Source organism: Physcomitrium patens, chromosome 17 (assembly GCF_059467195.1).
Source record: "Physcomitrium patens ecotype Gransden chromosome 17, ASM5946719v1, whole genome shotgun sequence".
Classification (NCBI taxonomy): domain Eukaryota; kingdom Viridiplantae; phylum Streptophyta; class Bryopsida; order Funariales; family Funariaceae; genus Physcomitrium; species Physcomitrium patens.
The window spans coordinates 14,298,738-14,367,670 of record NC_143426.1 but is presented as its reverse complement, the minus strand read 5'-3'; the positions used below and the strand labels follow the sequence as shown (position 1 = coordinate 14,367,670).

General features: G+C 39.0%; 9 protein-coding genes across 24 annotated transcripts; 5 read left to right on the top strand and 4 right to left on the bottom strand.

The window, feature by feature from the left end:
* Positions 1 to 1,718: 1,718 nt before the first annotated feature.
* On the bottom strand, positions 1,719 to 2,971 carry LOC112294645 (putative germin-like protein 2-3). Its single transcript, XM_024545336.3, has one exon. It carries the CDS (start codon positions 2,786 to 2,788, stop codon positions 2,117 to 2,119), a length of 672 nt encoding a protein of 223 aa, XP_024401104.2. The 5' UTR covers positions 2,789 to 2,971; the 3' UTR covers positions 1,719 to 2,116.
* Positions 2,972 to 19,129: 16,158 nt separating this feature from the next.
* On the top strand, positions 19,130 to 20,861 carry LOC112294726 (putative germin-like protein 2-1). Its single transcript, XM_024545493.3, has one exon. It carries the CDS (start codon positions 19,585 to 19,587, stop codon positions 20,461 to 20,463), a length of 879 nt encoding a protein of 292 aa, XP_024401261.1. The 5' UTR covers positions 19,130 to 19,584; the 3' UTR covers positions 20,464 to 20,861.
* Positions 20,862 to 23,675: 2,814 nt separating this feature from the next.
* On the top strand, positions 23,676 to 25,499 carry LOC112294727 (putative germin-like protein 2-1). Its single transcript, XM_024545494.3, has one exon. It carries the CDS (start codon positions 24,223 to 24,225, stop codon positions 25,099 to 25,101), a length of 879 nt encoding a protein of 292 aa, XP_024401262.1. The 5' UTR covers positions 23,676 to 24,222; the 3' UTR covers positions 25,102 to 25,499.
* Positions 25,500 to 26,719: 1,220 nt separating this feature from the next.
* LOC112294725 (protein EXECUTER 2, chloroplastic) lies at positions 26,720 to 33,036 on the bottom strand. 5 transcript variants are annotated; one of them, XM_024545489.3, is made up of 14 exons: positions 31,958 to 32,948; positions 31,146 to 31,184; positions 30,963 to 31,049; positions 30,720 to 30,836; positions 30,484 to 30,549; positions 30,116 to 30,222; positions 29,891 to 29,972; positions 29,310 to 29,570; positions 28,629 to 29,117; positions 28,299 to 28,425; positions 27,938 to 28,107; positions 27,644 to 27,718; positions 27,311 to 27,403; positions 26,720 to 27,168 (listed from the first exon to the last, which is right to left on the bottom strand). In XM_024545489.3, exons 1-14 carry the CDS (start codon positions 32,315 to 32,317, stop codon positions 27,067 to 27,069), a joined length of 2,175 nt encoding a protein of 724 aa, XP_024401257.1. In that variant the 5' UTR covers positions 32,318 to 32,948; the 3' UTR covers positions 26,720 to 27,066. The 5 variants fall into 5 exon arrangements, 4 of the variants coding, with proteins under 4 accessions (XP_024401257.1, XP_024401260.1, XP_024401254.1 ...); XM_024545492.3 differs by having other exon boundaries at positions 31,146 to 31,200; positions 31,958 to 32,937; XM_024545486.3 differs by having other exon boundaries at positions 30,963 to 31,184; positions 31,958 to 33,036.
* A 3,297-nt stretch (positions 33,037 to 36,333) lies between these two features.
* LOC112294580 (protein ACTIVITY OF BC1 COMPLEX KINASE 3, chloroplastic) lies at positions 36,334 to 41,552 on the bottom strand. Its single transcript, XM_024545200.3, has 8 exons — positions 41,146 to 41,552; positions 39,483 to 40,046; positions 39,046 to 39,273; positions 38,489 to 38,824; positions 37,795 to 38,350; positions 37,449 to 37,635; positions 36,905 to 37,253; positions 36,334 to 36,694 (listed from the first exon to the last, which is right to left on the bottom strand). Exons 2-8 carry the CDS (start codon positions 40,032 to 40,034, stop codon positions 36,560 to 36,562), a joined length of 2,343 nt encoding a protein of 780 aa, XP_024400968.1. The 5' UTR covers positions 40,035 to 40,046; positions 41,146 to 41,552; the 3' UTR covers positions 36,334 to 36,559.
* Positions 41,553 to 41,800: 248 nt separating this feature from the next.
* Positions 41,801 to 43,957, top strand: LOC112294581 (short-chain dehydrogenase/reductase 2). Its single transcript, XM_024545201.3, has 5 exons — positions 41,801 to 41,912; positions 42,087 to 42,364; positions 42,792 to 42,855; positions 43,078 to 43,254; positions 43,417 to 43,957. Exons 2-5 carry the CDS (start codon positions 42,345 to 42,347, stop codon positions 43,819 to 43,821), a joined length of 666 nt encoding a protein of 221 aa, XP_024400969.1. The 5' UTR covers positions 41,801 to 41,912; positions 42,087 to 42,344; the 3' UTR covers positions 43,822 to 43,957.
* A 2,084-nt stretch (positions 43,958 to 46,041) lies between these two features.
* Positions 46,042 to 53,373, top strand: LOC112294610 (peroxisomal ATPase PEX6). Of its 4 annotated transcripts, none has more exons than XM_090243868.1 (17): positions 46,042 to 46,857; positions 47,145 to 47,840; positions 48,138 to 48,411; positions 48,898 to 49,039; positions 49,166 to 49,418; positions 49,682 to 49,906; positions 50,104 to 50,278; positions 50,557 to 50,684; positions 50,907 to 50,978; positions 51,145 to 51,231; positions 51,385 to 51,507; positions 51,787 to 51,897; positions 51,998 to 52,036; positions 52,186 to 52,307; positions 52,429 to 52,573; positions 52,831 to 52,917; positions 53,043 to 53,373. In XM_090243868.1, exons 1-17 carry the CDS (start codon positions 46,552 to 46,554, stop codon positions 53,136 to 53,138), a joined length of 3,081 nt encoding a protein of 1,026 aa, XP_090099994.1. In that variant the 5' UTR covers positions 46,042 to 46,551; the 3' UTR covers positions 53,139 to 53,373. The 4 variants fall into 4 exon arrangements, 3 of the variants coding, with proteins under 3 accessions (XP_090099994.1, XP_024401035.1, XP_090099995.1); XR_016498011.1 differs by having other exon boundaries at positions 46,116 to 46,857; positions 52,815 to 52,917; XM_024545267.3 differs by having other exon boundaries at positions 46,152 to 46,857; positions 50,104 to 50,323.
* Positions 53,337 to 57,058, bottom strand: LOC112294611 (protein MOTHER of FT and TFL1). Of its 2 annotated transcripts, none has more exons than XM_024545270.3 (6): positions 56,734 to 57,058; positions 55,517 to 55,750; positions 55,049 to 55,144; positions 54,490 to 54,551; positions 54,028 to 54,077; positions 53,337 to 53,850 (listed from the first exon to the last, which is right to left on the bottom strand). In XM_024545270.3, exons 2-6 carry the CDS (start codon positions 55,619 to 55,621, stop codon positions 53,585 to 53,587), a joined length of 579 nt encoding a protein of 192 aa, XP_024401038.1. In that variant the 5' UTR covers positions 55,622 to 55,750; positions 56,734 to 57,058; the 3' UTR covers positions 53,337 to 53,584. The 2 variants fall into 2 exon arrangements, with proteins under 2 accessions (XP_024401038.1, XP_073396196.1); XM_073540095.2 differs by lacking the exon at positions 56,734 to 57,058 and adding an exon at positions 55,302 to 55,370 and having other exon boundaries at positions 55,517 to 55,587.
* A 2,340-nt stretch (positions 57,059 to 59,398) lies between these two features.
* LOC112294018 (uncharacterized) lies at positions 59,399 to 63,587 on the top strand. 8 transcript variants are annotated; one of them, XM_090243872.1, is made up of 7 exons: positions 59,467 to 59,883; positions 60,304 to 60,409; positions 60,971 to 61,170; positions 61,256 to 61,465; positions 61,939 to 62,111; positions 62,229 to 62,609; positions 62,761 to 63,490. In XM_090243872.1, the coding sequence occupies exons 1-7, from the start codon at positions 59,698 to 59,700 to the stop codon at positions 62,825 to 62,827; spliced, it is 1,323 nt and encodes a 440-aa protein (XP_090099998.1). In that variant the 5' UTR covers positions 59,467 to 59,697; the 3' UTR covers positions 62,828 to 63,490. The 8 variants fall into 8 exon arrangements, with proteins under 8 accessions (XP_073396192.1, XP_090099998.1, XP_024399867.1 ...); XM_024544099.3 differs by having other exon boundaries at positions 59,558 to 59,883; positions 62,226 to 62,609; XM_073540091.2 differs by having other exon boundaries at positions 59,399 to 59,883; positions 62,229 to 63,587.
* Positions 63,588 to 68,933: the final 5,346 nt, after the last annotated feature.

The window sequence follows — 68,933 nt, the reverse complement described above, 5'->3', positions numbered from 1 at the left end:
GTAATCAACAAAATATGTTACAATGTCAATTTTTATACCATCAATCTTCATGCATGCCATTTCAATTCAATCCAAAAATAAACAATGCTTTGATTGAGCTTTGTATTGTGATTCAAAGTCATTTTGTATTGCCACAAAGAACTTATGCTCATGATGTTTTTTTTGGCTAAATTTGTTAAAAAAATTCTTGAATACATGCCACAAGCTTGGACACAATGCAATTACTCAAAGTTATGTAATCCAATCTACAAACTAAACTCAATCAAAAAAATTTAAGACTTAGAGTACATATCAACCATTTATATTCTTTATTGTACCAAAGAAGTAAAACAGTTCCTTGAAGAACCTATTGAGTTAGACTTTGCCAAATATTTGACTTTAAAAGCTTACAATGGTATTTGTACTTGTACTTTGAAGAAAGATGATGGTCTAAGATTCTTGGTTGCTCTATTTACATGTAGAGAGGTAGAGACTCTTGCCAACCAATATAATGGAAGAATTGATAGGATTGGAGATTACAAAAATAAAATTGCAACAAGTTGAATTGGAAATAAACATCAACAATAATATTAGTAAACAAAGTGGTTGGATTAGAATTCTTGACTTGATTGAAAATGGCCCTTACAACTTGTATTGCACATTCTATTACTCTAACCTAATTGATCTTTTATACCTATCATATTGTTTTGGTTTCTATTTTTGCGGATATGTGTGTATATGAGTGTAAGTGCATGATTGTATTTATGGAAAATGCCAATATGTTTTTATAATGCATTGAACAAATACAAAAGTATAGAAGAAGTTAAATTTTCTACTTTTTCTTTTATTGCTTTGAAAACAAGTTGACAAAAAAGTTTAAAAATAAAACTAATAAAAAATAAAAAAAAAATAAAACATTTACAAATACATGCATTCATACACATACACATATAAATTCAAACACAAGCCTTCAATACCAAAATCCCTTCTTTACTCCTTTTTGCAAACCATTTTGAACCTACCCCAAAACCACAAATGCCTTTGTGTGTGATGTGATGATTAAATGATGATGTATGTACACCAAGAAGTGAGAATATGTAGACATCCATGGATACACATACACATATCTAGAAGATACCCACAAAAGTAAAATAGCCCACAAAGATAACATGAATACTAAAAACACATAAAGTAAATAAATAAAACAAAAAGACAAAGCAGCTATTCATTCCGTTTCCATGGTTCTTTAACAACCCCTGTAAGTTTCAACATCCATACACCTAATCATAGACGCTACATGTCTCATCTGTGTGTATGTGCGTATGTACACACATACACAACCTGATTGGAAGGTCGTTCTGGCTAGATTAAATGAAAATCGAAGCACACAAACTGTGGGTGATACCAGCATGTGTCGCACTCGTATGCGTACACCGACATGGCTTCTACGGATCTAAACCATCCCAAAAACCCATGATTCAGTCGTTGCCTCCGACATTCTTGTCCGCCTCCAGATTGTGCCACATGGAGGAGCAGCATCGTTTCTCCCCAGACACTTCTGTCGTTCCCCTGTGACCGGCTTTGTCAATTCCCTGGACCCGGATCGCTTGATTCACGAAATCCGAAGCACTACTCCAATCCCAAGCGTTGCACCCACCACAAGCGTACCGATCATATGCATCACACTTGACTAGTCTTCTTGTCCACTCCCACAATCATGCACAAAACAACAGCTCAAGGAAGGCCGGAATGGGATCCCAGGTGTGATGCCAGCACTTGGTTGAATAGAATCTTGGCTGATGGAGGGCGTGAAAGCGAGACACAACGTCGCCCCACGATGAATGCACACTACACTAGGCTAGGCTATAGAACAACGCCGACAGCTCAGTTCGCAGCGACGGCCGTCGACTCTGGCGCAAACCTAGCCTACTTCTCCACTCACTACAGCCTCAACTACAACTAACAGGGCGTACATATGCTTCGTGCTGTTGTGGTGCTCAGACGCGCGGCCTCCATGCCATGCCAGCTGCGCGTGCAGTCGGTTTGGGACGAATCCGAGGCGTTGCAATGCGCTACCTCCTGGATGCGCGTGCGCTCAAAGGTACGAGAGCAATTGGACGGCGCTGTGTGGTGACGCTCAAGCCTTGACGAAGCTGGCCTTGATGTGCTGGACTTGGTTCTGGTTCAGGTGGAACGCCTTCTCCAGCACCTCGTCGTTGATGGGAGGGTTGGCTGCGAACAGCGCCGGCGCCACTTGCTGCACTCCCGGGTTCTGGCTGCTGAGCGCCGCGATGGCCACCGCCGCGCCCTTGCCCACATTGAGCTGGAAGTGGACCAGCCCTCTGGGGAACACGAACACGTCGCCCGCGTACAGCGTGGTGGCGAACAGCGTGTTGTTGGTGGTGCTGACGAACCCGACGTACAGCTCCCCCTGCAGCAGCGCCAGGACCTCGGTGGCGCGAGGGTGGATGTGGGGTACGTTGATGCCGCCCTTGGCGAAGTCCAGGCGAGCCAGGGAGATGCCCAGAGTGTTCAGGCCGGGGAGCTGAGCGGCGGCCACGGGCGTGACGGCGTTGGCAGTGGGGCCGCCGGTGTTGCCGGGCTTGTCGAGGCCCCTGAACAGGAAGTCGTTCACCTTCACGTCGGCCGCGGGCTTGCACACCAGACCGTTGATGGTGAGCGTGCTGGAGGCGTCTGCGACGCAGAAGTCCTGGATGGGATCGGCGTCAGCCGCCATGGAGAGCATCGGTAGCAGAGCGGCCTGGACGAGGAGCGCCACGAACACGACGCGCTTGGCAAGCGTCTCCATTGTGCGCCCACTGCGTGACAACGATCGTTCACCGCTGGGGTTGGTTGGGAATCCCGTCCCCTCTCGGGTGTTGCTCGCTGGGTTGTCTTGTCGTGTCCTGAGCTGTCTTGTCCTGTCCTGGGGAATTTGAGCAACAAGAAGAGTCGTGGCCGCACTGATGTGTAGGGGCTTGGAGAGTGCTTGGTGAATGGAGCGATGGGAAGCCATGGGCTGCACAGCTCTTTTATACGCCGGAAGGATTCAAGGCCGTGCGCCAGGCAGCAGGTCTCGCTGCACGCGGTGCTGTAATGTCGAAAGGCGGCGCACAGCACAACGACGTCGCTGAACGTGAGGGGGCTTCACTTCGTCGTTGCAGGTCTCGACCCGCTGTGCTTTTCTCCGATATCTGGTCAATCGAGCGTTTCGCTGGATCCCGCGTGTTTTTTATACCTGAGAAAGCACCTCCGACCCAACTTGCCGGGACAAGCCCCGAAGCTGCGGAGGCTGTTGCGCTTTCGCATGGTATTAGATTGGTGTATGTATTTAACATGATTTTATTAAATCTATGGAATGGGAACAGTTTTGTAGTTTATGTTAAATGAACTATTTGATTTAGCCTTATGTGTAATTGGTACATCAACCTATACATAATATGAGCGTAAGAAATTGATTGATAGTTGTTTTACTAATTACTCTTATGATTTTTATTATCTTTTTTTGTTATTAATTTTTTTAATTCTTTAAGCTTAGAGATATTTGTTTAGGAATTAAAGCTTATTCCTACTTACATACCCTAGTGAAAATATGGCAAGGCTTTGGTCATCAAAAATAAAAATAAGAACAAAAAAATAGTTGCAATCAATCAAATTAATGAAATCTTTTTAATTCTTGCCCTAATATATGTGAAGGCACAAATTTATGTTGCTTATTTTTTAGACATAAATATCTTAAAAATTAAAATCTTGGATAAAGGAAAAAACCTCAAATTTGATAAGAGATAGTACACAACCTTTATTTTTATGTTAGTTCAATTTTAGAAGGCTCCTCTTTATTGCATACAAACTACATAGCAACAAGATTTATTGTTTTAGAAAGATAATAAAATCTAGTTTTTTAAAAGCTAAGACTTGACTACATTGAAACTAATATTTAGTAGGATTGTTGCTTCCAAATTCAAATGGCCGAAAGAAGGTACAACTTGAGAGGATAAGATTAAGATAATTGAGTCAATTTTGGTGGTGTTCAAAGTCATGATTCTTATGAGCTTAAGTTTACAAAAGGACAATCAAGAATTAAGATGTCAAACTCAATTTTGTAGAAAGAGATTTTCTACCTTGCCATATTAGAGCATCAACTTTGAGAGGTGATATTAGGGGCAAACAACTAAACTTGAAGGTGAAATTTGGAGAATAGATAAATCTTCATGTCTTCTTTCTGACAAAACTAGTTGAAATTAATTTAGAGGTTGAAATTAGATGCGGTACATTAATTTGTGAAGGTGGATGCCAAAACCCTTCCATTATAACTTAAATAATGTTAATCCATTAGTCAATTATTATGAATGAATCTAAGATGGAAGCTTAAGAAGGGCATACAGATTAATTTAGATAAATAATTATATCAATAGATAAATTTTAATTGGATGTAGTACTTTAATAAAGTTATCAATTTGGATGTGATGTGTTTTTTGGATGAAAAATTGAAATAATATCCATTGCATAGATTGCATAAATTATTGGATGGATGTATGAACTTTAATCTATCAATAGATTAAAAACCTAAATCCAACTTTAACACAAAGTGATTAATTTAGACTAATAAATTAATAATAAGTTGTATATGAGAATTTTAAGACATCCAATAAAGAACACTTAATTATTTTCATACATAGTATTAACTATTGAAATAAAACATAAACTAAACAAATTAAGTGCTTCATTATAGATTCTTCTAATAATTGTAATTTAAAAAGTAAGTATAATATATATATATATATATATATATATATATATCAAGTTATCTTATTAAAAATAATAAAATAAAAAATATAACACCATCAAGCTAAAATTGAATATGTTTCTTTCATTATTGATTTTTATAAGAATGTTTGATTTCTATACATATCTATATTTTTGTGTAAACAACTCTTATTATGAAATTTTAAATTTATCTAATTTTTATGATCTTTTAGCTTAATTTCAATACATAAAAAAAATTTAAAAATCTTATTAAATTATTTTAGTAATTAAAAATAATGTAATATACTAAATTATTTGTATTTATTATTTGTATTTTTTTTTGCTATGTCTTCAATCTTAGATTAAAAAAAATAATAAGTTCTTACATATGTATCTAAATTTGTACCTAGTATAAAATGTATTCTTATAATAATAGACAAACCAAATCAATTTGTGATATAATATTTAATGCAATAAACAAGTATTTTTGTCTAAATTAAATTCTCATTTACAACAACATGATACTTAAAATGGAATTCCATAAGTAAACCAAACAAGTCAAAACATGTCCACAAGTTTAAAATAAAGAATCATCCTTGAATTTATTATTAAACACATATAATAAATAAATAAATTAACTTCACTTTAATGTAGTCTTGACCAAATTATCAGCCAACTTCATACATATTATTGCTTATACATATTTGCAAAAATGTGTTTTCAAAAGTTAATACATATATAATACCTATTTGTTGATTTTCTTCATTATAAGCTAAACAATCAAAATAACCAAAAGAAGGAAATCAAGAAATTCTAACAAACTATGTCAAATCATATCAAGGATTTGTAATGCTACATGACATGTCAAACTCAAAATGTGCACATAAAAAGCATGTGCTCCAATACATTATAATACATATTAAGACAAGAATCTATTCATGTTTGTATAATTTAAATCAACACATCATGTACACCAGAGAATACAAAATCAACAACAATTACAAAAAACATACTACAGTTCGTTCTAAAATCAACATATAATTCATATAAACTAGTTGTTAAACCACAAGCTTCAATATAGTATAAATCTACAATGCCATTGTCATCGTGTATTCAATTTAGAAATCGCACTACATTCAACTGTTAAAAAAAAAAGTCATCCGCCATATTAAAAAAAGTAACAATAATAAACCATCCAGTTCTACGATTGCACAAAGATATATAACAGAAAAAAATAGAAAAACATATATATATATATATATATATATATATACACATGTAAAGAGAGGAACAGCAACTCAAACTCAAAACTAAATTTCTAAAACCGCAAACATTAAATTTCCTCCATCCCTGTCTCCCTCCATGAAATCCTGCGTGCAAAAGTGCAGAAGTTTCCAAAACAAAACTAAACCCATCCGTTTCGCAAAGCATACGGAGCTTTAAGCACAAACTACGAAATTAACGCTCTAAACACACGAGACATCCAACGTCGCTCATGCCAACGTCGCCAACAGTGGGTTTCTCCGGACCATCGGTCCCAAACGCGTGAGAGAGAGCCAGCGAAACTCGATGTCATCGCGTGCCCGTCCACCAAGCGAAAGCGCAACAGCCTCCGCAGCTTCGGGGCTTGTCCCGGTAAGTTGAGTCGGAGGTGCTTTCTCAGGTATAAAAAACACGCGGGATCCAGCGAAACGCTTGATTGACCAGATGTCGGAGAAAAGCACAGCGGGTCGAGATCTGCAAGGACGAGAATCAGTCGTATTGTCTTAATTTTTACCACCGGGGAGATCGTCTCGTGGTAGTCCAACCGGGAATTTGTTATTACCCCGGGCTACGGGAGGGGCTTTTTTGCGGTCAATTTGTCCGTGGCTGTTTTATTTGTGCTTGAAAATCCACTTACATTTGATGGGTTTTGGATGTGCAGGGAGTGTCCAAAATATCCACGTGTCGTTTAGCCCTTGGGAGTTTAGTTCTTGAGCTATGGCAGATTTCCAATGGTGACCTTGGGAAGACGTCATGGCTTGCGTCTTGGTCGTTGGCTCCATGAATATCGCGGCAAGGGTTATAAGAGCGTGCTTCGGTCTGGAGGGTCGCGATGGAGTATTCCGCGTCCGAAGGGAACTTGGATCATAATTTTCGGATGGGTCTCGCGGTGGGGGTACGCCTTTGTTGGTGCGAGAAGACTTGCGAACGGGTACAGGAGAGGTTCCATGCTGGGGCTCAACGGGAGAGTCAGCAACATGGTCCGGCCTGGGAGCTTGTTTGTGGTGGCCTAAATGATGCATGAGGGCCAAGCTGGTGAGAGATCGGACGTCATGCCGCGGGGACGGTCTAGCCGGGAGGAGTGGTGGTACCTCGGGTAAGGATGATTGTTTAAGTCGGGACTGAGCACGGGCGGAATCTGGAGCCGGGGGAAGCAAAATATGAAAATTTCTCAACCCCGGGCTGGGGCCATCAGTAGCATCTGGTTCCGGAGCAGCAGACGAGAGGTGATCATCAAGAGGATTCGTGACAGGTAGTGAAGGAGGACGTTGATGCTGGTCCGACGGCACCTGCGGAGCATCAGAAAGAGGGTGTTGGGGCTCACGCGTGGATACACGCGCAGGTGGAGTGGCAGGGAGCTGCGACCCGCTGGGAAGAAAGAAATGTGGGTCTTCCTGGAGTCTGGCATCGGGTGAGCGGCTGGCCTGAACAGGTTGGCTGGGAGCAGCAGGCTCCTTCCGAAAGATGACGTCCCTGGAGACGACGGTGGCGCCGATGCGGAGGAGTTGAACCTTGTATCCCTTGCTGACCGGGCTATAGCCAAGGAATATGCAAGCCTCCGTTTTTCCATCAAGCTTGACACGGAGCGGGTCAGGGATTTTTGCATAACATCGACTTCCAAATACACGAATGTGAGTGAGATCGGGCTTCTTATTGTGCCACATCTCGAATGGAGTGGTGTGAGAAGGAATAGCCTTAGTGGGAAGTCGATTTTGGATATACGTAGTACAGGTGAATGCTTCTCCCCAATACGATTTAGAGAGTTGAGCTTCATGAAGCATGCACCTTGTGGTGTCAAAGAGAGTTCGATTCTTGCGTTCAACCACATCATTTTGGTCTGGTGTATACATTGTGGTGAGTTGACGTTGAATGCCATGTGCTTCCAAGTATTGAGTGAATTCTAAAGATAAGTATTCTCCTCCTTGATCGGAGATGAGAGTTCTGATTTTATAGCCGGTTTGATTTTCAGCCCACGTGTGAATTTTTTTGAATTCATGTAGACATTTGTTCTTTTTTAGTAATAGTCTTAGTACAGTATATCTCGAAAAGTCGTCCATGAATGTAACATAGTATTCATAGCTAGAGATTGATGGAGTAGTGATGGGGCCACTTAAATAAGAGTGGATCAATTCGAGAGATTGAGTGGCTCTTGTAGTCGTTTGTTTTGGAAATTTCTTGGCCGTATGTTTGCCATGGAGGCATATTGGGCACACTTGGTTAGAGATCGTTTTGAGGTGGATTCTTGTGATAGCTGAGTTGGTGATTAATTGCTTGAGGCGGTCACTACTCGGATGATCAAGCCTTTGATGCCACAAGAACTGTTGCGAGCTTGGAACTGAGGCGATGGCTTGAGTGGCTTTTGGTAACGGGGTTGTAGTAGGTAGTAGTGTAGTAATATGAGCGAAAAAGACAGCAGCTATAAGAGGTGGCCAATTTGGCCATGGAGGGATCTCCAAGAGGCCATGGTGTCCTTGCAAGTTTGATATGCCGAGGTGGAGAGGAATCTGTTGTGCTCCGTGGTAACGAGTAGGACTCCGAGGCTCTAGTAGTGGCAATTGAGAGGCATAGGAGTTGAAGGCGGAAGATAACTCTATGCTGACTGTCTACCAGCCAGAGTAGGTTGTTCTTGAATTCAAATTTAGAGGGATCATGAGATTTAGAAGAATTATTCTTGATATCATGAACAAGAGGGTCCGAAGACATACTTGTCTGGACTTGCTTAAGAAAAGTTTAATGAATAGTCAATGTTGATTTTATTGCCTGAAGATGAAATTGCTCCGGCCTTAAGAGAACCATTCTTTATTGCTCAAAAGCTACATCTCCTTCTTTTGGTGCAAGATAAGAATGTCTAGACAAGGCATCGGACAAACCTTGTTGTTTTCCAAGCCGATAAGTGATGATGAACTCGAATCTTGATAAAGACATGCTCCAATGAGCTTGACGATGATTTAATATTCGTGCTGACATAAAATATTCGAGGTTCTTGTGATCTGTATACACAGTGACTAGATTGGAAACGCCTTCTAGATAATGATGCCATTCTTCAAAAGAATCCACAATTGCAAGAAGTTCTTTATTACGGATCTCATAATTGATTTCTACTGCTGAGAATTTTCTTGAATGAAAGGTTACTAGATGAAGTTTGTCATCTGTTCCCATTTGTGATGAAACTGCACCCAGAGCAAAGTCTGATGCATCTGTTTCCATAAAGAATGCTTTGAAAAAATCAACACGATACAAGATTGGTGTAGAAACAAACGCTGTCTTCAAAGATTCAAAAGCAACTTTCGCTTCTTAATTCTATTGGAGTTTGTCTTTACAAGTCAAACGTATAAGTGGAGCTGCAACTCGAGACAAGTCTTTGATGAAGATCCGATAGTAGTTGGCAAATCCCAAAAAACATTGGATATCTCTTACCGTTTTTGGAATCTTCCAATCTATAATAGTTTGAACTTTCTTAGGATCCATCATAAGTCCATCATTTGAAATGATGTAACCTAAGAAATCGACTTGAGTAGTATGGAATATACACTTTTCTATCTTGGCATAAAGTCTTGCATCTCTTAATTTTTGTAACACACGACGAACATGAAGTTTATGTTCTTTTGGATTCTTAGAATAGATGAAGATGTCGTCTAGATAACAAACCACAAAATCGTCCAAAAAATCTTGAAAAATATCATTCATTAGATGTTGAAAAGCTGCTGGTGCATTTGTAAGTCCAAAAGGCATGACGTTGTATTCAAAATGTCTATATATAGTTCGAAACGCAGTCTTCCATTCATCTCCTTCTTTGATGCATACTAGATTGTATGCTCCCCGAAGATCTATTTTTGTATAGATCTTAGCTTGATTCAGCTGATCAAGAAGTTCAAATATTAAAGGTAGTGGATACCTGTTCTTGATGGTAATCTTGTTGAGTCCTCCATAATCAACACACATTCGCAATGATCCATCTTTTTTCTTCACAAATAGAATTGAAGCTCCATTGGAGATTTAGAATGGAATATGAAATTCTTGGCTAGATTTTCTTCAATAATTTTCATTCAACTCATTTTGTGATAAACTGTAGATTGGTCCAAATGGCGGTTGTGCTCGTTTTTGAAGGTCAATTGAGCAATCATAGGAACGATGTTCCGGGAGTGTATCCAATTTTTTTTTTTTTGAATATATTTTGAAATTCTTGATATTAGCTTAAAATGCCACTTGAAGTCTTTTCACCAGTAGAAATAGGTGTGGCATAAATAATATATGGTGATTCTTTCATAGCAGCATGCAAGAAAGCTTTTGTACCTATAAATACGGGTTTAATTGAACTGGACTTATGACTCTCTACTTGATTAACTATATTGTCAGTTATACTTTTAGAGAAAGTAAGAATTTGAGAAATCCAATCTATTTGACGGTTGTATTTTTCTAACCATGATAAACCTAAAATGACTAGATTAGAGGGAGATCTAATGATATTAAATACTACAAAACTATTATGACCATTGATTATTACTTCTATAGGAAGGGTTTCATGAGTAATATCTCTAGAAGACAATGGACGACCATCTAGTAATATTTAGGTCCTAAAATAACATTTAATGTAAAACAAGGAGAGGGCTCTGAGGAGAGAATAGGACCTTTACTAGATATTGTGCAAGGTTCCAATCACACGGTCCCTATTGTAGCTGGACACACTCATTTTCCGACATATTGTCTTCTTTCACAGCCATACCCCTCATTTTGTCATTGCGTCGTTTCTTTGGACAATGTTGAGCAGTGTACTTTGGTTCTCCACAATATAAACATAATCCTTCTTGACGACGACGAGTCTTTTCTTGCTCAGTAAGAGGTTTGAAATGTACTGCATCAATTTGTATATCCTCTACTTCCGAATGTATGTGTTGAAGAGGTATTGGTATTGCCATTGAATTATAGTAACTTTGAGCTCAATTCTCAGAACGGAATTCAAAAAGGCGATTGTCGCACTTCATAGCAAAGTCAATTGCTTGACTCAATGTTTGAGGATCAGGTAAGTTGAGCATTAATTTTTTTACCTCATATTATAATCCGTAGAGAAATTGGCTAATAAGTGCAGTATCATTCCACTTAATATTAGTTACAAGTTATCGAAATTGTGAAGCATAGAACGTTACTGATTGATTGCCTTGTCGTAAAATACGGATCTTATTGGTTGCAACATGAATTGCTTCATGTTCTCCATACATGGATTAAAACTCTGCCAAAAAAGCCTTTAGATTATCCAATATTGGATCTCGTCGTTCAAGAAAAGATGAAAATCACGATAATGCTGAACCTGAAAGAAGCGTACCAATGAATCTAACTTGCGATCCTAGAATTGGATAGCTTTGGGATTGAAGTCCAATCACAAGTTGCACTTGATTGATAAATCCTCGAAACTTTGATCTAGTGCCATCAAACTTCTCGGATAGGGCAATTCTTGGTTCTCTAACATTTGAAGGGCGTTCCACCATAGGAGAAAGGACATGGTTTGGTGCAGATCTTGAAGCAGCTCCAACCATTTCTATATCTTCACTTCCAACCAATCTTGTTGCTCCTTGTGGTGGTAAATTGAGTTGATGCATCACAAGCATTAACTCGTTCAATTGCTCTTGCATTTGTACCATTGCACTCTTCATTTCAAGAAGTTCTGCCATAGTAACACTTAGAAAAGAGAAGATGTCTAACATCGCTCAAGACAAATAGAAAAGAGGACTTGGGAACAAAGAAAATACTAAGGACAATATCAGTTTAGAAGAGGGTAATCCGCAACTTCTAATATGCTTGTATCTTATCAAGAAAAAGGGGTAATCTACTCTTAATCAAGATTAGATAAAGCTCTGATATTGTAGGTGTACTCTTGTCAATCTGTCAAAGACAAGAACTTTATGAAAAAGTAATTTAGACAAGTGAGCCTTCACTCAAAAAAAAGAAACAAAATATAAATAAATAAGTATATATATTGAAAGAGAAACTAGAATGGCTATTGCCAAAAGACAAGAAAACTAGAGACCCTTGAAACTAGACTGGAAGCAAGAAAGGAGTTGACAAGAGTGAAGAAGGCTTCACTCTTGTCTCTATATATATTATCTAACTAGGGGCTACGTGGCAGCGTTCTATAGGACCTCCAATATGTGTTGACTTTGTAGGACACATGCCTTGACTTATAAGGCAAGTTTTTCTACGTGTGGGCTACATAGTTAGCTTGATCTTCAAGCTAACAACATGTGTGGTACATGGCCAACTTCTTGACCACGTTTCTAATCCAAAAAGTCAATTGAAGACACCTATGAAGTCAAAGCAGCGTCTATGAAGCTTTTAGGAAGCTTTCATATTAAATACTATAGAATTAATTTACTTTTACCTACTTTTACTTACTTCCACCTATTTGTATATGCAATTACTAGCTTACATGAGTATGTGTGTGATAGTGGGTGGCACTCGTATCAATGAGCCATTGTGTGTCTTTGGTGGTTCTAGGCTTAGGTGATTTCACTGACCAAAAAACTTGTGTAATATAAACATGGGCATAGAAAGCACAAGATAATTCCTCTACTTCTTCTTGCTTCCATGTTTGGTTATTTTTCTTCTCATCATGATTTGTTGTTGTTAAATTTGTAGCAACTTGTGTTTTGTTTTTGTAATAGCTTTTCATGGCTATTTCTTGTTACAAGAGGATTGCAATCAGCATGGAGAGTGTTACAGTCTCTATTGTCTGAAGCGTTTGTATCATGGTGCTATATTAGGATAGTATGGATCTCATGAGAGTAAGGATTTTTATTTGAATAGAAATGATAGTTTTGACAGAAGTGTATAGTTGAAGTAGACTTCTAAAGTTGTGTATATGTTGAGTTACTGATTCTCCAATTTTCATCTTTTGAGTGATGAATTTTTCTTGTAGGTGGGATTCAATGGCAATATCACTTGTGGAGTATGTATTTTCAAGGGCCAGCTATGCTTTATTGGATGTCTTGTATGCTCCGACATGAGAGAAAATTGGATTTTCTACACAATCTCAAATTGTTGTTAAAGCAACATGATCATTTTTTTTTCCAAGTAAGGATTTCAGTTAAATTAGTTCATTGTAAAGTTAATGTTTTATTCTCTTCTTGAATAGGTGTTCGTTGTGTTTCTTTTTGTGAAACTACATCCCATAAGTTCTCCATTTCAAACTTCACTTGAATCCTTTTCTTTCGGATAGAATACCACGAGCCATCAAACTTAGAACACTTATCCAACGTAATGTTGCTTGCAGCCATGTTTGAAGACAAGGGGAGGATTCATTGGTGCCCCAACTTTCTATATAAAACGTCTAATCCAGAGCCCTTTTTTTTTTTTGTCTATGGTGTTTTCTTAAATATATATCATAAAACTATCATAAAACTTTCCCAGAGCTTAGTTCTGATACCATATTAGAAGCAAGAATACTTGAGAGCTTTTCATAGAGAGAACATATTCCCCTTTTTGAAAATTAAGTGTACACTGTTAATATTCAATTGAGGGAGGTGCAACCATTTAGGTCTGGCCTAATTGATTAGTTGCGACGATTCATTTAGTATGTTCCTTACGTTGGCTAGTCACTTATACTGTTTCCATCAATTCCCTGAGTTGTCTTGTGTTGTCCTGAGCTGTCTTGTCCTGTCCTGGGGAATTTGAGAAACAAGAAGAGTCGTGGCCGCACTGACGTCTACGGGCTTGGAGAGTGCTTGGTGAATGGAGCGATGGGAAGCCATGGGCTGCACAGATCTTTTATACGCCGGAGGGATTCAAGGCCGTGCGCCAAGCAGCAGGTCTCGCTGCACGCGGTGCTGTAATGTCGAAAGGCGGCGCACAGCACAACGACGTCGCTGAACGTGAGGTGGATCCACTTCGTCGTTGCAGGACTCGACCCGCAGTGCTTATCTCCGATATCTGGTCAATCAAGCGTTTCGCTGGATCCCGCGTGTTTTTTATACCTGAGAAAGCACCTCCGACTATGAGCAACTCTGGCTGGTAGACAGTCAGCATAGAGTTATCTTCCGCCTTCAACTCCTATGCCTCTCAATTGCCACTACTAGAGCCTCGGAGTCCTACTCGTTACCACGGAGCACAACAGATTCCTCTCCACCTCGGCATATCAAACTTGCAAGGACACCATGGCCTCTTGGAGATCCCTCCATGGCCAAATTGGCCACCTCTTATAGCTGCTGTCTTTTTCGCTCATATTACTACACTACTACCTACTACAACCCCGTTACCAAAAGCCACTCAAGCCATCGCCTCAGTTCCAAGCTCGCAACAGTTCTTGTGGCATCAAAGGCTTGATCATCCGAGTAGTGACCGCCTCAAGCAATTAATCACCAACTCAGCTATCACAAGAATCCACCTCAAAACGATCTCTAACCAAGTGTGCCCAATATGCCTCCATGGCAAACATACGGCCAAGAAATTTCCAAAACAAACGACTACAAGAGCCACTCAATCTCTCGAATTGATCCACTCTTATTTAAGTGGCCCCATCACTACTCCATCAATCTCTAGCTATGAATACTATGTTACATTCATGGACGACTTTTCGAGATATACTGTACTAAGACTATTACTAAAAAAGAACAAATGTCTACATGAATTCAAAAAAATTCACACGTGGGCTGAAAATCAAACCGGCTATAAAATCAGAACTCTCATCTCCGATCAAGGAGGAGAATACTTATCTTTAGAATTCACTCAATACTTGGAAGCACATGGCATTCAACGTCAACTCACCACAATGTATACACCAGACCAAAATGATGTGGTTGAACGCAAGAATCGAACTCTCTTTGACACCACAAGGTGCATGCTTCATGAAGCTCAACTCTCTAAATCGTATTGGGGAGAAGCATTCACCTGTACTACGTATATCCAAAATCGACTTCCCACTAAGGCTATTCCTTCTCACACCACTCCATTCGAGATGTGGCACAATAAGAAGCCCGATCTCACTCACATTCGTGTATTTGGAAGTCGATGTTATGCAAAAATCCCTGACCCGCTCCGTGTCAAGCTTGATGGAAAAACGGAGGCTTGCATATTCCTTGGCTATAGCCCGGTCAGCAAGGGATACAAGGTTCAACTCCTCCGCATCGGCGCCACCGTCGTCTCCAGGGACGTCATCTTTCGGAAGGAGCCTGCTGCTCCCAGCCAACCTGTTCAGGCCAGCCGCTCACCCGATGCCAGACTCCAGGAAGACCCACATTTCTTTCTTCCCAGCGGGTCGCAGCTCCCTGCCACTCCACCTGCGCGTGTATCCACGCGTGAGCCCCAACACCCTCTTTCTGATGCTCCGCAGGTGCCGTCGGACCAGCATCAACGTCCTCCTTCACTACCTGTCACGAATCCTCTTGATGATCACCTCTCGTCTGCTGCTCCGGAACCAGATGCTACTGATGGCCCCAGCCCGGGGTTGAGAAATTTTCATATTTTGCTTCCCCCGGCTCCAGATTCCGCCCGTGCTCAGTCCCGACTTAAACAATCATCCTTACCCGAGGTACCACCACTCCTCCCGGCTAGACCGTCCCCGCGGCATGACGTCCGATCTCTCACCAGCTTGGCCCTCATGCATCATTTAGGCCACCACAAACAAGCTCCCAGGCCGGACCATGTTGCTGACTCTCCCGTTGAGCCCCAGCATGGAACCTCTCCTGTACCCGTTCGCAAGTCTTCTCGCACCAACAAAGGCGTACCCCCACCGCGAGACCCATCCGAAAATTATGATCCAAGTTCCCTTCGGACGCGGAATACTCCATCGCGACCCTCCAGACCGAAGCACGCTCTTATAACCCTTGCCGCGATATTCATGGAGCCAACGACCAAGACGCAAGCCATGACGTCTTCCCAAGGTCACCATTGGAAATCTGCCATAGCTCAAGAACTAAACTCCCAAGGGCTAAACGACACGTGGATATTTTGGACACTCCCTGCACATCCAAAACCCATCAAATGTAAGTGGATTTTCAAGCACAAATAAAACAGCCACGGACAAATTGACCGCAAAAAAGCCCCTCCCGTAGCCCGGGGTAATAACAAATTCCCGGTTGGACTACCACGAGACGATCTCCCCGGTGGTAAAAATTAAGACAATACGACTGATTCTCGTCCTTGCAGATCTCGACCCGCTGTGCTTTTCTCCGACATCTGGTCAATCAAGCGTTTCGCTGGATCCCGCGTGTTTTTTATACCTGAGAAAGCACCTCCGACTCAACTTACCGGGACAAGCCCCGAAGCTGCGGAGGCTGTTGCGCTTTCGCTTGGTGGACGGGCACGCGATGACATCGAGTTTCGCTGGCTCTCTCTCACGCGTTTGGGACCGATGGTCCGGAGAAACCCACTGTTGGCGACGTTGGCATGAGCGACGTTGGATGTCTCGTGTGTTTAGAGCGTTAATTTCGTAGTTTGTGCTTAAAGCTCCGTATGCTTTGCGAAACGGATGGGTTTAGTTTTGTTTTGGAAACTTCTGCACTTTTGCACGCAGGATTTCATGGAGGGAGACAGGGATGGAGGAAATTTAATGTTTGCGGTTTTAGAAATTTAGTTTTGAGTTTGAGTTGCTGTTCCTCTCTTTACATGTGTATATATATATATATATATATATATATGTTTTTCTATTTTTTTCTGTTATATATCTTTGTGCAATCGTAGAACTGGATGGTTTATTATTGTTACTTTTTTTAATATGGCGGATGACTTTTTTTTTTAACAGTTGAATGTAGTGCGATTTCTAAATTGAATACACGATGACAATGGCATTGTAGATTTATACTATATTGAAGCTTGTGGTTTAACAACTAGTTTATATGAATTATATGTTGATTTTAGAACGAACTGTAGTATGTTTTTTGTAATTGTTGTTGATTTTGTATTCTCTGGTGTACATGATGTGTTGATTTAAATTATACAAACATGAATAGATTCTTGTCTTAATATGTATTATAATGTATTGGAGCACATGCTTTTTATGTGCACATTTTGAGTTTGACATGTCATGTAGCATTACAAATCCTTGATATGATTTGACATAGTTTGTTAGAATTTCTTGATTTCCTTCTTTTGGTTATTTTGATTGTTTAGCTTATAATGAAGAAAATCAACAAATAGGTATTATATATGTATTAACTTTTGAAAACACATTTTTGCAAATATGTATAAGCAATAATATGTATGAAGTTGGCTGATAATTTGGTCAAGACTACATTAAAGTGAAGTTAATTTATTTATTTATTATATGTGTTTAATAATAAATTCAAGGATGATTCTTTATTTTAAACTTGTGGACATGTTTTGACTTGTTTGGTTTACTTATGGAATTCCATTTTAAGTATCATGTTGTTGTAAATGAGAATTTAATTTAGACAAAAATACTTGTTTATTGCATTAAATATTATATCACAAATTGATTTGGTTTGTCTATTATTATAAGAATACATTTTATACTAGGTACAAATTTAGATACATATGTAAGAACTTATTATTTTTTTTAATCTAAGATTGAAGACATAGCAAAAAAAAATACAAATAATAAATACAAATAATTTAGTATATTACATTATTTTTAATTACTAAAATAATTTAATAAGATTTTTAAATTTTTTTTATGTATTGAAATTAAGCTAAAAGATCATAAAAATTAGATAAATTTAAAATTTCATAATAAGAGTTGTTTACACAAAAATATAGATATGTATAGAAATCAAACATTCTTATAAAAATCAATAATGAAAGAAACATATTCAATTTTAGCTTGATGGTGTTATATTTTTTATTTTATTATTTTTAATAAGATAACTTGATATATATATATATATATATATATATATATATACTTACTTTTTAAATTACAATTATTAGAAGAATCTATAATGAAGCACTTAATTTGTTTAGTTTATGTTTTATTTCAATAGTTAATACTATGTATGAAAATAATTAAGTGTTCTTTATTGGATGTCTTAAAATTCTCATATACAACTTATTATTAATTTATTAGTCTAAATTAATCACTTTGTGTTAAAGTTGGATTTAGGTTTTTAATCTATTGATAGATTAAAGTTCATACATCCATCCAATAATTTATGCAATCTATGCAATGGATATTATTTCAATTTTTCATCCAAAAAACACATCACATCCAAATTGATAACTTTATTAAAGTACTACATCCAATTAAAATTTATCTATTGATATAATTATTTATCTAAATTAATCTGTATGCCCTTCTTAAGCTTCCATCTTAGATTCATTCATAATAATTGACTAATGGATTAACATTATTTAAGTTATAATGGAAGGGTTTTGGCATCCACCTTCACAAATTAATGTACCGCATCTAATTTCAACCTCTAAATTAATTTCAACTAGTTTTGTCAGAAAGAAGACATGAAGATTTATCTATTCTCCAAATTTCACCTTCAAGTTTAGTTGTTTGCCCCTAATATCACCTCTCAAAGTTGATGCTCTAATATGGCAAGGTAGAAAATCTCTTTCTACAAAATTGAGTTTGACATCTTAATTCTTGATTGTCCTTTTGTAAACTTAAGCTCATAAGAATCATGACTTTGAACACCACCAAAATTGACTCAATTATCTTAATCTTATCCTCTCAAGTTGTACCTTCTTTCGGCCATTTGAATTTGGAAGCAACAATCCTACTAAATATTAGTTTCAATGTAGTCAAGTCTTAGCTTTTAAAAAACTAGATTTTATTATCTTTCTAAAACAATAAATCTTGTTGCTATGTAGTTTGTATGCAATAAAGAGGAGCCTTCTAAAATTGAACTAACATAAAAATAAAGGTTGTGTACTATCTCTTATCAAATTTGAGGTTTTTTCCTTTATCCAAGATTTTAATTTTTAAGATATTTATGTCTAAAAAATAAGCAACATAAATTTGTGCCTTCACATATATTAGGGCAAGAATTAAAAAGATTTCATTAATTTGATTGATTGCAACTATTTTTTTGTTCTTATTTTTATTTTTGATGACCAAAGCCTTGCCATATTTTCACTAGGGTATGTAAGTAGGAATAAGCTTTAATTCCTAAACAAATATCTCTAAGCTTAAAGAATTAAAAAAATTAATAACAAAAAAAGATAATAAAAATCATAAGAGTAATTAGTAAAACAACTATCAATCAATTTCTTACGCTCATATTATGTATAGGTTGATGTACCAATTACACATAAGGCTAAATCAAATAGTTCATTTAACATAAACTACAAAACTGTTCCCATTCCATAGATTTAATAAAATCATGTTAAATACATACACCAATCTAATACCATGCGAAAGCGCAACAGCCTCCGCAGCTTCGGGGCTTGTCCCGGCAAGTTGGGTCGGAGGTGCTTTCTCAGGTATAAAAAACACGCGGGATCCAGCGAAACGCTCGATTGACCAGATATCGGAGAAAAGCACAGCGGGTCGAGACCTGCAACGACGAAGTGAAGCCCCCTCACGTTCAGCGACGTCGTTGTGCTGTGCGCCGCCTTTCGACATTACAGCACCGCGTGCAGCGAGACCTGCTGCCTGGCGCACGGCCTTGAATCCTTCCGGCGTATAAAAGAGCTGTGCAGCCCATGGCTTCCCATCGCTCCATTCACCAAGCACTCTCCAAGCCCCTACACATCAGTGCGGCCACGACTCTTCTTGTTGCTCAAATTCCCCAGGACAGGACAAGACAGCTCAGGACACGACAAGACAACCCAGCGAGCAACACCCGAGAGGGGACGGGATTCCCAACCAACCCCAGCGGTGAACGATCGTTGTCACGCAGTGGGCGCACAATGGAGACGCTTGCCAAGCGCGTCGTGTTCGTGGCGCTCCTCGTCCAGGCCGCTCTGCTACCGATGCTCTCCATGGCGGCTGACGCCGATCCCATCCAGGACTTCTGCGTCGCAGACGCCTCCAGCACGCTCACCATCAACGGTCTGGTGTGCAAGCCCGCGGCCGACGTGAAGGTGAACGACTTCCTGTTCAGGGGCCTCGACAAGCCCGGCAACACCGGCGGCCCCACTGCCAACGCCGTCACGCCCGTGGCCGCCGCTCAGCTCCCCGGCCTGAACACTCTGGGCATCTCCCTGGCTCGCCTGGACTTCGCCAAGGGCGGCATCAACGTACCCCACATCCACCCTCGCGCCACCGAGGTCCTGGCGCTGCTGCAGGGGGAGCTGTACGTCGGGTTCGTCAGCACCACCAACAACACGCTGTTCGCCACCACGCTGTACGCGGGCGACGTGTTCGTGTTCCCCAGAGGGCTGGTCCACTTCCAGCTCAATGTGGGCAAGGGCGCGGCGGTGGCCATCGCGGCGCTCAGCAGCCAGAACCCGGGAGTGCAGCAAGTGGCGCCGGCGCTGTTCGCAGCCAACCCTCCCATCAACGACGAGGTGCTGGAGAAGGCGTTCCACCTGAACCAGAACCAAGTCCAGCACATCAAGGCCAGCTTCGTCAAGGCTTGAGCGTCACCACACAGCGCCGTCCAATTGCTCTCGTACCTTTGAGCGCACGCGCATCCAGGAGGTAGCGCATTGCAACGCCTCGGATTCGTCCCAAACCGACTGCACGCGCAGCTGGCATGGCATGGAGGCCGCGCGTCTGAGCACCACAACAGCACGAAGCATATGTACGCCCTGTTAGTTGTAGTTGAGGCTGTAGTGAGTGGAGAAGTAGGCTAGGTTTGCGCCAGAGTCGACGGCCGTCGCTGCGAACTGAGCTGTCGGCGTTGTTCTATAGCCTAGCCTAGTGTAGTGTGCATTCATCGTGGGGCGACGTTGTGTCTCGCTTTCACGCCCTCCATCAGCCAAGATTCTATTCAACCAAGTGCTGGCATCACACCTGGGATCCCATTCCGGCCTTCCTTGAGCTGTTGTTTTGTGCATGATTGTGGGAGTGGACAAGAAGACTAGTCAAGTGTGATGCATATGATCGGTACGCTTGTGGTGGGTGCAACGCTTGGGATTGGAGTAGTGCTTCGGATTTCGTGAATCAAGCGATCCGGGTCCAGGGAATTGACAAAGCCGGTCACAGGGGAACGACAGAAGTGTCTGGGGAGAAACGATGCTGCTCCTCCATGTGGCACAATCTGGAGGCGGACAAGAATGTCGGAGGCAACGACTGAATCATGGGTTTTTGGGATGGTTTAGATCCGTAGAAGCCATGTCGGTGTACGCATACGAGTGCGACACATGCTGGTATCACCCACAGTTTGTGTGCTTCGATTTTCATTTAATCTAGCCAGAACGACCTTCCAATCAGGTTGTGTATGTGTGTACATACGCACATACACACAGATGAGACATGTAGCGTCTATGATTAGGTGTATGGATGTTGAAACTTACAGGGGTTGTTAAAGAACCATGGAAACGGAATGAATAGCTGCTTTGTCTTTTTGTTTTATTTATTTACTTTATGTGTTTTTAGTATTCATGTTATCTTTGTGGGCTATTTTACTTTTGTGGGTATCTTCTAGATATGTGTATGTGTATCCATGGATGTCTACATATTCTCACTTCTTGGTGTACATACATCATCATTTAATCATCACATCACACACAAAGGCATTTGTGGTTTTGGGGTAGGTTCAAAATGGTTTGCAAAAAGGAGTAAAGAAGGGATTTTGGTATTGAAGGCTTGTGTTTGAATTTATATGTGTATGTGTATGAATGCATGTATTTGTAAATGTTTTATTTTTTTTTATTTTTTATTAGTTTTATTTTTAAACTTTTTTGTCAACTTGTTTTCAAAGCAATAAAAGAAAAAGTAGAAAATTTAACTTCTTCTATACTTTTGTATTTGTTCAATGCATTATAAAAACATATTGGCATTTTCCATAAATACAATCATGCACTTACACTCATATACACACATATCCGCAAAAATAGAAACCAAAACAATATGATAGGTATAAAAGATCAATTAGGTTAGAGTAATAGAATGTGCAATACAAGTTGTAAGGGCCATTTTCAATCAAGTCAAGAATTCTAATCCAACCACTTTGTTTACTAATATTATTGTTGATGTTTATTTCCAATTCAACTTGTTGCAATTTTATTTTTGTAATCTCCAATCCTATCAATTCTTCCATTATATTGGTTGGCAAGAGTCTCTACCTCTCTACATGTAAATAGAGCAACCAAGAATCTTAGACCATCATCTTTCTTCAAAGTACAAGTACAAATACCATTGTAAGCTTTTAAAGTCAAATATTTGGCAAAGTCTAACTCAATAGGTTCTTCAAGGAACTGTTTTACTTCTTTGGTACAATAAAGAATATAAATGGTTGATATGTACTCTAAGTCTTAAATTTTTTTGATTGAGTTTAGTTTGTAGATTGGATTACATAACTTTGAGTAATTGCATTGTGTCCAAGCTTGTGGCATGTATTCAAGAATTTTTTTAACAAATTTAGCCAAAAAAAACATCATGAGCATAAGTTCTTTGTGGCAATACAAAATGACTTTGAATCACAATACAAAGCTCAATCAAAGCATTGTTTATTTTTGGATTGAATTGAAATGGCATGCATGAAGATTGATGGTATAAAAATTGACATTGTAACATATTTTGTTGATTACTTGTTTATTGATTGATTAAATTATTTATTAAATCTCATTCAATTTCATTTGATTTTGCTTTATTTATAATGTAGGCTTTTATTGTTAGACAAACAATCAAGTTAGACTAGAACATTAAGAGTAATGAACTAATAATTCCATCTAAATGCAATACTCATTTGTAGTACTAGAGTACAAACAACAAAATTCTATAAACCAAACAAATCATTCAAATTGTGTTTATAGGCATTACATATGCATGGCTAAAGTTAAAAATAACAATTCTTCTTCGTATTTTGGCTTTCAAAAACATATACATAATGAAGAATAAGTTTGTCTTTGATTAAATGTGGTGTTGACCAAATTCCTAGCCAATCCAACAAAAACTATTGTTTGTTTGTTATTGCATCAATTGGTCTTTTTAATGAATTGTCAAAATAAATCAAACATGCATTTATAAACTCTCTTCCTTCCAAACTCAAATAATCATGAATAATTAAAACAAAATAATTCCATAAACTAACAATTCATAAATTTCTAATGACTTAATTTGACAAACACAATGATTTATTACAATGCCATATCATAAATCAAATACAAATTGTGTGTACACAAAATGCATGTGTCATGATATTTTGTACTCCATCTACACACCAAAACCTTCTCATGTTTGTACAATCTCAATCTATACACATTTACATCAAGCCATGTAAACACAAAAATACAAAACAAAACAAAACATCACTAAACAAACATCATACTGTTGACTATCTTGTGAATGTACATTTCATATGTATTGTTCAACCACCCCAAACTTTAAAATGGGTCAAATCTACAATGCCTAATTCATTTTCATCAAAGTTTATTAAACTAAGAATTGCATTCTATTTGCCCTTTCAAAACAAAGCCATCCATATTCTTCCTAGTCCATGAGACTTTCATCCACCTCATTTTATGCTCAAACAACTATAAAAGAGGACAATAAAAACATCTGCACATACTTACTTAGCAACAATACAACACAAGAAAGAAAGACAAAAAGAAAGAGTACATCTTCACATGTCATTCATCCATCTTCTAAGCAAATTCAACCCACAAACAAGCACCAAATATTGATGACTAAATAGGTCCTTTTCATGATTCTTCAATACCACAAAACCATATCCAACAGCGCGTGGGAGAGAAAACAATAAAATCAACAGTTAAAATAAGATCGAATACAAAAAAAAAACAAAACAAAAAAAAACAAACAAACAAACAAACAAATACATAATCCCAAGGCACTCATTCATGGAATGTTCTTGTGCCGGAATCTCTTCTCCACCCCCAACATCAATTTCCCTCCCTCCCGTCCTTCCCCCTTCCCTCCAACATGCGAAAGCGCAACAGCCTCCGCAGCTTCGGGGCTTGTCCCGGCAAGTTGGGTCGGAGGTGCTTTCTCAGGTATAAAAAACACGCGGGATCCAGCGAAACGCTCGATTGACCAGATATCGGAGAAAAGCACAGCGGGTCGAGACCTGCAACGACGAAGTGAAGCCCCCTCACGTTCAGCGACGTCGTTGTGCTGTGCGCCGCCTTTCGACATTACAGCACCGCGTGCAGCGAGACCTGCTGCCTGGCGCACGGCCTTGAATCCTTCCGGCGTATAAAAGAGCTGTGCAGCCCATGGCTTCCCATCGCTCCATTCACCAAGCACTCTCCAAGCCCCTACACATCAGTGCGGCCACGACTCTTCTTGTTGCTCAAATTCCCCAGGACAGGACAAGACAGCTCAGGACACGACAAGACAACCCAGCGAGCAACACCCGAGAGGGGACGGGATTCCCAACCAACCCCAGCGGTGAACGATCGTTGTCACGCAGTGGGCGCACAATGGAGACGCTTGCCAAGCGCGTCGTGTTCGTGGCGCTCCTCGTCCAGGCCGCTCTGCTACCGATGCTCTCCATGGCGGCTGACGCCGATCCCATCCAGGACTTCTGCGTCGCAGACGCCTCCAGCACGCTCACCATCAACGGTCTGGTGTGCAAGCCCGCGGCCGACGTGAAGGTGAACGACTTCCTGTTCAGGGGCCTCGACAAGCCCGGCAACACCGGCGGCCCCACTGCCAACGCCGTCACGCCCGTGGCCGCCGCTCAGCTCCCCGGCCTCAACACTCTGGGCATCTCCCTGGCTCGCCTGGACTTCGCCAAGGGCGGCATCAACGTACCCCACATCCACCCTCGCGCCACCGAGGTCCTGGCGCTGCTGCAGGGGGAGCTGTACGTCGGGTTCGTCAGCACCACCAACAACACGCTGTTCGCCACCACGCTGTACGCGGGCGACGTGTTCGTGTTCCCCAGAGGGCTGGTCCACTTCCAGCTCAATGTGGGCAAGGGCGCGGCGGTGGCCATCGCGGCGCTCAGCAGCCAGAACCCGGGAGTGCAGCAAGTGGCGCCGGCGCTGTTCGCAGCCAACCCTCCCATCAACGACGAGGTGCTGGAGAAGGCGTTCCACCTGAACCAGAACCAAGTCCAGCACATCAAGGCCAGCTTCGTCAAGGCTTGAGCGTCACCACACAGCGCCGTCCAATTGCTCTCGTACCTTTGAGCGCACGCGCATCCAGGAGGTAGCGCATTGCAACGCCTCGGATTCGTCCCAAACCGACTGCACGCGCAGCTGGCATGGCATGGAGGCCGCGCGTCTGAGCACCACAACAGCACGAAGCATATGTACGCCCTGTTAGTTGTAGTTGAGGCTGTAGTGAGTGGAGAAGTAGGCTAGGTTTGCGCCAGAGTCGACGGCCGTCGCTGCGAACTGAGCTGTCGGCGTTGTTCTATAGCCTAGCCTAGTGTAGTGTGCATTCATCGTGGGGCGACGTTGTGTCTCGCTTTCACGCCCTCCATCAGCCAAGATTCTATTCAACCAAGTGCTGGCATCACACCTGGGATCCCATTCCGGCCTTCCTTGAGCTGTTGTTTTGTGCATGATTGTGGGAGTGGACAAGAAGACTAGTCAAGTGTGATGCATATGATCGGTACGCTTGTGGTGGGTGCAACGCTTGGGATTGGAGTAGTGCTTCGGATTTCGTGAATCAAGCGATCCGGGTCCAGGGAATTGACAAAGCCGGTCACAGGGGAACGACAGAAGTGTCTGGGGAGAAACGATGCTGCTCCTCCTTGTGGCACAATCTTGTTGTGGGGAAATCATGTTCGTTTTTGTGAACTTTGAGGCACTGGTGGTAAGAATTGTTGTTTGAAGGGGTGTGTATGAGATCGGTTTCATAGTTTGTTTTATTGCTGAGGAAATTTATTTTTGAATAGGGATGTTTTGTTGGTTGTAGTGTTAGGTAGGAAGACTTTTTGGTATTAACCGAGTTTTTTTGTATTAGTTGACTTATATTTGTCTGTATTGAAACAACTGTGAGAATTATTTTCAATGTTTTTCTTTTTTTTTTTCTTTTTTTTTCTTTTTTTGTAACTGAGCTACTTTACTTTGGGTACGAACTTAGATTTCACTAAAAGTGTCATGCGGGCTGTATCCACGTTACTCATTGTTTGAAATGAATTGCTGTGCATTTTCTTAATTTACCACTGCAAGGGAACATCATGCATTCTTAGTTCGATCTGGTTGCTCCATAATTTAAAAAAAACTATAATGGTTGTTTGTCAAGGTTTTGAATTTGAGTGATTGGGTTTATTTTGGGGCATGGGCAAGCAGTAGATGAAAAGATGTTTACTTGTTAGAAGATCTTTGAATGCAGCGAAAGGAATGATATATGTGAATGTATGGTGTGTTTCATTTTTCGGCATTCAGAACAATTTCCAGTTTTTTTGAGATGGCTAACCTTACGTGCTAATTAGGTTTATAAATGTTAAAGCGACCATGAACACAAAGGGTTTAAGGCACGATTATTTATTGTATGAATTTAAAAATTGATATTTTCAACCCTGTAAGTATCAAATTGGCATTCTGAATTCTCCAAAATGTAAGAAAGGATAATTCCCTGACGGTTGTGAGAAGCTCCCATCATTGGCCGTAAAATCTTAGTCTTGATCTTTGTAACGTAATATATGCTGCATAAGATTGCCTTCGTACTTAAGTGCATGCCCAGAATTGAGTGTATGATGTCAGATTCCAAATCCAAACGAGTTGTACGAAAGATTTTGAAAAAATGGTCGGTTGGTTCCGAAAACAACTGCTTCCCTGATTTTACTACATATGATAATGTACAGATTCAAAAATATGGATAATTTTCGTGGTCTGTCCAATATTTCTGACTTTCAGCATCCTCTACAAAACTATGAACACCAATTCGACCAATTGCTGATGATGGTCAATCGACTTGAAACTTGCATTTCGTCCATCGCTCAGTATGTTGGATCCAGAAACTTACTCACCAATTTCGATTCCACACCAACTCTAGCCCCCCACACTGGTGTTTTCACCGTAGTAATTCAACTCTTCGACCATCCGTTGAGTTCATTTTACATAATCCTACTGATATATGGCGAATATTGTCCAGGCATTAACCTAATCTAGACTCAGATTCAACCTTTTGAAAAGTACAAGAAAGTGACGCTCAGGAACTGAATACACAAAGCCGAGTGCCGCTCCATTTGTATGACCTCCGCCCTGCAAATAACATGTATGGGCATTGTTAATCGTTCTTCATGCAGTCACTGCTTTACAGCTATGGGCTTAGAATGCCAAAATGGCAGAAGCATGGACAGCTCACAAGAATCCTAAAAACTTTCGTAACAATGAGGTAACCTACCTTCCCGTCAAGAAGCACAAGTTCACCATCTATCCATTGAGGATTGCGAAAACCAGGCTCAGCTAACCTTCCTTGCCCTTTGTACCTTGTCACCTGCGACGGATTGAGTGAACAGTAAGGCATATTACAAAGATGGGGGTGTGAGATTTATGTTCGCGCTTCTTTTTTATGTTAATGTTTATTCATATTAGAACATGTATTTTCTTTCATCTAGTACATCTTCCCAAGCCTATGTTGATTACCTTGCACAAAAATTCAGGCTTCATCTGCAAATTACACTAAGAAAAAACTTGGAAGTTGAACAAAAGACACCTAATGGATGTTAAAACATACCACTCCAAGTTCTTCAGGATAAGCTCCACGATGAGATAGTCGACTCTCTCGCCCTGTTCTGGCTCTAAAAGTCACCTGCTCGTAAAACAGATCTATTACTTAATTCTCCATTTGCAAAGAATCACACAAAAAGACCAAAGTCTAATTTTGAAGGTCCATAAAGTCTAGACTAAACGAGAGTTTCAACATCACTAAAAACATGGCTAGCAGGTACTTCCCAAAAACTTGCAATATTACTGTAAGCCGATGGTGCGCACATTCGTGAATGAACTGAGTAGGGTGACTAAAGCATACCTGCCCAGCGGGAACATTCAAATCACCGGTCAGTTTTACAGCCTCCACATATTCGAAGAACTCCAAGTTTTGCCCACTAGCGCTAGCTTCATCGCTTTCCCAATGACCATACTTTCGTTGCAATTGCACTACTTCCGAGGTATAAGGTCCGAACGCGCCTATATATAATCCTGCATATTATTGAATCACCAAGTTCGATGTTCATCCTAGAGCGCAAAAATTATTGCAAAACTCACCAATATACGTTTCGTAGAATCAAAACATTCCATGATATCTGCAATAACTGAAGATGAGAATCATGAGTATTGTACAAAAATAGTAAAGAAACAAATTGAACATAATGCAAAGAGAGGATATTGACCACAAAGAGGATCTGTGCTACTCTCTAAGACGTTGATTCGACGAAAATTGGTGCTGGTGAACAAGCCTCGCCGTCTTTGAGCTTGGCTAACAGCTACTCTGATGATCTCACTCATCTCCTTAGATACCTAACGCATGAAAGCAGGAATTAGAAAAACAATAGTGTCATAGTTTCATCTTAATCCACCTGTGCTACTATTTAATTTGTGATTAACACCAAGCAGCAAGTTTCCTGCGTACGAGCATTCTACTAATACACCAGGAAACTATCATAGCAGCTCAAAAAGGATTCCAGAAAACTCCGATAATTACACTGATCCACTCTACTTACCTTCACAGGTACCGTCTCGACATTCCAAAGAACTTTCGCAACATCATCCGCCATCAAATCAGTTGGTGCTTGGGATGCAATAGTCGCCATTTTATATGATAACTCTTTAGATGGAGCAGCCCCAGCTGGCGTGCTACCTGTATCCTCTATGTGAAAAGTAAACGCATTTTGCCCTTTATGTTCAATCCTAGCAGGAACTCGAACAGGAAGCTTGGAGGGCTCAGAATCTATGTTATTCTGTAACACACCTCCTACAACTAACCTAATAGACATCTCCTTCTCGTCTTCCCCAATTCCTCCTACTGGAATCTTCCCATCAAGTGGAAACTTGCTACCTAATCCCTTCTTCTCAGTAGCACTATTGATATTGGTATTGCTGGTGCTAGCCTCAGACAGATCTTGTTGCTTGCTGCTGCTTGAATCCTCTTGCTCCATAAGTTGCTCCACTATCTTTGGTAACTCCGCATCCGCACCTTCTGGTGCAATAACCTAGAACACAAACAGATAATGTGATTCCGAAAGTGATCAACGAAGGTGCTAAACATCCACATGATACTATGCCGCCTAACAATGTGGTTAATGCCAATCAGTAAAGAACCCTATTTAATCATAAAAGCAGCCATGATTGCAGCGTTCAGCAAAAGAGGGTATGTTGTACCAGCCACACACTGCAAAAAATACCTTGAACACTTTCAATTTGACGTCTGGTATACGATCCTTTAAAAAACTCATAATTTTACTCAAAGGCTCGTCTAATATTGCACTATCGCCAGCCTTTCCCTTCCTACTCTCCGAAGCGTCTTCTGACGATTCTTCCGCAGTGTTACTAGTATCCTCGTCTCTTGCTGAGTTCTCAACATCTAATACATTTGTATCGACAGCCGCTGCAGAGCCAGATGAAGGTTCTGTTGTCACAGTTGCATCTCGTTGCAAATAAACAGCCTGCTTAAGTCCAGTGCACCATCAAGTCATATTGATAGTAATCTCAATGATGCACTTGTTTTTCCTCACGTTATCTAGAGTCACAAGGATAAGAGTCCTAAAGAAGAAGACACAAACTTGCTTCAGAGTAGACAATATCTCGATTACTCTGTGAAAAGATCGAATAACATGAATAATTTCACAAGGTTGAATAATTTGCACCCTGATAGCCTGGTAGTTATAATAGAAGTTCCAGAGAACATAAACCATACGAGGCATTCTAGTAGAGAAGACTCCACATTGACTGCGACATTGAGCCTAGAATTGATTCAATAAATTACCTGTTGCCCATAGTGTCTTTCTCCTTCCTTCGTAATAAAAATTTCAAATAAAGGCACGCCAGCAGCAGCGGTAGCCAATTGCCTGGGAGAAGTGCAACAACCACATCACTGATAAGGTAGGGCGTAAAAGACCGCTTTGCAGAATATTCCATCATATACCTGCGCCTTAACGAAACAAGTACGCCACTGAAATTGAGAAACAATGAGGAAGGGAACTGAGCAAACCTGGCAGTGTAGCCTTTAGCAACAAGTCGTCCATGAGCAGCGTAAATATTAATTATGCGACCATAAGGGTCATTTCCTCCTTCCGCAAGACCAACCCACCACCCTACCTGATCATGCCAGACACATGAGATGGTTGACAAACTTAAACCTGAACATACACGAGAGTACCACTATAACTAGCCTAACTACTGACGATTATCTATGTCACCAAATTGCAGTGCGCAAAGAAAGAGTTCTCATAAGGAAATATGAAACTACACCAGCGATCGTTTTCTCTCCTAGCATCAAAATTCCAGCATTGCCATACAACAATTATCGGAAAACTATATAATTGGGACACATCATAGACAAAGAACTCCATCGCTTACCAGGCCAGCACCTGCTTTATCCCTGAGCAATGTCGCATCGTCGTAACGTTCATCAGCCAAGGCTTGCTGGTACGCGAAAAACACCCCGAATCAAAAACTCAAACGAAGAATTGAAGAGAATGTTAATTTGAAACTCTGAAACTCATCCTTTTTGTGGATAATCTACACAGAACAACCAACGACGCAGACTTTCGACTAACAACTCAATCAAATACATGGCGACACTAAGCGAATACCTCTAACCCATTCATAACATCTGCAACTATATCTTTCTCTGTTACAGCATCAAGTGCAGCCTTGCACTTCGCAGCAGATTGGAAGTCCTCCTGCTCAACAGCCTTTTCCATTTGAATCTGAATGGACAACCATATAAGTCAAAACTTTAATCCAAATTCTTCTTCCACTCACACAAAAAGTAAATCCGGAAATCAAAAGCAAAGTTTGCCATTAATAACAAGGTTCATGAAATGGTCACTGACCTTTAGCATTGTGGCTAGACTTTCACACGATTCAACCTCTGCGAACACTTTTTGCCATCTCACCCAATCACTTTCCTGCTCTGTCTCCTGCTCAGGCACGAGCTCATCATCAACTTCCGCCTTCGTCTTGATGGAATTGTAACTGTCCAAGTAGCTTTGCAGCTTCTTACTGGCAACACTTACCATGTCACGCAGTGGGTCCCCCATTTTGGCAGCCGCAGCCTGCGCCCATACCGAACTAGCACAATTCACGCTTTACTCACTAGAAACACTCAATACTCAACTTGCCGCTCATTAGCGAAGCTTTTTCAAGCACTTCCGTTCTTGAGTCGGGCTACTTAACTAGGAACTATTGCAATTATTCTCTGAAAATCGGATAGCCATTGCACTCTGGTGCTCCCTGTCCTCATCAACTTTTCGAACCCAATGATTTTTCCAGCATCTTCTTTCGGAACTTGTTAAATATATTGTAAAACAGTAAGGATCCAACGCAGTGCATCTCAGCATCAAAGACCTTAGCCAATATGATCTAATCTTGCTGTTGTACTTACCAGCAAGTTCACCTAATTCACACTCACTACATACAGTAAGTCTTACGGGGCGCTGGATCAATGAAACTAGCGTACCAAGATTGATCAACAACCACATAAGCTATAGCAAAAAAGTTGGGCAATATAAACAAACACATTCACTCGATTGTGTAAAGAAAGCAAAAAGTGGTAAGATGCACGTCAGAGTCCACGCTTACAGATTAAAGCAGAATGAAACAAGAATTAGCTAGAAAGCTACATTTGGTCTGGAGGAGGATTCGAAGGCAATGACAGAACGAAAATCTCTTCAACTCATCGCAGCTCACAATACATGACACAAAAAGGATGCACATCTGTATCCGAAAAACAGATGAATCTAAAACAGCCGTATAAAGTTAAAGAATTACATTTCCATAGAGATCCCATGCTACGTGCACATGCAATTGAGAATTCCAGCAAATATACCTGCATCTGCTTGTGCCGAGAAGGTAAGTCCCACACTGAAGAAGGCCCCACTTCTCCATCGTTTGTATGGTCTCCCTCCTGTGGCACGTTGCTCGCGTCCTCCGAACTTCCAGAAGCAGAACACCGGCAAGCGAAGGAATTTGAATGGTTAAACCTACGCTTGTTCTGAAGCCCGACATCCAAGGCTTTCTCGACCTTGTGGAAGCTACTGCATACCCGTTGCTGCTGTGCTACAGTTTGTATAGCGAGGCATCCTGAGGCATTCAGAAAATTGGTTTTGCACACAACCTGTGCAGTCGAGGAGGGAGAGAGAGTGTCCACACGAAGTGTAGCACCCACTGCGGCTACAACCGCCCTCATGCTTGCAATCCACTGCAAATCTCACCTTGAAAGAACTTAACACCCACTGCGCGTCCGCCAGCTAAAGTAACCGCAACAGTGCCAATTGCTGGTTGCAGCAATGGAGAATTAAAGAGAGTCACTCTTTCGAACGCTCAAGCACGCAACACATGCAACAATTTACCCTAACCGCAGGCCTTTAAGAAAGACGACACACTCTGCCATTGCTAGCTACAACCCCCAAACCCGCGATAAACGAGAAACTAACGATGCCAAAGAAACGACACCCGATGAGAGGTAGAAAATTTACAAAACCACGAAAATGAAATCCCACTTAAGGCACGCGTATGAGATGCAACCAAAACCAAAGCCAAACCCACGAGGCATCTATCACCAATTGTCAAAATCTAAAGACCTGGCCCAGCATCTCTAAACCTCACGGGAAGTGGAGGACAAGGACATCCAATTCGGGCCTAAAAATCAAATGCTCGGGGAAATCACTGCACAGCAACGAAGCCTCGAGGATCCGACAACTTAACAAACCACCCCGAAATTCTCCAGAAGCCGAGTACGTGAGGCGCTGCGGCGAGATGTGAGATTACCCGGGCGGTTCGGTGCCAGCCCAATGGCATGGGCAATGGAAAGAAAAATCCCCTGCAAAAGTCAGCCAACCTCATGGTGACGATGCCAAATCTCCTCGATGCAACTCAAGTCCCCGGGCAGAACAGCCAGTTCGATCGTCAGGCCTGTCCTGAAGAAAAAAGATTGTGACAAAACGCCGTTTCCATCCATCCTCATCCCAGTTGGGGTGTGATTGATTCCAGCCACAAACTCTGGGTCCTACCAGGCCACTCTGGATGCGTTCTTTTGCCTCCATCAGGGCTGCCATTGCTGTAACCTGATACCCTCTTCGCGATCTTTTCTGAGCCTACTTGCAAGCATTCGTGTTTTCAGATTTTGCGAAGGACCTGTATCATTCAACCTGAAACTACTCTGGAAAAACCGAAAGACCCCATAGTGGAGCGCGATTGAATTCGTCTAATTCTAAAAAATACTCAGCGCACCATCCGAATCTCATGCTAGACGAGAAATTAGCAGTGCTGCGTTGGATATGTCAACGCGAACGGTATATAAAAAATAAAAAATAAATAAAAATAAAAGTGCAATTGTCTGTTAGCGTTGGATCCTCAGCAGGTGTTGCAGAAAAGGACTCTCCCGAAGCAGGTTTTGTGAGTTGTAGGACATTCATGTAGATAAGTGAATTGTGAAAAGATGGGTCTTTTACTGGCCTACTTCTACTGGGCATGTGGACTGTACAAATCATGCTGAAGTCGGCTACGTAGAATTGATGCTCTTCGAAGGGGTTTGGGAAACGAGCTCAGATTCTCCCAGAGGAGCATAGAAATGCACAGCAAGTGGTGTGGGTGTGACGAGACCCCCATTGCCAGTCTACTACCTCCATTGCTTAGGTAACTGTTAGATGTGGGGTTGCTCCAAATCAAAGTGTGATTCTGACCACGTTTGCTTTGCAAGTGGCAAAAAAGAAGCAGTTGGTTTGGTAGCACAAAATTTACATGTAGAGATGTCAATGGTCTAGGATAAGCTGTTTCAAATTATTTAAATTGAAGTGATGAAAAGTTAGGAGTGTGGGAATAAGATAGTTGTTAAAAGCTAAGATCAAGTAGAATTGTTATTACATGTGATATTAGAGCATTTGAGTTTGATATTACAATGAATGATAAAAAAAAATGATTGGTAGTAAAATTGTGGTATTAATTTAATAAAACTTTAAATTTTTTTGACAAATTCAAGAAAAATTCCTAAGATTGATTTGATTTTTATTAAATTAATTTTTCAAAAATAACTTTCAGAAGAATATTACATAAATTTGAAGTAAGTAATTTTATAACTTTATCATTTCAATCAAAGTACTAAAAAGTTCATCAAAAGGATGCAATTCTTCAAATTGAGAAACAAAACAAAAAAAATCGTAAATACTTAAATGACTTTAATATCCAATGGAAGAAATAAATTAAATGAAATAAAATATTTTTATGTCCTTTCAAAAAAATTTGATTGAAGCAACTTGAAAAAATACTTAAAGAAAAAAATCCAACTTTTAAAAATAAATTTTATATTTTTGATATTTAGAACCAGCATCAAAATTGAGAAAAAATTATATAAAAGAGTTTGTTTAAATAGTTAAAGAACTCAGAAATAGGTATAAAAATTTTATAAAATAAAAAATAAAAAATTTAAACTTAAAATAAAAGAATAAAAGCATCTCAGCATTAAAAAATTATAGGATAATTCAAAAAAATGCTAAAGATAAAAATGAAAATAAAAATATGAAATATTTATATACATATATATATATATATATATATATATATGCTATCAAAAGTAAAAAATGAAGCACCTTATAAACTCTTTAAAAATATTCTAAAAAAATTACAAGTTTATAAAAATCTTAAATATCTTCTAAGATCTTTAAGAAAATTCTATAAGTTGATAGAATTTTTATCTTTTATCTAGAATTTTTTGAAAACCTTTAGAATCCCTAATAGTCCTCTATAACCATCTTAGCTCTTTCTAAGTCTTTTAAGAGTGTCTATACAAGATTTGTTATACTTCTAAGATATTCAATAAGTCTTATAATTACTTGTAGAAACTTTCATTGTTTTAGTGTAAACAAAGGATCAACTAGAAGTGTATAGGGGTGTATCTTAATATTTTTAAGGAATTTTTTGAAGAAACTTATGTATTTTTTTGCTCCAAATTTAATATCTATTTTTGTATCTAATCTAGTATTTTTCTTTTCTTTTTTTTTTTCTTATTTGATTTCTTGTCCTAACATCTTTGATGGAAGCATAGTATAATTATTTTTTGTTTATTAAAAAATAATCAAAAAATAAAAAATACAAAAACACAGACACACATATTACTTTAATTTTTCCAAGTAGCTCCATAATAGTTGAAAGTTATATGTTTAAGCCAAAAATAATTGTAAGAAAAAGGAGAGGATTTGATACAATATTTTTTTGTTTTAATTTGTATATTATGAGATTAAAATACATTTAAAACTCTTATTAAAGATTTATTTTAAAAAAAATGTATTACTTAATATAGTATCCAAATATAAACTAAACAAAAAAAAAGAATAAAAAGATTAAAAAATCCAATAAGTGTAACATTATTAATTTTATTTTATAAAATATTAAAATTAAAAATTAAAAATAAATACTTTTAAAAAAAGTCCTTTGAAAAATCATCAAAGAAATTGTTCAAAGTAAAAGATGAGTCTTGTAGTACTTGATTATAAATTTAGCCTCTTAAACTAAGTTTTATGATACATAATTTATTAATTATATCATAAAGTTGGGAAGTGTTAAGAATAAGCAAGTCTTAGATTTGGATTTGATATCTAAGAACCATTTGTGTAGTAACTACCACGTAATCGTAACTTGTGTTGAGATTCATAGTTTTTCAAGATAAAGAGCTATCTAACATATTGCTAGAAACATATTCAATTATAATAGAAATCAATAATTTCATTAAAAAAAAAAAAAAAAAAAAAAAAAAACTATATTTTTTTTATAAGAGAAACATAGTACGTTGCTTCATACTTCTTACAAAAACATGTACATATAAGAATTATTAACTAATAATAATAATAATAATTTATTAGAAATATATCAATACAAATATTAATCTTTTAAAGTGGAAGAGAGCATAACAACATAAGTTGCAAGATTAATATCTTCTCAAGACTCCTCTTAGATTTAGGGCTACAACACAATTAAAAGAAAAGAAAAAAAGAACAAACTTATTTTGTCAAATGTCAGATTTAAATAGAAATAAATAGATGGCATCACACAATCCACAAGTATGGACTTTTGGACCTTAAAATAAGCTATTATGAATGTCTTTGTTTTAGGTGATTAGAAGTTAGGTGCAATTAACAAAGTTGATTAATTAACTGAGATATTTCGTCCTGTATTGTTAAGTGGGTAACAGTGGAAGTTGTAACATCCACATTTTTAATCAATGAATTTTATTTCTAAGAAATAAGCGCCCTGGAACCTCTCTTCCACTACACATGCTGTGTGGCGAAGCAGTTCATGGCCTCTTCATATATGTTACAAAGGAGAGCTAGCTATTCACTAACAATGGACCCTAAGTTAAATCTAAGTTGATCCCACATACACCCTTGTAACTAGATGACAACTATCGTAATAATCAGAGAACTGAATATTAGATTAGTTAAGACATCAATTCCACAGGTGTAGTCGCAGGTGCCGGTCGTAATAACTGTTGTAACGTGCGCGCAGCCAGACGTCGTGACACACTCCCAGCAACGCGCCCTCCAAATGCACGAACTTTAGGTCTCATCAAGACCTAATCCACACCAGAAAGAGTCGTCAGAAATATTGGCTTCTTTTTGCTGCAGTGATATGAGGCCTTGCACAATATCAAATTTACGAAAAGTGGTATAATTTGGAATATATGAAGGAAAGTCAGTAGCTGATATAAGCGATTGCTAAGAAGATAGATTCTCAAAAAGGGAATAGGCACAGAGAAAAGGAATTCAAAGAACTAAAGAAGTACCTCAACAAGTGGTTGAAGCATTGCAGGATCAAATCCTCTGGAGCTTTGAAGAAGACCATAAATCCTTAACACTTGGTCACGCAAAGCGAGCATGGATGATTGGTCCTGAACACTGGTTCGAATTGGTGGAAAGAATGCGCGTAGAGGTGCAGGGACTTGCTGGTAGGTTTGGATTGCAGTACCCAATATTAAAGCTTCAGTCACACGTACAACCTCGCTTTCTACAAGTAGCTGCAACTCATCTCCCTCTTCTCCCAATAGTAGATCTACTATGGGCTGTATAACATCGTTTGCCTTGAAATCTGAGTCCTTGCGACCTTGCGTTAACAAATTCTCCAAGCGTTGCCACCTAGAAACATACGCCCAGGTTGTAAATCATACCAGATGGTCATGCTATTCCGGAAGCAATCGACTGAAACCAATGAGAAGAAAAATATATTAGTACGAGGAAAGATTTTTTTCATATCCTCCTCGAACTTGCAACAGAAATGCAATCATTCTGGAACTAATGAAACGGCGTGTTTCAACAGAAGTGAGAGAAAACCTGAAAACTCCATCCTGAAACAGAAGTTCGACCAAGGAATTTCGCAAGTAAGGGTTCTGGTCGGTCAGCAATCGTTTAGCGAAATATGGATAAGAGGCGGCTAGAACTTTGAAGTTTGGGTCGGTATAAAGTGCCAGCCCCTCCAACACCGTTAGCGATCGTAAAATGAGGGCGTAATAAGCAGGCACTGGCAAATAACGCAACTTGTCAGCAAACACAAAAACGGTTGCCAATAATGCAAACAAGGACACAACCACGTCCTCTGAACTATCTTCAAATTAAGCTACTCTTGATTACATATATCCTCTCAAAAGAATTGAGCAACAATCAGTTCGGTTATAACTACCGTTGAAGGGGTACTGATAAAGAACAGATCCCAATCCATCGACAATAGTCTTGAAATTTAGTTCGCTAACAGTGGCGCCCAGAACGTCATCAAAGAAAGACCGAAGCGCAGGCACAATGGGCGAAACGTCGACGTCTCGCGAGAGGAAGTCCAGATCGTAGTAGTCTCTGGCCATGGCTTCATAATCACGGTTGACGAGGTGCACAACATGCCCTATGATGGCAAATCTGGCCTGCTCTGGAGTCTCACTCATCATACCAAAGTCCAGAAAAGCCAGCCGTCCATCGGGAGTGGCAAGAAGGTTGCCAGGGTGAGGATCGGCGTGAAAATAACCATGTTCTAGTAACTGACGAAGGCTGCACTGAATGCCTGTGTCCACTAGCTGTAGTATGTTCAAACCTTGTTGCTCAATCCTTGCTTGCTCACTTAACTTAGTACCTTCCACCCACTCCATTGTCAAGACCTTTACGCTGGTGTAGTCCCAAAACATCCCAGGTACCAGAACGTCACTTCGATCGCCATACAGTTGTTTGAACCTTTTGGCATTACGAGCCTCCTGTTCTCATAACACAATTACAAGTATACGATATGTAAGAAGGTGTACATCAGAGGAGTTATCTGGTATATTTTATTACATGAGATTGACATTCAACCTAAAGTTCCAGTAAAACAGTGGTCGCAGGGATATACGTACCTGTACATAATTGAGCTCTTGGTACACTCTTCGGGCGAATTCGTCCAGCAAATCAGTCACGCTGCTAGTAATGAGATTAGTGTAACGATCGATAAGAGTTGTCAAGCCTCGGACCAGGTAAAAATCGAGGCCCACTGCCTCCTCAATGCCGGGTCTTTGAACCTTCACAGCAACAGTTTCTCCAGTGCTGCGAAGAACAGCTTTGTACACTTGACCCAGGCTTGCTGCAGCAATTGGCTCGGCCGTTATACTTGAGTATGCGGATTCAAGCGGCATTCCTAACTCTTTTTCAATGCATTCAAACGCCAGTTTTGTTGAGAAGGTTGGCAATGCGTCCTGTAAAAACAAACGGAATGAATATCCAATACTCGACAGGAAGAAGTTTAGGACGCAAATTTCGATATCCTCCAAACCTGGTGTTACATAATCCTTCCTAAACCAAGCGGTCGTTCAGACAAGTAATTTGTGCAGTTGCGATCCAGCATACTGCTAACTAATACGGATAGTATTAAAGGATGTGAAGCTGTTATTACGAATAAGGTAGAGGGGATACACACCTGAAGCTCTGCAAGCTCTTCTAGATATTCCGGGGGACATAAATCTGGCCTTGTAGAAAGACCTTGACCGACTTTCACAAAAGTGGGGCCAAGCTGCGTCAATCTCTCTCGAAACTCAATCGCCCGTTTTCGCATATTTACCTCAGTAAGTCCTTTCTGCTTGTCCAGAAAAATACTAAAAGCAAATGACCCCAAGCCTGTCCCTATTTGTAACGCCCTCCCCACCACCTACGGTCAGGTCAAGTCAGTACAGGTACGCATATCAACATGGTTCACTCCCTGAGCAACACATTCCTGATATAAACTCTCAGATTCGTTCGACCACCTTCAAAACATCTATTAATGCCTGCAAGAAGATGTTTCAGATACACAGATTACATGTCCGATACTGCAGATATCAATAGGGTTCTACACTTTTCAGTGTATAATATCGATACCTTAAATGGTTGACGAGCAAAGCGGCGTGATAGAATGATGGGATCATAGCCGTAAACCCCAGCCGCTCGAAGACTAGCTCGCGCCTCTGCAGCATCTGTATCCTGAGCAGCAGATTGAACCATGGTTCCACTGCCCCTTGCATTATCTTCTACTACTCCCGAAATCCCTCGAGAAGATACTATCTCTGTCGCTCTCATACTTGCACCATTGCCAGAGTCCTTCAAGGATGGCTCCGTCGGTCTCACGGGCACCATGACAGACCTCACATTTGCTACCCTGCCTCCATGGCGGGCTACACTGCTTGAACTCTCTGCCAGTGCATTGGAACCGAGTCTCTGTTTGCTCAACCATCCTACATCTGTGCGTTTCTCTCCTCGGGGGAAGGTGCTTGAACATCCCGGCTGAACCCTAGATGCCTGTGTTGCCAGACAGCCCGAGGCATTAGGGCCGTGGGTTTTATATTGAAGCTGGCCAGAAGGAAATCGAATCGATGAATCCACGCCACGACATGAACCGGCCACATGTGCGGTTGGAACTGCTGCTGCAATCATGCTGCAACTCCACTGCGAAGAAAACATTTGAAAACGTTTAATTATTCTTCGAAAACGATCAACGCTACGACTCACTACCAGCTTCAGAATCAAATGTTTATCCACTCTAAATAACACTGACCAATCAAGCTTCACATTCAAACTGCCTCTCACATCTTCGCCAACAACACCAAATTACGATCCTCATGTTCATGGCCCAATTGATGCTTCAAGTTGACCGTCACCACCTCAAAACGATGCAAGTCTCAATAATGTTATTGTGTCCACCAACTCAGAACAATCGAGTTCAAACAGCGCAGTGATCAGTTCCTAAATTGGACACAGAATTTTCTTACACCCTAGACAATTAGTTCTAGTTGTGTGGCCGTGAAAACGGTCGAAATTGTGACAATAACGAACGTTCAGAAGACAGAGAAGCCTTTCACAGCTTCCCAACTACATTATTTAAAACATCATACTTTTGAGTCCACAAAATTACTCAATTGGCGTCAGTACGCTCCGCGTGGAAACTTCCCCCAAAAAAATTTAGCTATCAAAAGTTCATGAACAGACTCGCAAACTTATATCATGTATTGAAAGATTATAATTTTAATTCCTAACATTTTATTTTAACTCAGTAGCCTTGTGAAGCCAGCCTTACAGCTAGCAGACGAAAAGTTTTGCTGTTAGGGATCTTGGGCATAACGACAATCTAACGTAATTCATGTAGAAAGCAGTCACAGGTTCTATTTAAAAATACTAGAAACACAAGTTCACAAAGTACTAACAGCTTGAGGCTCTCAGCTCTGATGAAAAAATAGTTCCCGCCTAGGCGACCTCAGCCCAGTCATCGCAAGAAGGCTTTTCAATTGTTCTAACTTGAAACGTACAAGTTTATAGAACGAAATTATTCAGGAAAAAAGAAATTACAATGTCGTTATCCTTCAGCAAGAGAAACTGTTAAAGCACTTATCAAAATGAATGCTTCACAACGTCCAAGTGGTATCAAATCGAGAGGATATAGAGCAGAAAATTGAAAACGAAATCAACAGTTCATTACAGTGTAGGGGTCGCCACATGCCCAATTTCATCCGAAAGCGGATTAAAACAAGGGAAGAAAAACTACACTCACGGGAATGCCAATGTCGAATTGAGGGTTTCGCCAATTTCGGCACCTTCGAGAAAAAATCCACACGAAGTCAAAGGGTGAAGACCGTCCACGAAGAACTCATCGGCAATCACTACCAAAACCTCCGCAACACTGCTTCAAGAAAACATTCGAAGTGCCTGAAATGACGCTCAAATTGAGCGCAATACGGCTTAATTGGAACGCATCTAGATAAAAAGAGGCAACACCATAGCAGTGGCCGGAGGATCCAAGCAATGAAACCAGAATGCGTCGTGTAAATCTGCACAACCAGATTGCGGGGACGCAAAACAAGGAAAGCGTACTGCAAGGCAGGGAGGAGTGAGCAAAGAGGATGTGGATGAAGGCGTTCGTTCAAACCACCTTTCTTCGGTGGATGCCCGTGAGCCACAAAACTCATATTTGCAACACGGAAGCTATTTCATGTGAATAAGACACGCCGCAGAGTCATCCTCTCCTTTCAGTCATGAACCGTCACAGCTGGGTCCCGGACGTGGACCTCACATACGTCACGAAAAGTTGCCTCAAAAAGGCTACATTCCGGAAGTGGCGGATTCTCGAGGCTCAAAAACTGAAACCTAAACTGGAGTAAGCTTAATTTAATATCCTGAATTTAATCTTGCCTCCACGCAGACACAAATTCCACAGTAGATTACAGCTCTCCATTGTGGTGCAGCTTCCTCATATCCATCGATATTCAAAGCTAATATATCGGATGTTTCAAAATGGAAGCCAAGTATAAAGCAGAAGTGGTAACTCTATGCATTTCATGAATCATTTTGTTGCATGTTTACATTTAACTGATAGAAATTTTTATTTTCATTTGTGACCTAATTAATATGTACTCGATGAATGCATTCACATGTGGTATACACACTTCTCACGAAGAGTTCATGATCGTTCACAAGGATTTTCTGTGATGACAGAGCTGAGAGGAGTTTTCATCAGAATGGGCAAGTGTCATATCATCCAGAATTTCGAGTGTGACGTGTGGGCTTTTTGCACACCAGTTCTAAACCAGCAAGCTCTTCATGAAGTCGACTGCGCAGAGGAAACCATGCAGATCCTAAAGGAGTGAGTGGACGACGTCAACCTTGGTGGATTGGAGGGAAGGAGCTTGAGATTGCCGTGGGAAAGGGAGCAGAGAACGTCTTCGGTTTATCGTTTTGAAAATTTTGCGAAGGATGCCCGGCGCTGAAATGAGGTGTGTTTGAGTGAAGTGGAATCAGCAAACCTGGGTCGCTGCCAATCGCGAGTTTATGTTTCTAAGACTGCGCCACCTCATTTGATTTTGTTTTTATTTTCTACTTTTGTTCTTGATTGGTTGAAAACAAGTTGGGCATTTTTTAGATTCGTGTTTCTTTGAGGTTCTCAAGGAACGGCATCGCAGTATTGACATTTAATATGATTTGTTCAAAAATTATGTGTGGGTGGTGGTCAGCTGACACGGTGGCCGTAGTGACAGGCGCGAACAAAGGTGTTGGCTATGAGATTGCACGACAGCTTGCTAGAAATGGCCTCACCACCGTCGTGACAGCTCGTGATGTAAGCCGTGGAAACAAGGCAGTTGAAGCTTTGCGAAGCGAAGTTAATTCAGACCGTGTTGTTTTCCACCCTCTCGATGTGTGCAGTGAGGAGTCTGCATCTGCGCTCTCGAAGTGGCTCAAGCAAACCTATGGCGGAGTCGATATTTTGGTAGAGCACAGTATCCCGTAACCTGTGCGGCTTTGTTCTCTTCCAACCTTGAAGAGATTGCCGATGATGATTTTGTATACCTCATCCCACTTTGAACAGAGAAATGCACAGAGAATGTTTGAACCACTTGAAAATGAAGCTCGAAGCATTCGGGTCCATGTACGCTTGAGACTAATAATTTCTGACACATTTGAACCTAAACCTAGTCTTTCTTTTCTGCAGATAAACAACGCTGGCGTACTTTACAAAGAAAATGAAAGCTTGGAGGACATAACCACAACTTTGCAAACCAATTACTACGGTGTTAAATATGTGACGAAAGCTATGCTTCCTGTTCTTCGGCAGTCGCCAGCAGGTGCTCGTGTCATCATCGTTTCTTCTAAATTGGGTCAATTAAACGTATGTTATCTATCCTATCCTTCCGTTTATCATGAAATTTTGTTGCCAAACCAGTGAATTCCTCCCTCAAAATTCTACCTGTCATGTTGAAGCAATCTTACGTTGCCTCCAGCGAAACGTAATCTGCTTGCACGTAACCCACTGGATGTGGATGTGAACCAGTCATTGAGAAACCACTACCCTGAGGAGTTGTTTAAGAACCGGGAACAAATCACGGAGGATGGGGTGGACGAGTTTGTGAAGGCATTTATGGAAGAGATGAAGACAGGAAAGGGGCCAGGAGGATGGCCAGCTAGAGGTTATTCAGCAAGCTATTGTGTCTCAAAAATGGCTGTGAATGGTTACATGAGTGTGGTGGCTCGTGAAGTGAGCAACCGCCCGGATGGTGAGAAAGTGTACGTGAATAGCTTCACTCCTGGGTACACAAGCACTGACATGACAAGCAGCAAGGGCCATACAGTGGAGGAGGGGGCCATGACTGGAGTATGGCTAGCACTTCATCCCCCTCAAGACTACCCAACTGGGAAGTTCTGGGCGGACAAGTGTGGCGGAGTGATACCATTTTGATGTGTGCAACTGTTGTGGGGCGTTTGTCAGTGTTTCCAGTGGGCCAAGAGCTTTTGTCCTGCTTTGATCCCGATATGGGTTCCACTGTGATGTACATGAATTGCACTGATTGTAATTATGCGAGTTTTTTTCTCAACACCATAGCCCAGTTGTTTTGTGGTGAACTGAGGGATCTGACGCTGCTGTGTAGTGCATGGTAGACCAATTCCTAACCTATATTTTAACTTTGTGACAACCACTTATATTCTAAGTAATACCTTTGTGACAACCACTTATATTCTAAGTAATACCTTTGTGACAACCACTTATATTAAAAAATATAACTTAAAAATTAAAATAAATAAGAACAACTTTAGAAGGCCAAATATTACATGTTATTTTTTCTATTTTATAAATTAATAAATATCAAATCACCTTACGTGGTTAAAATTTTATAATTGTAATATTAATTTTTTTATTGATAGTATTATTGGTTCATTAAAAAAATATAATATATTTAAGAATCATTACTAACATGGTTAAGAATTAAAATAAGATAAAATATCACAATCATTCATTAGTTACATATTTTGCATAATTATAACAATTTTATATTTTTACTTGTTATAGATAATTATATTACCTAAGTAAATAGGAATAAATCAAAAAGTTATAAAAAGATTAAGATGTTAATTTTCGTATAAAACAAAGTATATCTTTTTTGAACAAAGATTAAAATTTACAAAAAATTTAAATGTATCATATGTCTATAAATAACTTCTTCATAAAAAAATAGATTTAAGAAATAACAATAGAAGTCTCTTGGTCCTAAAATAATTATTTAACAAGTATTGTAGTCCTTAAAAAGCTTATACATTACTTCTTTGTTAACAAGCAATTGTAGAAATAAGATTAAGGTTATTTTGAATCTAGTCAACATATCTCATGTATTCTAATAATATTTCCATGATTATCTAATTTTATTTATTTTGTAAGAACCATTCTAATTACTTATTATTCAAATTCTTTTTAAAAAAACTACCTTCTTCATCTATTCTTCATCATACATGTGCTAATTACTTAAATAATCATTTAAAGATTTATATTCTAACATCATGTAGATGTACAGATGAAATTTTATTTTGAGATCAATTTACTTTATAAAGTACCAAATGTATTCTTGAAGAAATAAATTGTCTTACATATAGATTATGATAGACTAAAAAGGGTATTTAACTAGAACCCTTTCTTTATTATTAATAATTCAGAGTTTTTGGCAACAATTCAAAAGTGTTTTCTTATTTAAAAGTTTTTTTTAAGTTATAAAAAACTAAATATAAAATTTAAGATAAGTATATATACATAAAATAAGAATTTATTAAAGATATTAAGAATCAATTATTTTTCTATGAATAGATTAAAAAATTATATCTTATATTAATTTATTATTATTTTTTAATACATAAAAATCATATCTGTTGAACATACTAAAGTTGATTGTTTCCTTCCTTAATATAAAACTCCTTAAAACAATTATTTAAATATGATTCTAAAAAATTAATTTAATTATTTACGTAATTTAAGAAAAAAATTCTAAGATCTTTTCCTACTGATACTTTTTATTATACAAAACCTATAAATCTCATGTTTCATACAATCTTGTATTTTAAAAAGCAAGAACAAAAGACAATCAAGTACATCAAGGGATATGCTTAAATGTCATGCTCAAACTTTGTTTTCTTTTTTTTTCTTTTTTTTTATTCTCCACTCCCAAATATATAATACAAAGTAAATTCACCTATAAATACTAAGACCACTATGACACACTACCTTTAGTGGGAAAATTACCAAAGTATAGGTTTTGAGTGGCATGGTGGGCTTTTCTGGGGCCACACATTTTGACAACTAATGGCAAGACATTGTAACCTCCACAAATGAAGTGTTGTGTCTAATAAATTTGAGAAATGGAGAATTAAAATAATCTATGGGTATATATTCTAAGAAAATAGATATTAAATTAAAACTTAAAACTCTACAATACTACCAAACCAAGGGTTTCTCCCATGAATCCTAGAATTGGCAAAATCATTTCACACCAGGTATTCCGCACCGTAATTTGACCGTGTATCGGTGCTGAATACACACTAAGGAAAATACAATATACATGTATGTATTTTTTATAAATACGTTATATTTCATAGGTATTGCGAAATCGGCAAATCGGCACTCGGAGTTGGATGGTTGGGGGCAGCGATCGGCGATTTGCGAAATTCAAGTAGAAAATATTCTATTTGTGGATTTTTGTTTATTGCACTGCAAGAAGTCATAAATTTTGTACAGTTTAGTAACCGAGAGATGAGACTGCACAAGTTCAACTCTTCAAATCCTTCGCATTTCGCAGTTTGTTTGAAGGTCATTTTGTATAGTTTTGCCAGCGGTACTGATGAAAACCTTCGGAAAACTCTTGGAAATTTGATGTTGTCTTCGATGGCGTGATGTGAAGAATTGGAGTGAAGAAGTCACGAGAAGGTGGTTGGAGTTTCGGTTTTTGTGAGACGTGGAATTATGAAGGGATGATGAGAGTGGTAGAGGTTGACATGGCAATTGAAGAGCTGGATTGAGGGCGAGAGCTCTTGACGCATTGATAAAGCGAAGTGATGCGTGATTAGAGATAGAATTCGAAATCGAGGAAGGAATTAGAGCTTGGAGTTATGAGGTTGAGCAATTCTTAGGAAGGTTGCGCATTCAGATATGGCGCGGGGACGGAAGCCTCTAGTCTTGCAGGAAACGGCTGAGGCTGTCCTCGCCGGGCTAGAGGAGAAAGAACGACCCGGGTCTGTGCAGAGACGTGTTCCTCAAGCGAGAGCGGAGCGGCTTTCTTCGAGAGTTCCTGAACGTTTTAAGCCGGGATTGCTTTTTTTCCCAAGCGATTGCATGCGGGGGATGCCCGAGAATAATTCAATGAAGAAGGATGCGAATTCTCCTTGGGACGAAGCCAGTATGTTGGGGTTGTCTGTTTCAGCTTTACGAAACCTCACTCTTTCATCAGGCTCCTGGGTATGAATTTCCTCGACCAATCTAGATAGTACTGGTGATGAGAATCATTTAGGGATTGAAGGATTTTAAGCCTGAATTCTTTCCCGCATGATTTTTGGGTGCATTGAAGGATACATTGTTGATATCTGCCTTTAGAATTGGATTAACATTGCTCAATCCAACAAGTTTCTCGTTTTCTAGGTTTAAGGTTTAGGGTTTCGGAAGATTGATTGTACGTTTCCTACTGGTCTCGACGTTATATGAAGTCAGATTTCAAATAAGTAATTGTATAAAAATTTCTTGAGCAGGTGCTAGTCAGAAACTTGATAACCAATGTTGCAAGGCCAGCACGAGTCATCGTCCTTGACCCCCCTGAGATGCAGTCCGCTTCGAAAAGTGATTTGGACAATGGTTCAGTGAATTTGCACAAAGCCAGTGAGAAATCAACATTTTTCCCTTCCTTCACGGTATCTGAGAAGATCGAAACCGTGAATCATCAAGTTGCATACTTGTCCTATCCTCTTGCATTCAACATAGGCTTACATGTAGCATGGCTGGACATGTTAATTAGAAAGGGATCTTCAGATGACAAAGACGTTGAATCAACCCATCCCTATAGTGGTGATTATCTCCTTGGTAATTCATCAACCTTAGAGCTGTATCCATTTCATGTTTACATTGGAGGGAAAGTACCCAAGAGCCTTGCACACCAGGCTGTACACAAAGTTTCGAACGGTGTATTTCACTATGCCGCCCATATGCGGATTGCACACATACGGACTCCTGCGTCTGCAGCGAATTTCAGTAAAGAAAAAGACTATCTAGCAGCCCTTAAGAAGGACAGACAGGAGAGGATTGATACGGCGTTGACAAATTATTTCGAAGTTGACAGGTTGGTGGCTATAGGCGATATCTTATCAATAAGAATTCCGTCTCCTGATCCGTCCTTTCACGCTTCATTTGGGGATGTCTACTCCATGCAAGAGGAGCTGATACATTTCAAGGTTTCTCCCGTAGCCCTTTTTAAAGCATTATGATTGTGTTATGTGACGTGATTTATGATGATAATATCGGGAGAATTACCGTGGTGCAAGAGTCTTATGGGTATAAGCGCTCTCAATCGTCATGAAGATGATGTTGCTACTTAGTATTGATTTCTCTACTTTAACCTTAAAGAAGTAATTGGCTGGAGTTTAACTAAAACAATTCTAGCACGCATGGGTATCGATCATTGTGTTTTTGCGGGACATGTTTACTGCCATTGATGTTGATTTTCTTTGGCAATTAAATACGTTTTTCAGGTTTTGGGCTTGGAGCCTCCGTCGGGACGTTCTTCACTGGTAAACAGACACAAAACAGCTCTTGTACTCGGTGGTGCTGAACCTTCGGAGTTACCACCCCCTGTTCTGGGCTTCTCCAAATGGATGAGTTCGAGGCAGCCTGTCTGCTTAAGTTCACCTGAAATTTCTGCACCTCCTGAAGTACAGAAATTGAAGTCGTTGTTTGCTCCTTGTATACATCCTCAAGCTTCTCGGTTAAGTCTTCGCACTGCAGTAATACTTCATGGGCCAACAGGTGCAAGTCTCCTCTTTTACACTATTTAAAATTCCAGGTTGAATGAATCATTATTACAATGGTCTTACAGAGCTGTATGCACATGAATACGTGCAGCTTTCTTACATGCCGACGGATTGGCTTTATAGATTTTCGGTAGAAATCTTGGTGAAAACTATATGATGCACAAAATCATGATCTTTTATGATCCAAAACATACTGTTCATTACGTATTGATATTGGAATGTCTCTTTGCTTCCTTAATTGTAAAAGTCAGGGCATGTGTCAAATGATCAGTTAATCAAATCAGTTTAGTCGCTTAGCTTACAGAAGTCATGATGATCGGCGGTAAAAACGCATATCTCTACTGATATGCTGTCCATTTACCCAGAGCAATGCAGAGAGCAATACCAGGAAACAAAACTTCGATGAATTGAAGGAATTGCTGATCCTAGCTTCAAAGTGCACATGGTTGATCGGAACTGTCTTCTTGTGTGATGTGTTCAGGAATAGGGAAGCGAACTATAGTAAAGATGGCTGCTGAAGAGTTGGGGCTGCATGTCGTGGACGTTAATTGTTTTGATCTTCTTGGTGCCACTGAGAACAAAACTGCTACTGCCATAGCTGATGCGTTTGAAACTGCTCGCAGGTATTAACCGTTTGTATCAATTGTTGATAGCTGTGTATATTAGTTTGACGATTTTCGTGATTTATTATCTGATTGTTGCTGAACATTTCCGGACTAAGGCAATCCTTATGGTTCTCTTGCACTTAGGTATGCTCCGGCTGTGCTTTTGTTGAGGCGCTTTGGGGCTTTATCCAAATCCTTATCTGGCGGAGGACAAGATCAACCCAAATCTATATCGCTGATAGGCGCTGCACTTCGTGAAGGAATACATGCTCACTTGGAACATAATCAGGAGGAGAATTTTGGCTCAGCTTGCGATGATCAAAATAGCTTATCCACCTCGGACCTCTCCATGGATACACTATCAGAAAATGAAGATGAAGGTTTGGGTGCAACAAAGGTATGACGGCGATCAATTATTTCGATTCTACTCTCTGCGTAATGAACTACGTACTCCGAGAATATTGTTTTAAGTATGCGTCCAGAGGGCATGTTTCTATTTTATAATGCCCTATTATTTATGGCATATAATTTGATTTAAAGTAAACATCGCGAAACCTAGTAGGTTTGTCTAGTTTTTAAAGAGTATATTTTTGGGTTTGGAGTGTAAGAGAGTATACTTTCTGCAATATTTTTGACCAGTGGACCTTGCTGAAGATGCAGTTTGAAGTTGATAGCAAAGGACCTACTCCCGGCTTGGTGTTGCTTGTTGGGGCATTGGAAAGTAAAGAGGATTTGAAGCCTGCTCTTCGACGGAGTTTCACCCATACGATTGAAGTTGAAGGTCCGGATGAATCTCGACGTTTGACGTTGCTCCATCACTTCCTTGGACTGACACAGGAAACTGCATCTCTGTCAACTGCTCTTCCGCAAATTTCTGAACAGAAGGTCGAAATGTTCATTCACCTTCTGCTAAGGCTGGGCCATCATGGTTTTGTAACAAAAGGACTTGCAATGACTAGTTGCTACTAATATATTACTTTTGGGGGTTATGAAATATGAATTTACATGAACTTGATAGATCTCGGTCTCTTGCATCAAAATTGTGAAGTTCGATCATGACTTACTATCTGTGTTGCTACCAGGATGAAAAGCTGATGTCTCTCATTAAGTCTGTAGCGTCTCAAACATCAGGATCGACACCAAGGGATCTCCGCGCTCTAGCTGTTGATGCTAGAGCTAATGCTGTGTGTCGGCTTTTGAAATCAAGTAAAGAGAACAAGAACCATTCTAATCTGACAATAGAAAATGGCGACCATGGTGAGGATGATTCTTCGTCTCAATTGGATGGAACCATAGCTGATGGTTTGTTCGACTACTACATTCCTTGGTTCCTTTTCATCTAGTCGTTTGGTAGTGAATGTCATGCATGAGGTCCAGTCAAAAAAGAAGCTATGTTTTGAAGATTCTTTGAGCAAACTATTCTTGTACTTGATTTCTGCTGTTTAGTTGAGCACAATGGAGCTTGCCATCTCAGTTTGCTTAGAAAGCATGAGAACCGTCTTCATTGTTCTTACGAGAATTGAAATCATGAACAGAGATCAATGACCATCGGGAAGTGAACCATCATAGTGATGTGATTGTTGCTCCTATTGAATCTGAGGACATGCAAGAAGCATTCGATCGACTAAAGAAACGAACTGCATCTGCCATTGGTACCCCAAAGGTGCATTTGCCTTTCTAACGTTTGAGTTCTCAGCAATTGTTCGACTGCATATTATTTCAGCCATAGGCATGATTTTAGGACTGAGACTTTATAATGAAGTTCCAACTTAGCAGTAAAACGTAGGTCAAGAAGTCTAGTGTATATGTTGCTTCGACAGAGCATTTGCATCCCGTGCATGTGGCATTGTTACTACTATTTTCAATATTGTTGTTGTATTTCCAGATTCCAAATGTGAAATGGGAAGATGTTGGGGGGCTTGAGGATGTGAAAAAGGCTATTCTCGACACAGTGCAGGTGCTGCTTCTTGCACCTTTTTGTCGGGTGAAGGATAGTTATCTATTATGAAATTTAAGGAAGATGTGTGATTCGTGCTATCGGTTTCCCAATAATATTTGTTGTTCGTCTCCGCGTGGATGTCAATGCAGTTGTATTAATGCATCGGAAATTTCGAACTGTGCAGTTACCATTGATGCACCGTGAGCTCTTTGCTTCTGGACTTCGAAAACGATCAGGCGTGTTGTTGTACGGTCCGCCTGGAACTGGCAAGGTATAAGATAATTTCGAGCTCATTAGACATGCTGACTGCGGTTGTGCTTTTTATGATAGAAAGTCTTGTTCTGAACATTAGGCAAATTATCAACACTACCAAAGTTTGGTTGCATGACTGAATCGATTATGTACCGTGATGTTTGTGTTGCAGACATTGCTCGCCAAGGCTGTTGCCACTGAGTGCGCGTTGAACTTTCTGAGTGTCAAAGGTCCTGAGCTCATCAACATGTACATTGGAGAGTCAGAGAAGAATGTGCGAGATATATTTCAAAAGGTTCAGTATTTACCCAGACACATCTGCTACTCAAAGTTTCATGAATGGAAAAGCTATTTTGATCTCTTTAGTTAACGCTGACTGATCTTTTCGTGAAAGGAACAAGTATTTTTCATGGGTATGTCTTAGTCATCGAGCCTGTATGTTTCATTGTTTGTAGTTGTATACATCAGATGGTGAAGAGTTTTAGTTGTTGAAAAGATGCAATCCCGACTATACTCAATTTTTGTTTCCAATTTTAGGATTTATATATGGATTGATTATACGGGTGTGATGCAGGCAAGGGCAGCTAGACCATGTGTGGTGTTTTTTGATGAGCTTGACGCTTTAGCCCCGGCAAGGGGTGCAGCAGGAGACTCTGGTGGGGTTATGGACAGAGTTGTTTCTCAGGTTAGAAGCTCTAATTACGCATTAATACACATCGTCAATCTTATTATATGTGTGCACATGTTTACATGAATTAATGTCATCTTATAAATCTTGTTCGCAGATGCTTGCGGAAATTGATGGCATCAGTGACAACGGCCAGGTACGTTCCCACATATCAGCTTTTACGCAAATACATAGAATTGAGAGTGGCACAAATAATTGCAACATATTAGGCACTATGGTTACTTTTAGTCCACTTATATTCCTCTTAACTTGAACTCCACATTCGGGCCTGCACATGCTGCACAGGATTTATTTATGATTGGTGCCAGTAACCGTCCTGACCTTATTGATCCGGCTTTACTGAGACCGGGTCGCTTTGATAAACTTCTCTACGTTGGAGTTAGCACCGAATCCACACATCGATTACGGTAATCATTTTCATACACGCCACCATGTATCCTGAATCACGTTACTATCCTTCCTTTCGGTCCTTTTGAGACTGTCTATTTAACCCTAAACCCTGAAAACCAACGCAACTGCTTGTGCCAGGGTTCTCGAAGCATTGACTCGAAAATTCAAGTTAGACAAGTATGTTTCGCTTCCCACAATCGCACGACGGTGTCCTGTTAATTTTACCGGTGCTGATCTCTATGCACTCTGCGCGGATGCTTGGATGAACGGAGCGAAACGCAAGGTAAATACTTGTAGATGTTTCGACTTTTAATCACCAAGCTTTACCCTAAGTTCTACTGCATATATTAACACTGTTAACGGAATTTTAAGTTCATATTATTGAAAAATTAGTCAGAAGAGTTTTTGAGTTTTCAGTAATTTTTCTGCAGCATGCTGCAGTTTCCGAGTACATTTCAGTTACATTCACAGTCTGCTGAAATAGGGGTCATTATAATTGTCGCTTTCATGTTATAAGTGCCCAGTGGATTGATACTGCAGGTTGAAGATGATCAGGAAGCTATAGATAATGGTTATGAAGTAAATGAGGATGATACTGTAGTGGTGAAGCAGGATGATTTCCTGAAGGTATGCGAGCAAACGATTGGTTGCACGGCGGGCGATTGCTTTGTATTATCAGTTTCATTAGATTTGTATATTACAATGGTGTTATTGTTGAAATGTTCCATCGCTAACGAACTTTTTTTTGATAGGCATTGCAAGAGATAACTCCATCACTTTCACTTTTGGAGTTGGAAAGATACGAACGCATACGACAGCAATATGAAGGAGGAAGTAAATCCCGATAGTGGACTACTTTCCATTAATACTGAAAATGGTTCTTGCATTATTAAATACGTTAGTATAAGATCTTGATAATTGAGACTAGTATTTTTCGTCGTTACATCTATTGTCTTGAAGAGGGAACATTTCAATGATTAGAATAAATTCTGAATAGGACTTTCAGCAGTGTACGAGAATGAAATGTGAACACATATGCAATGATCGAACATGAATATGAAACAAATTTTGATATTCAAAGAATTTTGTGCAGAAGTTATTACCTGAGAATAAGGTAGGCTCGTCTGGGAGGTTTGAGTGTTACACCTCATCACATGCAGTAACTTTACAAACTCAAAAAACACTAACTTCATTGCTCGAGATAGGAGCGGCTACCTGAATCGAACTGCGTATATACCAATCATCTCCATACATCTTGGCAGGTTTAAATAGCAAACCAGTGTTCATAAACTGTTTAACGACGTCGACTACCAGGTTCTTTTTGGGCATTGCAATACGTGGCTGCAACAGGAAGACCCAATCCATAATGTGATGCAAAATTGCGTGTGCTGAAATTGTTGCGCACAGTAGGTGGGGAAATGAGAAACGGTGTCGAAGGCTGCTTGAACAATATGAAAGCATATCTGTGTATGCCTATAGGAGGGCGTGGACCCATGTATGGTACCAATTCCCTGCCAGAGCTGCTTGTGTGCGTCACCTGTTCTTGTAACCATGAAAATCCTACGAAAGTCCAGATTCAAAAACAATTAAGTAGCAGAAACTCTATCCCACCTGAGAAGATCGTCGTTCATACTATTTCACAACGCTGATTTTAATGATACTAAGGGCAAAACCTGAAACTGTAAACGCTGGCCTCCAAAAGTCGATGCAATCTAAACGTTATAAATTTGTACTCACCGGAAGTGGTCTCTGAACCTCCGGAATTTCCAGGTATATCAGTTACAATCCTGGTTATATCAATGTAATCAGTCAGAACGTAAAATAGTCCATTCGGCATGGAAGGTTACCCGTTTGGTTGTATTACCGAAACTCAAATGTGCTCCATGACAATAGGAGTGACAAAATTTTATAAGGAACAAATTGATATGAACCTTAGCTGCGAACAAACTGCTGGAGCACTTAGTGTCTTAAATTGTGAGAATGCTTCTAGCAATCAATTTTAGGAAGCTCATCTTGTCACTGATTTGCTTCATCACTTAAATGTTGTCCACTATATTCCGACTTATGGACCAAGCACACAACTTAACCCGATCATCATCCACTTCCTCAAACAATAGTCGATTTGGACTACAACCAGGCACACAGTCATATTCACGCAACACAAATAAAAAATGAAACAGCCTTAAAAGATAATATTACCAGTGCAGCCATTCACGCAAACTTGGTTCGCTGGGGCTTGGAGCATCCGGATCCGTCATAATCTGTCCCCAATACCCAAAGACATCAAGTTACAACGCAAGTGCTAAAATAGATGACATCAACATCTGCAAAAGCACTTAAAACCAAATTCATAAAACTTAAATGTTTCCCAAGTTAATTGAAGGTGACACACCTAAGTTTAGGGGCATAATTAAGCCAACTTTGGTCTGGCAAAGCAGTGCAAGTATTTAAGATCAAACGTTCCCAAGTAGAGTTTGAGAACGACAAAAACAACTTAGTGAAAAATAAATAAGCAACAGCCCAACGGACACTACTTTTCAGCGCGATCGTGGAAGCCAGGACCATCATCGATGCTGTCAAATTGTGCATACAGAATATTTTACACGTGGAACTGCAAGCTAGCAAACAATTAGATGAGGCTGTGATGAAATATGGTCAACGACAACCATCCACCCACTATTTAAAAAAATCATCTAAAATACAACAAAACGTGAAATTTAGCAGCACGATACACTAAGAGTCAGAAGAGCTACCATACCAGTGTGTAATAATTGTTGCCCTCACTGTTATCAGATAGTTGAATTTCTGGCGCCTGAGCAGTTGCAGAGGGCTTCATTTGGCATCCATTAGTCACCTGCACAAGCCACAGAAATGATCAGCAATGTGCTACGAAATAAAGATTCATCGATTGTCACTGTCTTTGGACGAAAGGAAAGATACCGCCTGTAAATGGAACAGTGCTCAACTCTCACTTCCCGCTGAACACAAACAGATAAGAGGTGAGGTCGAACCATGCAAACGCCCGAAATATGTTTTGCATTCTAAGTAAACATAGCAGATAACCTCTTGTCCACAAGGAACTGCAAATTCGAATTGGGGGTTAGGCCCTAAAACTAAAAAACTCGGCACTTAAAATCACGATGATACAACAAAATGTGTGAAGAGCACATTATGGTCACCATCTACAGCGCACAACATAAGAAAATGGATGAAAGTGATGTCACACCTGTCGGCTTGAATAGTGAATAGCCATATCCACGCTTGGCACAAACGTGTCAATAACATCTCCTATCACCTTTCCTACCACAAGTGGATCTATGGATCGTGCCATGATAGATTTACGTCGTCAAACCCCAAAATAAACTATGTTGACCTTCGTCCGAAACGATGTCTCGTAAATCGCCTAACAGATGTGCCTCAAAGCCTCGATGCACCAATTTACTCCGCGACAGGCCTCGAACTGGAAAACGATGTTTAACACATTTAATCATACTTTGTAAGAAAATGTGTTTTTTTAAGTCAATCTGTTTTTTTTCATCAACCTCCACTCCTGACTTATCTGGTACAATGTGTCAGGTTTAACTGTTGCGCAATCTAAACATGCAAAAATATCATTCAGTGCAGATAGCATGTGTCCTCACACTGACAATAAATTTTTCCGCTACATAATTCGTGCAGCGGAGCTTCGTCGGTCATGGGATGATCACTGAACTATTAAAAGACAGTTCAAAATGAAAGACTCGGTAAAAGACCACCCAACCATTTCCTCATTTAATAGTCGCAACTTTGAGCTTCCTTGAAAAAGAAATGTGTGAACTGATACACAAACGCTTAAACACCTACAGTTCACAGAATCCATTCCAATTATGCGACACTTTACTGTTCATCACATAAATTGCGCAATATCGAACAGAATGGACCACAGCAGTTACCGACTCCCGATCACAACACAGAATGAACTCAAACATCACTCCGAGAAACCGAAACGCGATGCGTACTAGACTGTAAACTAGTTCCAGTGGAGAACAAGCAGTGTTGATTCATATAATGCAGTCCCTACCGTCTTCTCGAGATCAGGTTACACCATGCGAATGTCGTCGACTCGTTTTATTCACACAAAAACAGAGCGAATCACAAAAAAAAAAAAAAAAAAAAAAAAAAAAGATCTAATACCATCCTCTTCAGTCATCGACCGATCCAGAAAGCTTTAAACAACAGTACACCGCTATTAAGACTTCCCCTCCGTCAGGAATCCACCGTCTCTCCTCTCACTCCCCCAGATCCTTTGCTTCGGACCTTCGGTGAAAGACCAGTCCAACATCAACAAGAGCAAAGGAACACGCGCAACAAATTTGTCCAAATACGGATCGAGCTCACCGGAGCATCAATATGATCCAGCGCAGGCAGAGCACATCCACCACGACTCTTTCCACACTCACTTACATTATTTTAGTCGTGGAACGTCGGCAAAGCTCTCTCTTCACAACCGACTCCACCGTCGATGCTCTTTGCCACTGTTGGTTTATTTTTTCTCACAGCGGGAGCGATAGACCGCGGTCAAAGAACACAATGGAAAGTAGTGGATGACGAAGTTGGGCACACAGCTTGGAGGAGGCACGCGAGCTAAGCTTGTAGGGAGCGAAGCAACAATGGAGCTCGTAGCAAGGGTGGGTTTGAACTGTGAGGGAAGAGCGAGAGCAAGAGCAGCGCGAGGGCGGGCAAGGGCGGGCGAGAGCGGGGACGAGGTAGGAAGCAGGTGGCAGCTGAAGAGGCAGTCCGACTGTACAAACAAGACATGTACATGTGATATGGAAGCATGCAAACGAGCCCTGAGAGCCCGTTACCATGTTTTGGCCCCTATGGCCGTGCCCTTCTATGACCCCTGGTCGACACCTGGCTCGATAGGTGTCGACTCCCCCATCACCGGACCTCTTCTCTGCCCTAATCCCCTTTTTCTCATGGCAACGAGCTCTTTCACACTGCCGGACACCTGGCCCCATCTCCCCTCCAATCCTACCTCCCCACGTGGTTCGTTGTCCATGTCAGCAATGCATTGGATCACCACCTTGTGCCTCGAGGATTACGGTAGATCCCATAGCGAGAAAATTTGCTACTAGTATTTCTTTTACAAAATAAATCTGTTAGGATTCGTTAAATATGGAGTAATGGAGTATACATTGATTGCATGTGATGTTGGGATTTGGATTGTTGTCATTTGAAAAATATAGCCCAGGGGGCCACGTGGAGATGACGTCGTTGATGACTTCACAAAAACAATGTTATGTGAGGGTGGGGGTTGGGGGGTGGAGGTTTGGATAATAATAGTTTAGTAAAATGGTGCTGTCATGGGAGGAAAAAGTGCCTTGCTTCTGGAGAATAATTAAAGTGGAGGTGACACATTAATACCATTGCAACAAATACATGATTTCAATACCTAATATGGGTTATTTGAAAGCCAAATTAGCAACCGTTTTCGTCTAAGGTGACAAAGTTTTATGTGTTTTAAGTGATTGACTGATTGGGTTTTTTAACTTATTATTCCATGCAGAAAACATATCAGTTTCCATTAGATGCCATTGCATTAAAATATATGGTAATCAATATGTGTGTGTGTGTGTGTGTTTTTTTTTAATCATGTGAATCGGAATATAACAGGTCAATTTATTTTTCTGATGATGGAGGAATTGCTGGAAGAATCCACGTCACAATATACGTTGAATAGGTCAATCAAATTTCTGGAGTGACAAGACAGCACACATATTGAAATAGATATTTTGCTAAGAAGGAAAAATAGCCAAGAATGAAGTTTGATATCTATTTCTATTGATATTGTATGTATGTATGTATATTTTCACTCAATCTATTTTTTCAGAAAATTCCACATTGGTTTACAATTTTAAGCTTTCACATGAAATTAACTAAAACACTTTATTATGCATTTCTTTGATTTATATTTATCAAATACTACTTGTTCTACATATCTTTGCACACTTTCCATTCAACATTGTATCAAGATCCATTTGGAATAAAATATATTTCAAACTAAATAAATTCAATGTACAACTGGGATCCATTTTAAAATGTTGGATTCATAATTTATTATGGTTTAGTTTGTATGGATGAATAGGTTTTACTATGTTTAAATGGGTTCAAAAAGATTTATTATAATGAAATTAGATTATTACAAAATTATCAATTTAAATAGTAAATTCGGTCATTTATTACACCGGTGTATCACTATGAACAGATTTCGAGAATTTAGTGATATAGAAAAAACAAAAAAGCATTCATTTTCGAATGAAGTACATATATATATATATATATATATATGTGTGTGTTTAAAGGTGATAGTATAATAAAACCTTACATGTAAAGTATAATTGGCATTTGTTTTTAGATTCATGTCCACATCTTAGATTTCAATTTTAATAAACATACTGAACATTAAATTATTCTAACACATTTTTAATAACTAAAAAATATATATTTATTTGAATTGGGTTTAAATATTTTCTCAATTATTCACTTTTTTACTTGCTGCCACAATCAAAAACAAGCATGGAAACTATAATAACTTTGCTTGTTCCCACAATATTTTTGAAACCATTTAAACATAGTAAAACCTATTCATCCAACAACCTAAACCATAACAAATTATGAATCCAAGATTTAAAAAATGGATCCCAATTTTACATTAGATTTATTACAGAAACAAGCAGATTGTAAGTTCATGCTTGTTTCCACAAACAAAAACGAGCATGAACTTTACTCAAGATATACTAGTAATTTAAACAAAAACTGGTGATAGTCATTATCCTTATTACATCCAAAACAGCCATTTGGTGAACAAACACTATTGTATGTGTGAATAATTATGTATGCCTTTTCTCACATTGAAATATCCTTCTCTTTCACCTCATAAGATTCATCCTGCATCGAGCACAAGCTTCAAGGAAGGTCAGGGTGTACGAATGTCATCCAAATATTCAACATAATACTTCTAATTCCAACGGAGTTACATGTTTTTCGTTGATGCGGATGAATGATTCGCAAGCCTCCCCTGTCTTTTGTGACCTCTGCGGCGTTGACCTCCCACAACGGTGCAATTTGCTTCTGGGTCCGAAGCTTCTTTAGATCAGCTGCGAAATGTGATTGCCAAGTCTATATTTCTCGTGTTTCTGCGATCTGGGCTGTTTGTTACAATCTTTGAATTTGGGCTGTGTCGATTTGCATCGCTTCTGGCGAGGCACGCGGTTGTTGCGTTTTGGTAGCATGTGGTTTGGGTGGTTGAAAGGTTTGGTTTCATGCATCCACAGTTTAGGTTTTGAAATCGCTGGCTTGGTTGTAGAAACACCACATTCTGCATGATGTAGTGCGTTAAGGTGTTGAGAGCAGTTGAATAGCAAGATGGGCGTGGAGTCGAAGAAGTATCCGTTTTCGGTGGATACGTGGACCGAAATGGCTATGAGAAAGCCGTTTCATTTCCTCACTCACGCTCACAAGGATCATACGGTGGGAATTGATTCTCACGGGACTCATCCCATTTACTGTACTTCTCTTACGGAGAAGCTTGTCCTTCGTCGCTATCCCACGGTGCGTTGGCCTCCTGATTCGAATTTCATTCTTGAAACTGTTCTTGCAATTTCTTATTTAAAGATAGTTAACTTTTGTTGAACTTTTTTGGGGGATACTGTGTGTCAGGACGATCCTTGTGATGTGTGTTGCACCATAAAAAAGGACTAGTTTCATTATGTAATGGCCTCATGTTTGAAATCATGAAGCCCTCTAAATTTCTAATATATCTTACAGCCAATTGTCAATCCGAATCGTTCTGCATGATAACGTCACTTTTCAATGATTCTGTGTTTGAGCTCAGTGAGTTAAGTTCATGTTGGCACTCTCGTTATCACGTTTAATGAGAAACCCAGCAAGCGAGTCTCGGGTGCTCCGGAATTGGCTGTATTGATATTCTTACTTATTTAATGCTTCAGTATTTGTTGGAATCTGTGGCAGCTGCACCCGTCGTTGTTTAAAAACTTGGAGATTGGAGAACCCAAGTTGCTAGCAGGTGAGGATCAGGCGTTTACTGTCACGGCGTTTGACGCTAACCATTGTCCTGGTAGGTCCCATTGTCTTGCCTTACCTCACGCTCCTCGGACCCTTAGTAAGTTATCATTTGATTTTAATTCATTGTACAATATGTTGAATGCCTTCCAAGAATGGACTGTAGAAATGTTTTTAGATCAAGCGGCCATCGTCCGTTAAGATGTGTAAGATGCCAGGCAGAGGTGGAAATTTATTGTTGCGACCACAACATATTGTAATGATCGTATTTTAGAAGTAGATACGTCCTTGCACCTTGAACAATGAACATGGACCTTAGTTGTCCATCTTAAATAAAATCGATTGGTTTTTGTAATGATCAATCTCTTGCACTAGTTGCAGAATCCGCGTTCATTGATAGTTGTGGCAAAGTCTATACAGAAGAACCGAGAAAATTTGGCTGGCATCTTTTTATTCAACTTAGGACTTCACCAAGTTGTGCTTTGTGTAGTGAGAGAATGCATAAAATTAAACGAACAAACTAGGTCCTGAATTGTCTGCATTGTGTTGCAGCAAGCAGCGGTCAACATTCCATGTGTCCAGAGCCTCATAATATTCATTGGATTGGTGTCTGAAGGTGCAATAATGTTGTTATTCGAGGGATCCTTTGGCACTTTGTTACACACAGGCGATTGCAGGTTAACCATAGAATGCCTTAACCAGCTTCCAAGGCAGTTTATCAGTGGAAGTGGGAGAGCCTTGGATTGTGTATATTTGGACTGCACGTTCGGGAATGTGACAATGGTCATGCCTTCAATAGAGGAGGCTATTGAACAGGTACATTATCATCGACTTTTTCTACTCATAAAATTTGGAATTCTTGTATTACACGTCCCTATACTAAAGTAAGGATATTCTGCAGGTCAAACGATGCATTTGGAATCATTCAAGTGAAGCAAGAGTTTATTTAGCATGCGACATGCTAGGACAAGAGACACTACTGGAAGCTGTTGCAAATAGCTTTGGTCAAAAAATATTCATTAATAAAGACGGACTTTCTAGATATCTTGCAGACTTGGAGGTTGTAGCTTCAGATTTCTTGACAAGTGATAGCGAGTCTACGCGCTTTGAGGTACGACTTAATTCCTGCCAACTTAGAACTCTGTCTCGTGTTACTCCCCTTTCTCAATCTTTTTCGAGCTATAAGTTTGGTCTGAATGATCAGCCCATTGTATCTGGGGCTTAAGTTTACTAATCAGCCAAAAATGGCATGTTATAACACAATTATTTTTACTGGTTGATTCTTCTTTCTTCAGGTTTGAGTGGAAGGATCGCATAGCGATTATAGAGCCTGTTTGTTGATATCGGGTAGTTTTTGGATTCGTAGGCGTTTTTTTTGTTTTTGTTTTTTTTGCGAGACTGCGAGATCTTTATTGTTGACGTGATTAATTAAAAATGAGTTCAATGCCTAACCAAACATCAGTGAAATTGGCTTAGGTTCAGTTCGATTGCCACTGAATTACGTTAGGAATTCAAAATTAAACTGCTGAACTATGTTGGGAATTGAAGCACGACCTTTTGATGTACATGGCTTCAATTTTGCAGATATGTGAGGGGTTTCCCAAGTTGTATAAGAGGGCCATGGATGCCATCAAGCAAGCAAAGAATGATGGTAGTGCACAGCCTCTCTTCATACGACCATCTGCTCAATGGTACAGTTATGAACAGCGTTTGGAAGGAGATGGGTCGGGAGTAATCAGCGGCCCTCCTTCTTTTAGGTATGTATGCTGAACTTGGCTACTCTTTTAGGAAATTTTCAAATTTCGTATTTCTCTTATTTAGTTGTGATTTCTCACAGGGAGCTAGGCTAAATAAAAGTCGTTTTGTGGCAGTAGATTTGGAGGATCCAGACGTCGTAGTGTGACTTCTTCTTCAACACAAGCTGTAAGAGATGGATATGGAGTATGGCATGTTTGCTATTCCATGCACTCTTCTCGCGGTGAGCTGGAGAGAGCTTTGAAGCTCCTGAATCCAAAAGAAGTTATCTCTACAACTCCTCGAGCGGGGGTTTGTGATTTCTTGACTCATCTTCGAGACCCTTTACCTTCAAGTATGCCCGAAGGAGCCTTTATTCTGAAGGCAGTAGACTATCCTGTATCGGAAGATCGGGAGCTCAAAAGAGCGACGACCGACCACTGCAGTATTCCATCGAAGGTGATAAATAATAATGCTGTAGAGTCTCCCAAAAGATCGACTCCCCTATTCGGCTCTGCCCAGTATGTTTTGCTTTCATCACCTCCCTCGCCGTTATCCTTTCCGTGTGTTGATGTATCTTCATCTGCAGCAGCTCTTACAGTGGTTCCACATTCACCCCCAGTTTTAGTTCTCTCACCTTTTCCATCTGAAAACCCAGTCACTTCTTCTCAGGTTTCCAACTCTCCGGTTTGCTGCCAAGACTTGTCCTGGAATCCGAGGACCAAAAGGCTCTTTGTAGAGCTAGAATCTGATATAAAAACTAGTTCTCTTTCTGCAGAGACTGTCCCTAGACCAAGCAAAAGAAATTGCCACATACCTGATCCAATATTATCTGAGCCACCTCCTGGTTTATCTTTACCGTCCAAAACCCCTTCCTCTTCCCCCAGAGAAAGTATGCCTAAAGTGTCTGTTTCTCATTCTGATACTTCACTGGAGGTTCGGTCCAAAAGCCTCACTCGAGTCCCGAGCCGAAGAAAGTATAGGATTCCCAATCCCATGCCCTCATTAGTGGACATGATTAACCACGAATGAGGAGAACGAAGAGTTGGTGGTTTACTGGGGTGGCAAATGGAAAGTTTGGTAGTGACCTACAAAAACGAAAATGTTGCAACATAACGCTGATGTCGCCTCTGAATACAAATCGGCCCTTCTGCGGCTCTTTCGCACCAAGAACTGCTTTCTAAGTCGAGCATTCCGCTTGAATCCTAACGCCTAACCAGTCCCTAATTCGTTCAATTCTCGTTTTTCTGATCCGATTAGTGTTCAGAACGCATTTTTTCCACGTGGAGCAACCATTCAAATTTTTTGGGGGTGTGATATTGAAGTCCCTAGCCAAGAATTATGCATTGGCATTTATTTGAAGCTCCTATCAGCTATATTCTCATTGTTGAGATTGACATTATCGGTGAGAATGTCCAACTCTCGAGTGCTGTATCTTTTCTGTGAGTTGTGTCACTATGTACGCTGTGATAATTTAAGTGATTTCTTCTCACACCGAACCAACGTGTTATTATATATTGCAATGCAACACACTAATTTCATATAGCACACTGGTCTGGCTGTTGTCTCATTGCTGTAACGCAGTGGCAACATGCTCGATATATTTCTCAAAAACCCTTAACTGGTATCGTTGTAGTGTTGTCAACTTCTGAACTAGGTGTGTTCCTGAACTGAGGCAACAAAGTGAAACTAGAGTTGTAATCTTTGATGTTCAGAGTGTAGGAATTGGGTTGTGCGTGGAGCCTGGTGAAGCTTCGGCCTCCCCAGCGCCAGGGGTTGGCGTCCCTGTCACTACCGACAGAAGCATTTCAGAAATCATTCAGTGTTCAAATCTTAGCCTTGCCTACCACTAATTGTTTGTAGATGAATGTCTATCCCAGATGTGAGTGTTCTTCTGTAAGTGAGAAAACAGAGACCTTCGGCTCATGATACCCAGTTTCTCATTCTGGATGCTAAAACTGGCTCCGAGATCTTGTCCGTTCGAGACTGATAGATGGGGGTGGAGTTCAACGCTGAAGCATGTCAGTCGAATTGTGACTCATGGGGCATCACCGAGATCTCCAGTTCCTCAAAGCTCTACAAAATATGTAATATATGTGTCTGTACATACATACATACATACAATTGCTTAAGCCGATTTCAAAATGATTTATAAAAATGGGTGAAAAGACACACTGAAATGAGAGTCTGAAAGCTTAAATAAATAATTAAATATATAATTATTATATATATCTGTGATTGCAAAGCAAATCTAAATATGGAATGGACTAAAACTTAAAAAGATCAAATATGTTATAATTATAATCTGTGTGGATGTACATAGTATTATCCTACCTAACTTTGTCACATGAATATACTTGGCTAGATATGTTATTGATGGTATGAACATGTAGTGTATATAATATATGTAATATTATAATATATAATGATAATATGTAATAAGGAGTTATTAAAGCCACATCCCTCTTTGCTATCTCATGATTGATTCCATCCATTCTCCATCTTTCAAATTGTCAAATTATCAAAGCTTATTCTTAATATCTTCCAAATCTTTTAGTTAATATTATTCTCATTTCCATCTAATTCTCTTCTCTTTTTCAACTTTAGTAGAGATTGCTCCCAACATCTCAATCTTTTTTATCTTACAAATTTCTTTAGCATTTATCTTACAATTTCTTCATTACAATACATAAAATACAATTAATTTAATAAATTTATTATGTGCTTTCTATTTTTTTTATTACAAGTTTTATCATTGGCAATCTATTAAGTGCTAGTTAAAATTCTATATTTTGATGATAATATATTTTTAAATGGTCCATTTGCTACATTAATCTTAGCTAAAAACTTATTTCTTTAATAAATTTAATCTTTCACAAATATTTACAAACTTTGCTTGTTATAAAGAATTTAAGTTCCAACATATTTTGATAAGCTTAGTCAATTTATCACAATTTGAAGGCAAAATTGCTCTTTTACATATTTCAAATTCGTCTAAAAATTCTCATACTTTAAAAGTATTACCAAATTTTTGAAAAAAATCTTAGAATGCATTATTGCAAATGAATAAACATATACTTCAAAAGAATACATTATGATTGTTTAAAATATAATTTTTAATACCTTAGGAACTATATATGCAATAGTACTATAAGGCTTTTTATTCTTAATAGTTTTTGGATTACTTCCAATTTCAATCTTAGATATTTTAAAATTTTACTTTCACAACAACATGTTGAATAATCTTTTATTTTTATAATTTTTGTCTCTATGATATTAAAGAAAATATTAAGAAGCTTTAGATGACATTGTGTAATGTATATGTTATACAAGTAGTATATCTCTTTTGCAATTTGATATATAATGTCAATAAGATAACTATAAGATATATATATATATATATATATATATATATATATATATTTGCATCAATTCTTTTCCAATATATCAATAAACTTTTTATTCTTTTGTTAATAAAGATTAAACTCTTTTAGTAGGACTACTTTTTATTACAAAATAGAATATTATTAAATTGGAATGACTTAAACTTGCTAGAAATTTTATTTTTTTGATAGAAATATTATCAAATGCAACATCCATCTTTTTAGTTACACACAAAAGTCTCAACTACTTTCATTTATAAACTTCTCTAAAAGATCCATGTTCTGTCTTTACACATCTTATAATTTCAAGAGTTGTTATGTCTATTATTGAATACAAAGCATCTAATTCTTCAATCTCTAAGTAATCCAAATCTCTCAATGTTTAAAATAGATATTTTGCTAATTCATAATATTTAAAATCTTTGTTTCCATTTGCATGGATTAATCTCTTATATAGAAATTTTCTATCACCATGTACTTTATCATATGTTAGAACATTAAAAGTAAAAATGTAATTTTTGACCTTAGAATTACACTTATTATTTAATTAATAAAATAAAGATTTTACATTCTTTAGAAGGTATATTTTAGAATTATTTTAGACATAAATGATTATATATAAAAAAATCTTTATATTAAAAAAAGGCAAGAAGAAAAGACTTGGTATAAAATAAAAAGTCATAAGAAAATTAACATAAATACAATTTGGATAAAGAGAAGTTAGTGTGAAATAACAAAATGATTAGCTATCCATGTGTTAAAAAGTCAAGATGGTTAAAACCACCTTTGGTAGTTAAGTTAGATAGAAATAAAATATTTTTATTATATTTAAATAGTATTAAAAAACTTACTATTAAATAGCTATAAATAGTCACAAAATTATATTATAAATATCATAAAGAAAATCACAATAAAGAGATTATAAAAGACATTCTATTATATTATTTCATTATACACTTTTGATCTATTAACAAGTTATAAGTGTTAGAAAGAAGATTCATGAAGATCTTTAGGATTCTTAATACAACAAAGAAATAATTTAGAAGATAAGATTGATGATGAAAAGATAAGGTTTATCAAGTCAAAGTTATGTTCTATTTCAAAATGAACGACATCAATAGACTACTTCAATGTTAACAAAGATATGAAAGAACATATAGAAGAGATTGATGAATAAAGATATTTAAGATAAGTTTAGAATTCAATAGCTAAAAGATTGATCTTAATTTTAATGTTGACGTCAATTCCAAAAACTCACATTAAAGTTACAACTATTGAAAGACAAAAGAATTATTTTAATTAAAGCTTGATGCAAGTACATGAATACTTGTTATGTAGAAATATAGAAGGGATATCTTATAATTTTTAAGGTATGAGAATCTAGGTATTCAGTGATGTCTTGAAATTTATTGAACTAATACTTTAATAGCACATCATTGTCAAAGATATTAATTGATAGAAGATGTATAAACTTAAAAAATTTGTGTTAAAAAAAAATAGAAATAAAGTAATATATATATATATTAAAAAGAAATTGGAATGGATATTGCTAAAAAAAAAAAAGAAACTAAAGACTCTTAAATTTAGACCAGAAGCAGAAAATGAATTGACAAGAGTGAAGAAGGCTTCACTCTTGCCTCTATATATACTATCTAATTAGAAGCTATGTGGCAATATTCTATAAGACCTGTAATATGTGTTGACTTTACATGACACATGCCTTAGCTTACAAGACAAGTTTTCTAGGTGTAGGCTATATAGTTACCTTGTTCTTCAAGCTACCAACATGTGTGGTACATGGCCAACTTATTGACCATGTTTTTAACCTAAAAAAATCAATTATAGATATCTATAAAGTCAAAGCAACATTTATGAAGCTTCTAAGAAGCTTCTATAAAAGATATTATGGAATTCATTTACTTTATCTATTTTTATCTAATCATATAGGTAATTATTAGTTTACATGTGTATGTCCATGATATTATTCCCCTTTTTAGGGATAAGTTCTATGAGGAGTGATCTTTATATGTTGAAGAAATCTAATATGCAACAAATTATATTTATGACATACTCTGATCTTTGTTCTCTTCAAAGATAGTTGATAGGCCCTCTCAACCATCAATAATATTTCATACTAGGATGAGAAGATTAACCTATTGTTTGGTTGTTCTTGCAGCCTTTGTATCTTCTTTCAAAAAAAACATTTGAAACACCATCAACAATTGTTCCTACCTCTAATAAAATCACCAAATATTAAGAGTCTCTTCTAAGGTTGTGATACAAAACATGTTGTATCTTGCCACCTATTTGAGGAAGGGCATGTCATTCTTGAGGATCTTCATCTTGATTTCATTGTCTTGTAGGTTGTGACAATTACAATATCTCGTGTGATAAGTCCACAAATGAAAGCTCTTGAATTAAATCTGTTGGTTGTTGGTTTTCCATCTCCTTAGTGTCACAAATACACAAAAGCTACAAAAATAGATAGAAAATGCAATCTTCTATGGATCTTATTTCTTTTATAGTAAAGACTTATTATTCTTTATCTTAATTTTGATAGATGTCATTCATAAAAAGCCTCTACCACCTTTGCTGCATTTACAAGATTCTTTATTGACTTCCATCTATGTTCACTATTATAATATCCATGCTAATGGATAAGTTATTTTAATTTATTTTGGCATTGCCTTGACTCTAGAATTTCTTCCACTTTAAATTCTTCATTATTGTCTATTTCTACAGGAAGAGGTGGAGCTTCTTTTCTTTTTGGTATGTTCATAATCTTCTATGGTTTAAGAAGAAAGATGTGGAAGATCGGATGGATCTTCATTGCCTCTTATAGATGTGATTGATAAGCAATTGGATTGATTTGTCTACAAATAAGAAAAGATCTAAGGTTGCAATAGTCCAACTTATCACAAAGATGAGTAGACTTGATATTACAACAAATCAACCATACCTTGTCACATACATTGAATTGTGATTGTTTCTTTTGATAGATATTGGCTTTGATCTTTTTTCATTCTTGAGCTTCCTTTAATTGCACCTTGTTGCATGTAGCTCTCATAAACAATTTGCCAAACCTTTTATTACAAGATTATTAAATTTTAAAAAGTCAAAAGTATGAAGTCATAGATGGTAACTATAATTAGCAAAAAAAGGTGTTTGTTACATAGAAGAATACAACGTATTATTATAAGCAAACTCTGCCAATGTCAAGAGGGTTCTTCAATCGTCTTGTTGATAATTGATGCTACACCTTAAGTATTGCTCCAAAACTTCATTTATGTGCTTTGTCTGTCCATCAATATGAGGATGAAAGGCCAAAGAAAGCTTTATGTCTACTTTTAAAATCTTAAAAAGAATTTTTTAAAATCTTGATATAAATTGAATTATCCTATTTGATAAAATATCTTTTGATAATTCATGATATTAATGGATATTGTCAAGGAAAAGCTTTGT

Coding starts and splice junctions, on each gene's coding strand:
- LOC112294580 (XM_024545200.3), bottom strand. CDS start 40,034: ATGATTGCAGCAGCAGTTCCAACCGCACATGTGGCCGGTTCATGTCGT. Junction 39,274..39,482: donor TTGCTCGTCAACCATTTAAG/GTATCGATATTA, acceptor ACCTGACCGTAG/GTGGTGGGGAGGGCGTTACA. Junction 37,636..37,794: donor TTATCAGTACCCCTTCAACG/GTAGTTATAACC, acceptor GTTATTTGCCAG/TGCCTGCTTATTACGCCCTC.
- LOC112294725 (XM_024545486.3), bottom strand. CDS start 32,317: ATGAGGGCGGTTGTAGCCGCAGTGGGTGCTACACTTCGTGTGGACACT. Junction 30,550..30,719: donor ATGTTATGAATGGGTTAGAG/GTATTCGCTTAG, acceptor TTCGCGTACCAG/CAAGCCTTGGCTGATGAACG. Junction 29,118..29,309: donor TCAAATTGAAAGTGTTCAAG/GTATTTTTTGCA, acceptor TTTGTGTTCTAG/GTTATTGCACCAGAAGGTGC.
- LOC112294611 (XM_024545270.3), bottom strand. CDS start 55,621: ATGGCACGATCCATAGATCCACTTGTGGTAGGAAAGGTGATAGGAGAT. Junction 55,145..55,516: donor TTCACTATTCAAGCCGACAG/GTGTGACATCAC, acceptor TGGCTTGTGCAG/GTGACTAATGGATGCCAAAT. Junction 53,851..54,027: donor AGGTTCAGAGACCACTTCCG/GTGAGTACAAAT, acceptor GGACTTTCGTAG/GATTTTCATGGTTACAAGAA.
- LOC112294727 (XM_024545494.3), top strand. CDS start 24,223: ATGGCTTCCCATCGCTCCATTCACCAAGCACTCTCCAAGCCCCTACAC.
- LOC112294581 (XM_024545201.3), top strand. CDS start 42,345: ATGCCCGGCGCTGAAATGAG. Junction 42,856..43,077: donor ATGGCGGAGTCGATATTTTG/GTAGAGCACAGT, acceptor TCTTTTCTGCAG/ATAAACAACGCTGGCGTACT. Junction 43,255..43,416: donor CTAAATTGGGTCAATTAAAC/GTATGTTATCTA, acceptor GATGTGAACCAG/TCATTGAGAAACCACTACCC.
- LOC112294610 (XM_024545267.3), top strand. CDS start 46,552: ATGGCGCGGGGACGGAAGCCTCTAGTCTTGCAGGAAACGGCTGAGGCT. Junction 51,508..51,786: donor TGCGAGATATATTTCAAAAG/GTTCAGTATTTA, acceptor GGTGTGATGCAG/GCAAGGGCAGCTAGACCATG. Junction 52,574..52,830: donor TGAACGGAGCGAAACGCAAG/GTAAATACTTGT, acceptor TTGATACTGCAG/GTTGAAGATGATCAGGAAGC.
- LOC112294645 (XM_024545336.3), bottom strand. CDS start 2,788: ATGGAGACGCTTGCCAAGCGCGTCGTGTTCGTGGCGCTCCTCGTCCAG.
- LOC112294018 (XM_024544098.3), top strand. CDS start 59,698: ATGGGCGTGGAGTCGAAGAAGTATCCGTTTTCGGTGGATACGTGGACC. Junction 61,466..61,938: donor GCGAGTCTACGCGCTTTGAG/GTACGACTTAAT, acceptor TCAATTTTGCAG/ATATGTGAGGGGTTTCCCAA. Junction 62,112..62,225: donor AGCGGCCCTCCTTCTTTTAG/GTATGTATGCTG, acceptor GTTTTGTGGCAG/TAGATTTGGAGGATCCAGAC.
- LOC112294726 (XM_024545493.3), top strand. CDS start 19,585: ATGGCTTCCCATCGCTCCATTCACCAAGCACTCTCCAAGCCCCTACAC.